The 72,089-nt window shown below is 39.6% G+C and overlaps 2 protein-coding genes across 46 annotated transcripts; one reads left to right on the forward strand and one right to left on the reverse strand.

The window, feature by feature from the left end:
- Positions 1-2,630: 2,630 nt before the first annotated feature.
- On the reverse strand, positions 2,631-35,557 carry LOC114264187 (L-ascorbate peroxidase 1, cytosolic-like). 45 transcript variants are annotated; one of them, XM_082900302.1, is made up of 13 exons: positions 35,194-35,557; positions 33,981-34,045; positions 31,466-33,877; positions 31,190-31,379; positions 29,615-29,728; positions 28,668-28,741; positions 28,420-28,530; positions 27,788-27,862; positions 15,376-15,424; positions 14,985-15,064; positions 14,557-14,661; positions 14,381-14,439; positions 14,038-14,283 (listed from the first exon to the last, which is right to left on the reverse strand). In XM_082900302.1, the coding sequence occupies exons 7-12, from the start codon at positions 28,491-28,493 to the stop codon at positions 14,397-14,399; spliced, it is 426 nt and encodes a 141-aa protein (XP_082756428.1). In that variant the 5' UTR covers positions 28,494-28,530; positions 28,668-28,741; positions 29,615-29,728; positions 31,190-31,379; positions 31,466-33,877; positions 33,981-34,045; positions 35,194-35,557; the 3' UTR covers positions 14,038-14,283; positions 14,381-14,396. The 45 variants fall into 45 exon arrangements, 21 of the variants coding, with proteins under 21 accessions (XP_082756428.1, XP_082756431.1, XP_082756440.1 ...); XM_082900305.1 differs by lacking the exon at positions 31,190-31,379; XR_014347846.1 differs by lacking the exons at positions 31,190-31,379; positions 31,466-33,877; positions 33,981-34,045; positions 35,194-35,557 and adding exons at positions 15,196-15,280; positions 28,219-28,308 and having other exon boundaries at positions 27,788-27,859; positions 28,628-28,741; positions 29,615-31,142.
- Positions 24,436-26,245, forward strand: LOC145805213 (uncharacterized). The gene has a single exon (XM_082900284.1). The coding sequence runs from the start codon at positions 24,666-24,668 to the stop codon at positions 25,401-25,403; it is 738 nt and encodes a 245-aa protein (XP_082756410.1). The 5' UTR covers positions 24,436-24,665; the 3' UTR covers positions 25,404-26,245.
- Positions 35,558-72,089: the final 36,532 nt, after the last annotated feature.

The raw sequence follows: 72,089 nt of genomic DNA on the forward strand, positions 1-72,089 counted from the left end.
TAGGGCTTTAATCTGGACAAGTGAGTTGAATCTAATTACTTTTAAAGATATCGGAAACCTAATAAAGGAAAAAGAAATTGCCAACAATGTAAGTGTTTCATCAAATTTCTCTGCAATGTTCCATCAACCTTTATAAACCAATGTTACAATTATAAATGATATTTTTCAGGTCATTGATAGTTATGGAGAGATATTATTCGCTAACCAAAAGAGAAAAAGGACAATAACCAACTTCATTTTTTTTCACATGCATCAACTTGGTATGTTACTTCTCTTTTATTTGATTTTCTCTGAAATTTACTTACTACTTTCTCTTGTTAAGATACTTCTTGAAGCTAGTTGTGTCAGCAGTCTAATTTCCTCTGGCTAGTTATGTGCATTTAAAATTTCTCTGTGTACATTTTTGAAATTCCTGTCATTTCAACTTTCTTATAACAATTTTTGATTTTCTCTGACCACAGAACTTCATCAAGATGATGGAAAATTAAACTTTTTGAGTCTTATTATTTGACAAGTATCTTGAAACCGCATTAAGGAACTACAGGTTCCTTTCATTTCCCAATAAATACTGGGGGCAATGAGAAGTAAATAGATGGAAATCACTGGACCTTGCTTGTCTTGGAAAAATAAGACAATTTATGGAGGTACTACAACTCACTAAGGCCAAGAAGGGATGATGCACAAGACAAATATCTCAAAGATGCAAAACAATTGGTAATGAGTGCAAATTTCTCTGATCCATGATAACGTTTATATGATGATAATTTTTATAGAATCCCATTAATTTGTGTGTAAATTTCTCTATTAGTTAAAAAAAAATTTGCAACAAGATTATGTGAAGAATTTTTTGAAAGCTTGTCTTGAAAGAGATGCACAATCACAACCCTCTTTCAAATTGATAGACTCACAAAACACAAATTATGACTTTCAATATGTCAACAATACTCCACAACAAGACAGTGATTCGTAAGTTTCATACAACATCTATAAATAAGATAATCTAATTTGAATGTTTCTTAACACTAACAATACCTATAATTTGTATGCAGTATGGATTGTGGCCTCTTTGTATGCTATATAATGAGACAATATATCAATCATGAACCTATCAACTCGATCGACATTATTGACATAAGGCGTAAGGTTGATGAAGGCAAAAATCATAGAGAGATTTGGGACCAAAGTTGGCCGGTCATGGACATAATCAATTCAAATACCACCAGAAAAAGAACCAAAAGTATAACAGTGAAAGCATACTAGTAAAAGGAAGACAATGCATACAATGTAATTAGAAATAACTCTTCAAAAAAAAAAAAAAATTCATACATTGAATGAATGATGATGTTTGACATATATGTATATATCTTTTTTTTGGCTAATGCAAATTTCATAGCTATTAATGGTTAAATATATATTTTTGTATAATGTATGCTAAGTAGTGATTGTCAACACAATCCACATAGAGAAAATCGTCTTAAGAAATTTCTTTGGTATAAAGTTAATAGAATTTCACAGAGAAATTTAACTCGTATCGTGCCAAAAGAGTGCCTATATGATCATGTAATTTGTAATGCACTGTGTTGGTAAAAAAAAATCATTAAATTCAAAAAACACAATGCACACAGTAATTTTCTCTGCTATTGGCAAATTTCTCTAGATGAATTTGACCTCACTAAACACAATGCACAGAGTAATTTTCTCTGCTATTAGTAAATTTCTCTGGATGAATTTGACTGGGGTATTATAAACACACTGTCTATAATATGTTTCAACAAACACAATGTACATAATAATTTCTCTGCTATTGGTAAATTTCTCTTGATGAATTTGACTAGTATTATAAAGACACTTCTAAAGTATGTTTCTAAAAACACAATACAAAAAGTAATTTTCTTTGCTATAGAAAAATTTCTCTAGATGAATTTGATTAGTATTATATACATACTATCCAAAAAGTACATTTCAAAAAACAAAATACACAGTAATTTTTGTAATAAGATCCTCTAACATCCTCAAATATATTATTCAATTAATAAAATGTATTATCCTCAATTATTTAACAAAGGTTCCTTGCATGTCCTCTTATTATGGCAACCAATACTCTCACATCGACTACACTTCATTACCCTTTTAAACTCTCTAATAGAAGCAATTATGTTTTTTTTTGCCTCCCAGCTGGTCTCTTACCCAATGGAATTAAAAGCATAGCATCATCAATGCTACACACAGGTTTTTCAACAGTTGGAACTGGACCCATCGAAAACGAGTATTCAACAAATGAATTCAAATTTTTTCCACTCCTAAAAATTACAGCAATAGTATGTTGACATGGATACCCATTTGTTTTCCATTTTCGACATGAACAAATTATCAACCTAAGATTAACCATAACCGAAGGAAAACATTACACTTCAAACACATTATCAGATGATAAACTCACATTCCATGTCCTCTTACCCATGAAAGCCTTCTCCAACACACTACCCATATGAAGACATAGAACTTTATTCTATTTATTAGAAAATAGCCTCCTATCAAACCTCTTATTCATGATTTGCAACCGTATCATGTCCACCAAATTTGTTATTGGCAAGCGCCGAGCTTCTTGTATCCATGAATTGAATGACTTAGCAACATTTGAATACATTTCACCATAACATTTCTCCTCAAAATATGCATCACTCTAATTTTCATATGGTAAACTTCTCAAGAAAACACTCACAATGTCTCCTCTCACACTTTTTAATTCATTTAACTTGAAATGAAATGATGTCCTTTGTTGGCGAATATGCACATTCTGAAACCTTGGACATAATTGTCTCCTTAAACAAATTTGTGTTTCCACATGATAACATATCCTTCAAATTTCTCTTTAAATGTTCAAGACAAAATCCATGATATCAATTAGAGAAAAACCTGACAATTCCTTCCACAATACCACAATGTCAATCTGATATGAAACTTATCACCCTCTCTGATCCCAATACTTCACATAAATGTTCAAGGAACCAACACCAATTGTCTTTATTCCCAGCATCAACAACAGCAAAAGCTATAGGAAAAAAACCTACAAAACAAATAGGAACAAGCATATTAGATATACACATACAGAGAAAATTAGAACAATAAACAACCAAAGAAATTTGACATTGCCAACATCCAAAGAAACTTCACACAGTGGCCAAATCCAGCGAAAATTCACACAGTGGCAACATCCAGAGAAAATTCACTAAAAATTCACACAATGGCAACATCCAAAGAAAATTCAATTAGTGACCAACTACAGAAAAAATTCACAAGTGGCCACCTCCAGAGAAAATTCAAAATGGCAGAGAAAAATCACAAAACATAACCACAAAAATAGAAAATTCACTCAATTCCTACATGTATAGAACATTCACATGCTTAGAGAAAATTAGATATATTTATACTTACCTTCGTTCCCATCTTTCCTCGTCGCAGCAAGCATAACTCCTTTGTATCGTCCTTTCAAAAATGTTACATCAAGAAACAATAATGACCGACAATATGTGAAACCAGCAATGCATGCATGAAAAGCCACAAAAACTCTTTTGAAACACTTGTTATCTTCAAAATCTAACTCAAAACGACTACCTGGATTGTTCTTCAATGCCTCATCAAAACACCACTATAATTGATCAAATGACAAATAAGAATCCCCATATGTACTACATTTGACTTTTTCAACCCCCAACTAACCACAGTTATAACTTATTGAGACCTCATACTTGTCTTTTATTTCTTTGACAACATCCACTGAATGAGTTAAAGGTTTTGCATTTACCTCTTCAAGTATCAGCCTAGAAACTAAGCTGGAAGTCATCCTAGCATGTTTACTAGTACGAACAACCACACCACACGTATGTTCATTGTTCAAAGTTCTTATGTAAAAGAACCCATTTGTTTTTTCAACTGAAGCATGTACACGCCACATATATCCCATTGATTCCTTATATGCAAATATATGCACATTCTGCCGTAATCCTCAGCTTGTCATTTTTAACATACATAAATTGAAAACCAACCTCAATAGCATACTTGCACAAAACAGTACGGAACTCAACCATACCACCCTCAAACTTTTGTCCAACACTCGTAATATTATTTCGCCAACCAGCTGACAATAACACATTTTCTTGGTGAGAATAAAACTTAGAGAGTGAATTCCTTTTAATATCCATGAACCTATCACATTCACCATGCACAACATCTAGACCCCACTTCATCTTCTTGATCAGAAGTACTACACCTAATAACTGAAACATTAACTATATTAGCACCACGTGCACAAACAACCCTCAACATATTCAGAAAATCAATATTATTTCAAACCATACAATTCGGATGGCCCACAATAGAATATGAAATAAATATCGTCTCAGGTTTCAAATTCTCCTATGATTTACACAAAATGCCAACAAATTCCTCAAAATTCAATTTGCATGAAACATTAATGACAATAGTATCATTCCCATATTTACACAGCAACAACACTGTACTGTCCATCTAAACTGAAAGAAAAAATACGAAAAATAACTTGGTCAATATAAAAACACTTCACAAGAACAACATACAAGTCTAGAGAAATTTGTGTTTTCTATAATTTTCTCCGGATTATAATAAGAAGTTTATAATTTTCTCTAGACTCAAATAGAAGTCCAGTGAAATTTACAAACTTATAATTCAACTTCAAGATAATAAAAACAAAATCACAGAGAAAATTAATGAGTCCAGAGAAAATCACAGAGAGAACTAATGTTAACTATTAAATACAATCATAGACAAAAATCACACAGAAGATCTATTATGAAATTATAATCTTCTCTATGTGATTGTACAGTATGGGACTCGAATCAAAATCCAGAGAAATTTACAAACTCATATTCACCTTCAATATAACAAAAACAAAATCACAAAGAAAATTAATGAGTTCATAGAACATCACAGAGAAAATTAATGCTAACTATTAAACACAATCACTCGCAAAAATCACAGAGAAAATCTGTTATAAAACTATAATTTTCTCTGTAATTTTCACTGGACTACAAGCTTTCAATTTTCTTTGAACTACAAGCCTACAATTTTCTCTGTGATTTCTGTTAGATTATAATAACAAATATACAATTTTCTTTAGAATACAAAGAAAAGTGTAGAAAAATCAAAAGTGCAGAATAAATGAAAAGTGCAAAAAAAACAAAGCACAAAACTTAGTAAAGTGTAGAAAACTCCATCATCAATAACAAAGAATGAAAAATCAACTTCAAAAACAACTACATTGAGCTGACTTTTCTCTCACATTGATCAAAACTGAAAACACAAACCTCATTCAAATTACAATAGAAAAACTTCTCTGAAATCGGAGTCCTTACATACAAATCAAATGAAAAATTGAAAAAACGTATCTTATTCAACTCCACTGAAAATCAACCTCTATGCGATCAACTTCTACAGGATCAACGAAAATCAACTTCTACACGACTACAAAACCAACTTCTACGCGATCAACGAAAATCAACTTCTATATGATCAACGAAAATCAACTTCTATACAACTACAAAATCAACTTCTACACGACTAGAAAATCCCGACAAAATCTCCACAAAAATCTACATCATCAAAATCTCCATCGTCAAGTTCATCCCAACGTAATCTCCTACAAAAATAGCAATGTAATCTTCAGTTTCCAAAATTGAAAACCGTATATTATAAAGAAGGGTAAAATAAGTATTTTATAAACTAAAATAACATTGAGGGATTTTAGGCATCAAAAAATATTATTATGGATCTCTCTTCATACTAAAAGTTAGGTAGGGATCTTAGACCAATTTTCCCTCTATGTAAGGTGCATTTAAAAAAGTAAAAAAATTATTTAAAATTTAAAAAATATTTACTAAAAAAGAAAAAAACACGAAAAACAAAATACTCAATTTCCAAAAAATAGAATTTAGAAAATTGAAAACAAACATACTAATTTTTTTTTTTCATAAAGTTTGTCTCCAGAATTTACTTAAATTTTTAATTTTTAATGTATATTTAAATTGAAAAATCAAATTACATGGTGAGTTAAATCCTGTGTATACACACTAGCAAAGACTACAATGTGTGTTGTTTGTGAGGTTGCCGCGACTCCATGTGTCATTCAAAGGAACAAGGGAAGGTGATAGTCGGCAACCTCTTGCTTTCCTGAACGTTGGGGAAATTTAGTCATGTAATGAAGCCCACAACTTTCATGCCTTGCTAGGGCACTACTAACCACAAGCTTTGCACAACAAAACAGATTCCTCATTTCACAAGCCTCAATATAGTTGGGGTTCCTAAACTCGCTGAAACAAGTACGCCTCCCAACTTAACTCCAACTCCCCAATCCTCTACTCTGCAGTTTTTAGCCTCATTGTTGACCGAACAATGCCAATGTATTGCCACATAATTGGTTGCAATTCCTTCCTCACCTACCTCGTTCTCCTCACAATTCTATACAATACATCTCTTCCAAGCAACATGGGCACAACTGGTCGATCCCACCAATCTAAAGCACTGTGGTCAATTTTAGAGCTCTTCATGTGATCTATGGAAGGCTGCATAGATCTTCAAGCAAAAACTAGTGCCTCGAGCAATGAGTTGCTAGCAAGTTGGTTAGCTCCATGCAAACCTGTGCAAACAACCTCACCAGCCACGTATAAACCATGCACCTTTGTCTCACCTTGTACTCCTGCACGAACTCCTCCACACATGTATGTTGAATTCACCCCATGTGAAGGAGGTGATGCTCTTCTATGGGAACACACCTTGGTCAACAATGGAAGGCAACCAACCAAGTCAAGCTTGATGGCCACCAACCATGTCAAGGGTCAAGAATGGAGGCTACCCAAAGGCACTCCCACCTACTCCAATGTGTATAAAGGGAGGGTGAGAGGAGAGGCCAAAGGGTGAGTAAGTAAGTGAGGAAGAAAACCGTGAACCAAAGAGTGCGAGAGATGTGAGGCGGAGAGACCGTCTCCCTCGGTGTGAGCGAGGGAGACGGGTGAGTGGCTGAGTGAGGAGAGTGTGAGCTCCTCCTCTATTGTAATCTTTCTGTAATCTCCTCATTGGTATAGTGATAACCGGTTACTCTCCCGTGGATGTAGGCATTGGGCCGAACCACGTAAAATATTGTGTCTCCTTGTGTGTGGGTGTGTTTTTTCTGCATGGAATAATTTCTATAAGGTCTTGGGCGGGATCCCCGATCCCAACAAGTGGTATCAGAGCCTCGTCGGTGGCGTTTCGGAACAAAAATAGCGCGTTGTCCGAAACTGCCCAGAAATCAAGTTGCTCGAAATCAGGTTTTGAGCATACTAGGAGCAAGGGCTCGAGAAGAGGAGTCCAACCATATAAAGCAGACACCCAGAGGAGTTGGAACGCGCCCCTACGCGCCTCCTGAAGAAGGCGCGTGAGGCCCAGTCTCGGCACGCGCCCCCACGCGCCGTGAAGGCAGACGGCGCGTCGTCCTAGTCGCATGCACGCGCCCCACGCGTGGATGAAGGAAGAAGACGAGTGGGAGAGGCGCGTGTATGGCACGCGCGTGCCACGTCATCTGCCACGTCATCCGCAGGAGGAAGAATCCTGTGTTTCGCGGCGAAGGTACAGCCGCAGATCTGAGGTGTACAAAATGTTTTGGCTAGATCGAAGCCATTTGGAGTCCGTTTTTGGTGATCCAATAGTGGTTTCCGACTATTTGGAGTATTCCGGACACATCCGTACGGTCAGATTTTGGAGATGGAGTTTCTGTAAAAAGAAGGCAGATTAAAGTGGCAGACGGCGTCAGGGGCAGTGGACGGAATATTCTGTTGGTACACGGAATATTCCCTGAACTTCTGAAAATTGCAATTTGGCCCAACATTTTCAGAAAATTGTGGTGTGGCCCAGCTTTCGGGGATAGTTTTTCAGTGAGGTCCCTGGAAATGCAGCGAAGGTTGGTTCTAGCTAAACGGACCGCTCCGGACGCAACCGCGAGGACAGAATAGTGAAATTCTGAACGGTTTGGAAAGATTGGCAAAACATGGGTGTTTGTCATCTTCAATACTCGAAGGAAGGTTGCCGGATATTGTGGAACGCTGCGGATTCACTGACGAGGTTAGAATGGGCAGATTCTGACCAGATTGGACAACCAGATACAGATTGAGATAGATCATTGAAGACCAGAGGAGATCAGGCTTGATCAAATGGCAGATCGAGGGAGATCAGGATTGGTCAGGGGCGATCAGAGGATTGCAGACATGATTATCTCAAGATCAAAGGTCTAGGAAAGTTCTGTCAAAAAGACACTGTCTAAGGAGACTGGTTCTTAAGTGGGACCGGTTGTGACCCCACCAGTCTTTCCTGGGAACTTTCCTGGTTGTTGAGGTGATCGGAGGATCTGGTTCAATCAAAAGAGAAGACCATTCATCGACGGATAGATGATTTGGCAACCAGTACAGGCTCAGGGAAATACTGTGGCTGTTGGAGCTACTGTATACGAGAAGGTACTAATGGTATGTGGACATGTAGAACAATAGTTGCAGAGGAGCATACTAAGCGCAGAAGTACAATTGCAGACGTGCAACAGTGCAAGGGTACGCTAGAGTGTCGTACAGAGGCGCGAAAAGAGTGTGCAGCAGCGGGTTGTTGACAGTTCACAGGAACTTCCAGACAGAGAAATTGAGACAGGTAAAACGCAAGAGTGCGTGCCAAGGAGTGGCAAGTCTTATTTCTCTATGGTGGTTTCTTTAGTTCCATGGCAGCAGATGATAGAGTTGATGCAGATCTCTCAAGCAAGCTTGACGCAGGGAGACCAGAAGCCATGGGTGCGAGCACTATGCACGGAGTTGCATAGTGGTAACCTGTACAGACCGGTGGAAGTTGTCTTGACAGAAGGGCTAACTGTCAAACATCAGTACGGACAAGTGAGACAGAACCGAACATCAGGGATTGCAGCACAGACAACAAGCGTATGTGAAAACGCCAGGAGGTTGTTCAGAAGTGCAGAAGGGCAAAGGCTGGTTGTTCAGAAATAAGCTCCGAGCAAGGAAACTTGAGGATGTTGATGTGTCAAACTCTGAAGTTTTCTAGTTGCTCCAGTGTTCATCATGCAAGGAGTTGCATGATAGTCAAGGGCATCCAAGCAGGGGGTGCAGGACATCCAATCAGGGGGTGTCGGATATCTTGGTTGCGCAAGTTCAAGCATAGCAGGTATAGACATCCGAGACAGGAAGCATGGAAGAGATCTGTGGGAGATAGGAGCAGTGGCTCTCTCCAAATCAGAGAGTGGTGTGAGTTGAGTTGAGGATGTCGGATTCCCTCCTCCTCTTGTATCTCTGGTGTTTTATCTCTAGCTTCAGGGGATGCAGCGTCTCAGTGAGGAGATGCAAACTATGTTGAATTTGGGCGTGACAAGATTAGCAGCAGTATGTGCAGTGGATCACCTCACATGGGTTGAGGGGGTGATTTGTTGAATTCACCCCATGTGAAGGAGGTGATGCTCTTCTATGGGAACACACCTTGGTCAACAATGGAAGGCAACCAACCAAGTCAAGCTTGATGGCCACCAACCATGTCAAGGGTCAAGAATGGAGGCTACCCAAAGGCACTCCCACCTACTCCAATGTGTATAAAGGGAGGGTGAGAGGAGAGGCCAAAGGGTGAGTAAGTAAGTGAGGAAGAAAACCGTGAACCAAAGAGTGCGAGAGATGTGAGGCGGAGAGACCGTCTCCCTCGGTGTGAGCGAGGGAGACGGGTGAGTGGCTGAGTGAGGAGAGTGTGAGCTCCTCCTCTATTGTAATCTTTTTGTAATCTCCTCATTGGTATAGTGATAACCGGTTACTCTCCCGTGGATGTAGGAATTGGGCCGAACCACGTAAAATATTGTGTCTCCTTGTGTGTGGGTGTGTTTTTTCTGCATGGAATAATTTCTATAAGGTCTTGGGCGGGATCCCCGATCCCAACAATGTAATGAGTAGCGAGAACCACTGGAATTGGTTGACGGGTTATATCTAGGCCATATTTTAGGCACTCAGAAGCTATGTTGGGGAAGAGCGAGAGAATTTTTTCTCTGGGATTGTGGCTTATATCAAGTAGCACATATTTCTCATTGCATTTCTTGAGTTGATCATCAATACTTCTAGCTACCACATCCCTAGGAGCAAGCTCTACCCTCTCATCGTAGAGGGGCATGAATCTTTCCATGCCTAGATTGTAGAGTAATCCTCTATCATCTCTGACACCTTCAGTGATCAAAAAAGCATTTTATCGAGTCTTGGTTGGTGTGATGGGAAGGCCTTCATCGGCCAAGGCAATTGGTTGGAACTGAACAAATTTGGCAACAAAATAATGCAACAGACCTCAGTTACTAATCTAATGGTTTGCCTGAAATTAATCCATGTATCATACAAAATGAGATGAAGTCTATATCCAGGTTACTAGATGATAATAAGATAAAATTGAAAATATTATAGAATATATGTTTTCACCCACTTCATGATAATAAAAAATAAAATTTTGAAGAAACGACTTGATCACTGTTCTTGACCAAGTCATTACAATTACACCATGCAGATAAACAGGACAGTCAGGTTTCATTTCATGGCATCTTTGCACTTTGAACCCTTGCACATAATATTAAGACAGTAATCCATTTGGTAAAACATAATTGTCCTTTTTAAAAAAATATAAAAATAAAGTTTGACACAACAATCATAAGGAATTAATTCATTTTTGCATGTATCAATGATCACGTACTCCATGTTGGAAATCACAGCTTGGGCTCTATGGGCCATTACCATTCCATCACCAGTGGCTACCTATACGAATCACTACTAAAAGCCAGAGTTTTTGCGATGGTATTAAACGTCGCAAAAGATTTACATATCGTTGCAAAAGACATTTTACAATGGAGTAGCAACAGGAAATGGGGAGTTACAAGAGGGGGGCATGGCAAAAAGTATTTGCAACAGGTTACAAACCGTCACTTTCTTATAACGACAGTTAATGATTTTTACGACGATTTAACCTGACACAAAAAAAGAGAAAAAAATTCACTTTTAGTGACGATGTTGATTGTCGTCGCAAAACTTTTTTTTAGCAACGAAAAATATTATTAGCGACGAACTAAAACATCACCAAAAACATAAAATTAAATTAATACCATGTGTGACAGTTTAACCGTTGCAAAAGAATTAAGCTAACATTAATATGCGACAAGTTAATCGGTCACTAATAAAATGTAAGAAATTTATGATTACATTAGCGACAGTTTATTACTGTCGCAATAAAATTATTTTCATAAAATCAATATATATTTTATTAATTCATTCTCTTGTACAAATTATAAATATTTTCTAAATAAAATACATCCGCATCCGCATCAACATCCTCATCCGCAAAATCATATACCAAGAATAATATGTATGTACCCTCTAACAATTGTCAACCCAATATTATTTACAAAAATATATAAAACATCCTCCAACAATACTAATAAATTTTGATATTCAAGAACTCAAATTTTTGTATCTAAAACAAAACAAAAGTATCAAACAATACAAATAAAAAAAACACATATACTATAGCTTGTTTTGATATCAATAGTAAGCTCCAATATCGACATACAAAGATATCATAACGTACTCAAAAAGGTTCCATTTGCAAAAAAATAAATAAATAAACCATCATTTACATCATAATTAATTTCAAGCTTAAAACGTTTGACATTTATTTCCAAAAAAAAAAAAAAAGATTGTAAGCTCCAATATCGATATGCGAAGATATATCATCACGTACTCAAAAGGGTTGTATCTAAAACAAGTTTTCATAAACGAAAATTAGCCTCTATATTCAAAATTGAGAATTGGTTTCAAATCTAGTTTTTTCCTGCAAGTCATTTGTGCCTAGTTAGTTGTGTGTGTCAAGTTTCATTGACATGTGAAGCTGTTTGACCATTTTAGTGTCTCAACTGGTTCTAAAAAGAGTTTGTAAAGGACAAGTTTTCACAAACAAAAATTTGGCTACAGATTCAAAATCAGGAATCGATTTTGAGTACCGACTTTTCCTACAAGTCATTTGTGCCTAATACATCGTGTGTCAAGTTTCGTTGACATCTGAAGTCGTATTAGCATTTTAGTGAGTCAACCGGTTCGGAAAAAGAGTTTCTAAAAAACAACTTTTCATAAACGAAATATATTCAACACCGGGAATTGGTTTAGAGTCCCGTCTTCTCCTACAAGTAATTTGTGCCTAGTATGTTGTGTGTCAAGTTTTGTTGACATCCGAAGTTGTTTGACCATTTTAGTGACTCAATCAGTTCGAAAAAAGAGTTTTTAAAGAACAAGTTTTCATCAACGGGAATTAGGCTCTAGATTCAAAACTGAAAATTGGTTTCGAGTCCCGTCTTCTCCTACAAGTCATTGGTGCCTAGTACGTCATGTGTGTCAAGTTTCGTTGACATTCGAAAACGTTTGACCATTTTAGTGAGTCAACCGGTTCCGGAAAAAAGTTACAAAAGAACAAGTTTTCATAAACGGAAATTGGGCTCTAGATTCAAAATCGGGAATCGGTTTCGAGTCTCGTTTTTTCCTACAAGTCATTTGTGCCTAGTTAGTCATGTCAAATTTCGTTGACATTCGATATCGTTTGACCATTTTAGTGAGTCAACCGGTTCGGAAAAAGAGTTACTAAAGAATAAGTTTTCATAAACGGAAATTAGGCCCTATATTTAAAATTGGGAATTAATTTCGAGTTTCGTTTTCTCCTACAAATCATTTGTGCCTAGTATGTCGTGTGTCAAGTTTCGTTGACATCCGAAGCCATTCGACCATTTTAGTGACTCAATCGGTTCGGAAAAAGAGTTACTAAAGAACAAATTTTCATAAACAGAAATTAGACTCTATATTCACAGCCGGGAATTGGTTTCGAGTCCCGTCTTGTCCTACGAGTCATTTATGCCTAGTATGTCGTGTGCAACAAGTTTTGTTGACATCAGAAACCGTTTGACCACTTCAGTGAGTCAACCGGTTCGGAAAAAGAGTTATTACAGAACAAGTTTTCATAAACGGAAATTAGGCTCTATATTCAAAACAAGGAATTGGTTTCGAGTCTCGTCTTCTCCTAAAAGTCATTTGTGCCTAGTATGTCGTGTGTGTCAAGTTTCATTGACATCCGAAACTGTTTGAGCATTTGAGTGAGTCAACCGGTTCGGAAAAAGAGTTACTAAAGAACAAGTTTTCATAAATGGAAATTAGGCTCTATATTCAAAACCGAGAATTGGTTTCGAGTCTCATCTTCTCCTACAAGTCATGTTTGTGCAGTATGTCCTGTGTGTCAAGTTTCGTTGACATCCGAAGTCGTTTGACCATTTTAGTGACTCAATCGGTTCGGAAAAAGAATTACTAAAGAAAAAAATTTCATAAATGGAAATTAGGCTCCAAATTCAAAATCAAGAATCGGTTTCGAGTCCTGTCTTTTCCTACAAGTGGTTTGAGCCTAGTTAGTCGTGTGTCTCAAATTTCGTTGACATCTAAAGCCGTTTAAGCATTTTAGTGAGTCAACCAGTTGGATAAAAAGTTTGTAAATGACAAGTTTTCACAAACGAAAATTAGGCTTCAGATTCAAAACTGAGAATCGGTTTCAAGTCCCGTCTTTTCGTACAAGTCATTTGTGCCTAGTTAGTAGTGTCTCTCAAGTTTCGTTGATATCCAACGCCGTTTGACCATTTTAGTGAGTGAACTATTTTAGTGTCAACCGGTTAGAAAAAAGAGTTTATAAAAGACAAGTTTTCACAAACGGAAATTGGGAATATGAAAGTCATCAATCTCGAGCATAAGAAATGTTAACAAAACTACAAAAGAAACTTGATAAACCTAAAGCAGAGAAGAGGCCCAAATTTTATTTTATTTGATAGCATATAATTTGCAGAATGGAGATAAACCATGCTGCTTCCATCTACTACTCAAAAACATAATTAAACAGACTTTCAAGGTACATGGAAAGATATGAATAAAGTAAAGCTCAGCGACTAATATATGTAAACCTATTTATTAAGATAAAAATGATGCTAATCTTGGTAAGCAACAAAGAACATACACATCACATATTGTTACAGATATATTTCACACAAACAAGGACAAAGACAGCCTGAACTCACAATTACTGACTTTCAAGCAAGTTTACGTGTAGAAGGAATAAAACGGACTCCAGAAACCAGACAGCACACAACAGCCAGCCTTTTTCCATCCCCGTCACTTATCATCCGTGAATCTAAATCAAGTGCAGACAAAGTGAAGTCAGAATGATTTACTAAATGCATGGAATAATACAAAAGGGGCATAGCAGAAAATGACCCTTTTTCACTCACCCAAGCTCGGAGAGCTTTAAATGAGCTTCAGCATAATCTGCAAAAAAAACATTCTCGTCCTAAAGCAATATTTCAAGCACCAGGTTAGATATTTCTCAACCAAATTATATCAAGAGAGTCCATTTCAAATTAAACTAAATGAACCTCTAAATTAAAAATGCAGAACATATACATACTGCGGCATATTTTTCAACCAGAGGACAGAATATTGGATCCTCCAGAAGGGCTTTGTCTGATGGCAACTGGATAAGACCTTCCTTCTCTCCATTAAGGAGTTCCCGCTTTAAAAGTTTTTAAAAACACAAACAAACAAACAAAACAAAATCAGAATACAATTTAAACACATTAAAAGAAATAGGATGCTAGAATCAAGATCACCTAGTCCCTTCTCCGTCCCCTTATATTTTATTGGTTCATGGGATTGTCTTTATAAGCAGAAGTGATCCTATTGGTTCATGGGATTATCTTTATCAGCAAAAGTGATCCTATGAACCAATCAGATTCAAAGGGGCAGAGAAGGGTGCATGGAAGGGAATAGGCGATCTGGATTCCAAGATGGAATCTCCTAGCAGTAAGATATCCATAGGGATGAGTAACAACGTACTCGAAGTAAGAATTGTCAAAGATGAGAGAATTAGTGGCCCATGGTCCCTCAAATCCTGAGCGCTCCTTATGACACGTTCCCTGTTATATTTTAACCATCAAACTGAGAACAATGTTCATAGGGACAAAAACTTATGAAAATACTCAGGTTCAATACACCCAAAACAAGCAACATTTATAGAATAGGAAAAGGAGGAAACTTTAGTCTAAACCTAACAGAGTGTGGCCACCACATAGCACGACAATATCTTTATCACTAAGACCCATGTGGCCAAATATCTCTCAAATGGTCCACACCTGGTTAAGAGATATCAGAATTCAGAAACATCAATTACTGCTCCATCAATCTGGCATGCTTAGAATATTGTAAACATCGCAAAAAATTTACTCACCTTTTTTGGCATCAGGCAGGCAGCCTTCTGGAGGTGGTTCAGGTTTGTCCTGCGAACAATGGATTCCTTTAGTATGCACTGTTTTATTAATGTAAAAACTAAAAAATACAGAGACAGAATAAGAAACCTCAGTGGATAAAACATTAATAACATCCACAGAACACACATGATGGTTCTTGTAGTCATTACAGTCATCAGCTTCACATTGTCTACAACTAGTTACATGTGTTGGAAATGGTTATAAAATTCTGGATAAAACCAGAATTTTTTCCTAAGTTCGGTCTATTTTTTAAGTGGGCCCCGAGTGTCGATTTACTCGGGTCAAAGTGGTAACGCGTTCTATGCCGCATTGTGATTCACGTGGTATATTTGGTTGATCAAAACCATTACCGAGTGAATGAGAAATTGAAGCCAAAGTGTGCTCCATGGAAATGGAGTTTTGGTGGAAATTCCTTAAGGTTGTAAATTGGCTTGTCCCACATTGATTTGGTGGGAAGTTTTGAAAGGGTTTATAAGGCTTAGGGTGAGATACTTGGGGTGTGCCCCAAGGGGTACCCAAGTGTTTTAGAGGGAGAGGTTATGGGCAAAATGGGCTAGACCCAAAAATCACCACACGCGCCGCCGTCCGATCGGGCGGGCTGGGCTTGGGCACTGGTGTGTGGTTGGGCTTCTAATCTTTTTGGGCCAAAAACATTTGAATTTAATTTTATTTTTTATTAAAATAAAATCCAAAATTCAAATTAAATTGGTTTGGATTTTTTGTTCATCCAAACAGGGCCCTTCCCGTTTTCAAACAGAAATAAACTGTTTTGGAATTAGTGCACACCCAAACAGGGCCCTTCCCGTAATTGCTATCTGTTTTGAATTGTTGAATCTGTTTGAATTCAAAACCCAACAGGTATCATACCTGTTCAATTCAAAACCAAGAGCCACATACCTGTTCAATTCAAATCCAAGAGCCACCTTCACATCTATAAATAGGACCACCCTCATTTGATGTTTTCCATTCAGAAATTTCGTATTTCACTTTTGCTATTTATATTCTTCATCTTGCTGCATTTTATTTCCGAAAGAAAGAGTGTAAACACTTAGTGTGTTCGTAAGGCAAACAATTAGTAGTGCTGCTATTGTTTGTGGTAGATCATTTCATCCTGGGAGATAGACGTCCGAATTCTGAAAGCACCGTGGAGAGGACGAATCTGTCTTAAGGACACAGTGTTAAACACTGGACTTGATCAGAAAATAACTCGAAGAAATTAAATCAAGTAAGTTATTTAATTTATTTTCAGTGTTGTTTTTATTTATTTAAATCAGATTTTAATTTTGTTTTTGTAACAAAATAAAATCTGTTTTTATTTATTTATTTTTATTTCGAGTTTGATTTTTGTAATCAAACAAATTCTCTCATTTTCTTTATTTCTTTAAATTCTATTTGTTGTTGTGTACACAATAGAATTAAATCTTTTAAATACAGTGAAGATTGTCCAACAATCTTAAGACAGATCCTTTTTGGGTATCTTCATTGTATTTAATTTTCTGTGCTTTCAAATTAATATTCTGGTTGGAAAAACAAATAGTGATTTATGCTATTTGACAGATAGTAGTAATATACTGTCTCTTTTCTTTGACAACATCTAGTAGTACGATACTGGTGTCATTAACAATTCAGAATATTATTTGGTATTACAGAAAATTTTTGTTATATATTTTATTTTTCTTGTTTTAGTAACAAGGAAAATAAAATTATTTTGTTATTACAATTATTTTCTGGTTTTAGTAACTAGGAAATTAATTTGTGTTTTAATTTTTTCTGATTTTTGTAATCAGAGATTATGGCTACTACAACTGAAACTGCATCTGGCAGTGGTACTCCTATTGTTACACCTACATCGGTCCCTATCCAGAACCATGTTCATGTACCAATCAATCATGGAGAAAAACCGGAAAAATTTAACGGTACCGAGTTTAAGAGATGACAGCAGAAGATGCTGTTCTATCTTACAACTCTTAATTTGGCCTGGTTTCTCCATGAAGAGGCTCCAGCACTTAAAGAGGGTGAAAGTAATCGGCAAGTTGTTGCCGCTGTAGATGCTTGGAAACATTCAGATTTCCTGTGCAGAAACTATATCCTAAATGGCCTTGACAATATGCTGTATAATGTATACAGTCCTCTGAAAACAGCAAAAGAATTGTGGGATTCTTTGGAGAAGAAATACAAGACAGAAGATGCCGGCACGAAGAAATTTGTCGTCGGTAAATTTCTGGACTTTGTTATGGTAGACTCCCAAACGGTAATATCTCAAGTTCAAAGTTTTCAAATAATTTTGCATGATATTCATTCAGAAGGTATGTCTCTTAGCGAGTCATTCCAAGTCGCTGCTTTAGTGGAAAAGTTACCACCGGCGATAGTAGCAAGAAGTTCAAAGGAAAATGCTATAACTGTGGCAAAACTGGACATCGAGCTTCTGACTGCCGCCGCCCTAAGAAGAATCATGGAAGTACAAGTAAGAAGACCACCAATCAGGCCAATGTAACAGAATTGGATTACATCTCTGATGGAGTGAATGACATCAACCTCTCTGCTGTGGTGTCTGAGGCTAACTTGGTTGGAAATCCCAAAGAGTGGTGGGTTGACACTGGAGCAACTCGTCACATATGTGCGGACAAGAAGATGTTCACTACCTACAATGAGGCTGCAAATGGTGAACAACTTTTCATGGGAAATTCTTCTACTTCTACTGTGGCTGGACAAGGGAAAGTAATCTTGAAGATGACATCAGGGAAAGAACTGACCCTCAACAACGTACTGCATGTACCTGACATCCGGAAGAATTTAGTTTCTGGGTCTTTGTTAAGTAAAAATGGTTTTAGGCTTGTATTTGAGTCTGATAAATTTGTATTAACAAAGAGTGGTATGTATGTTGGTAAGGGATACATGAGTGATGGTCTCTTTAAGTTGAATGTAATGACAGTTGTACCGAAAGTTGCTATGAATAAGAATAACACATCTTTTGTTTATATTCTTGAGTCAAATTTATGGCATGGTAGATTAGGACATGTGAATTTTGATGCTTTGCGTAGATTAATTGGTTTAGATTATATACCAAAGTTTGAAATTAATCCTAATCATAAATGTGAAATTTGTGTAGAAGCGAAACTAACTAAGGCTCCATTTAAATCGGTTGAAAGAAAAACCGAACCTCTAGAATTAATTCATACTGATGTATGTGATTTAAAATTTATTCAAACTAGAGGTGGCAAAAAGTATTTCATAACATTTATCGATGATTGCACAAGATATTGTTATGTTTATTTACTTAGAAGTAAAGATGAAGCCTTAGAAATGTTTAAACTCTACAAAACAGAAGTTGAAAATCAACTTGGTAAAACCATTAAAATGGTTAGAAGTGATAGAGGTGGTGAATATGATGCACCATTAAATGAATTTTGTGCACAACATGGCATTATTCACCAAACTACAGCCCCTTATTCTCCACAGCAAAATGGAATTGCTGAAAGGAAGAATAGAACCCTAAAAGAAATGATGAATGCCATGTTACTAAGTTCAGGCTTACCACAGAACTTGTGGGGGGAAGCAATATTGTCTGCTAATTATGTTCTTAATAGAATACCCCACAAGAAAACCAAAAGCATTCCTTATGAATTGTGGAAAGGTCGACCACCTTCCTACAAATACTTAAAAGTGTGGGGGGTGTTTGGCAAAAGTTGAAGTACCTGTTCCTAAAAAGACTAAGATTGGACCAAAAACAGTAGATTGTGTGTTTATTGGTTATGCTCAGAATAGTAGTGCATATCGGTTTCTGACTTATAAATCAGATATACCTGATATAAATGTGAACACTATTATAGAGTCAAGGAATGCTGTGTTTTTTGAACATGTCTTTCCTTACAAGAAAGGACAGGAATTAAGTTCACAGAAAAGAACTTATGATTGTACACAAAGTCAAAAGACTAATGACAATCAAACACAAGAGACTAGTAATAGTCTCGACCAACAGGATTTAACTAATGATGAACCAAGACGGAGTAAGAGAGCAAAAACATCAAAATCCTTTGGTCCAGATTTTCTGACATACTTGTTAGAAAATGAACCTCAAAGCTTTAAGGCAGCAATGACAGGTCCTGAAGCACCTTTGTGGAAAGAGGCTGTTAATAATGAAATTGAATCCATTATGCAAAATCATACTTGGGAATTGGTGGATCTTCCACCAGGTTCTAAACCTCTTGGATATAAATGGATATTCAAGAGAAAAATGAAAGCAGATGGTTCAATTGACAAGTATAAAGCAAGACTTGTTGTTAAAGGTTACAGACAAAAGGAAGGTCTGGACTATTTTAACACATATTCCCCTGTGACAAGAATAACATCCATTCGCATGCTTATTTCTATAGCAGCGTTGTTTAATTTAGAAATACATCAAATGAATGTTAAGACAGCTTTCTTAAACGGTGATCTAAATGAAGAGATCTATATGGAACAACCTGAAGGGTTTGTAGTATCAGGGCAAGAAAAGAAAGTTTGTCGACTTGTAAAATCCCTTTATGGATTAAAACAAGCACCTAAGCAATGGCATGAAAAATTTGATCATGCAATGCTTACTAATGGGTTTAAGATAAACGAATGTGACAAATGCGTCTATGTTAAAAACACTGACCAAGGATATGTCATAGTTTGTCTTTATGTGGATGACATGCTTATCATCGGAAGCAGTCAAAACATGATCAAATCAACTAAGCAGATGCTTAACAAAAGATTTGATATGAAAGATATGGGGGTCGCAGATGTTATCTTAGGAATGAAAATTACTAAAACATCTGACGGATATGCATTATCTCAATCTCATTATATTGAGAAAATTCTTGATAAATTTATCAAGGATGATTTGAATTTAGCTAGAACACCTGTAGACATCAATCTTTATTTATCAAAAAATAAAGGTGATGCAGTGTCTCAGTTAAAATACTCCCAAATCATTGGAAGCCTAATGTATCTAATGAATTGTACTCGTCCTGATATAGCTTATGCTATAAGTAAATTGAGTAGGTACACTAGTAACCCTGGAGAAGATCATTGGAAAGCGATCATTCGAGTTCTTAGATATCTAAGATTTACTCGTGATCATGGTTTGAACTTTACTCGATATCCAGCAGTACTCGAAGGTTATTGTGATGCCAATTGGATATCGGATACTAAAGATTCAAAATCCACTAGTGGATATGTCTTTACTCTAGGAGGCACTGCTGTTTCTTGGAAGTCCACGAAACAAACTTGCATCGCACGATCCATAATGGAATCCGAGTTCATTGCTTTAGACAAAGCAGGTGAAGAAGCAGAATGGCTTCATCACTTCTTAGAAGACATTCCAATGTGGCCAAAACCTGTGCCAGCTATTTGTATTCATTGTGATAGTCAATCTGCAATAGGCAGGGCACAGAATCACATGTATAACGGTAAGTCACGACATATACGTCGTCGACATAATACCGTAAGGCAATTGTTGTCAAATGGAATAATCTCAATAGATTATATAAAATCTAAAGAGAATATTGCGGATCCGTTAACAAAAGGTTTGACAAAAGAGCTAGTGTATAGTTCATCGAAGGGGATGGGATTAAAGCCTATTACATAAGAGTCGTCATAATGGTAACCCTACTTATATGACTGGAGATCCCAAGAACTAAGTTCAAAGGGATAACTAAGTTATGTATGGCTCGCCAGAAATCACCAAGGGATTAAAATTCCTACCCATTCCTATGGTGAGAGTGATATCTGCAACATATGTTGTCTGCAGGGGTATAAGGATAAGCTTTGCTTTTAATGATTACTTATATCTTGATTAAGACATAAAATCAAGATGAGTATAAAAAGATACTCACAATAAGAATCACCTATATAAGTGTTGAACTGGGGCCGGTTCTATGAGAATGAAGAGGCTAAATTCTCTAGAAACACTTATGAAAACCAGGTGCGTTCAAGGCCAAAATGAACACAACAGTGAGAACCACGATGTGTTAGAAGATATTTTGTGTGAAATCTATTGTCTTGGCTTACACAAACGGCTGAACAATTCAAGGCATCGCGTCCATTGGTTAGCTAGTAAGTCCGATAGGTTATCACTAGGGAAGGTTCAAAGCCGAAAACTACCTATCCTGATGCAAGATATTTTCGACTTATACTCTTTCGTTAAAGTCTGCATATTGTTGCATTTCCGTTGTCATCAAATTCCATTCATGTGGGGGATTGTTGGAAATGGTTATAAAATTCTGGATAAAACCATAATTTTTTCCTAAGTTCGGTCTATTTTTTAGGTGGGCCCCGAGTGTTGATTTACTCGGGTCAAAGTGGTAACGCGTTCTATGCCGCGTTGTGATTCACGTGGTATATTTGGTTGATCAAAACCATTACCGAGTGAATGGGAAATTGAAGCCAAAGTGTGCTCTATGGAAATGGAGTTTTGGTGGAAATTCCTTAAGGTTGTAAATTGGCTTGTCCCACATTGATTTGGTGGGAAGTTTTGAAAGGGTTTATAAGGCTTAGGGTGAGATACTTGGGGTGTGCCCCAAGGGGTACCCAAGTGTTTTAGAGGGAGAGGTTATGGGCAAAATGGGCTAGACCCATTGGACCCAAAAATCACCACACGCGCCGCCGCCGCCGTCCGTCCGGTCGGGCCGGCTGGGCTGGCCTGGGTGTGTGGTGTGTTGGGCTTCTAATCTTTTTGGGCCAAAAACATTTGAATTTAATTTTATTTTTTATTAAAATAAAATCCAAAATTCAAATTAAATTGATTTGGATTTTTTGTTCATCCAAACAGGGCCCTTCCCGTTTTCAAACAGAAATAAACTGTTTTGGAATTAGTGCACACCCAAACAGGGCCCTTCCCGTAATTGCTATCTGTTTGAATTGTTGAATCTGTTTGAATTCAAAACCCAACAGGTATCATACCTGTTCAATTCAAAACCAAGAGCCACATACCTGTTCAATTCAAATCCAAGAGCCACCTTCACATCTATAAATAGGACCACCCTCATTTGATGTTTTCCATTCAGAAATTTCGTATTTCACTTCAGCTATTTATATTCTTCATCTTGCTGCATTTTATTTCCGAAAGAAAGAGTGTAAACACTTAGTGTGTTCGTAAGGCAAACAATTAGTAGTGCTGCTATTGTTTGTGGTAGATCATTTCATCCTGGGAGATAGACGTCCGAATTCTGAAAGCACCGTGGAGAGGACGAATCTGTCTTAAAGACACAGTGTTAAACACTGGACTTGATCAGAAAATAACTCGAAGAAATTAAATCAAGTAAGTTATTTAATTTATTTTCAGTGTTGTTTTTATTTATTTAAATCAGATTTTAATTTTGTTTTTGTAACAAAATAAAATCTGTTTTTATTTATTTATTTTTATTTCGAGTTTGATTTTTGTAATCAAACAAATTCTCTCATTTTCTTTATTTCTTTAAATTCTATTTGTTGTTGTGTACACAATAGAATTAAATCTTTTAAATACAGTGAAGATTGTCCAACAACATGCCCATGATTTCCTTGGCAAGAATCTTGTGAGAATGTCAGACAAACACAATGTTGTCCCATGTTACTTGAGCACAACTTAACTATAAAGATGCTCTCATGTGCACACTGCATGCTCGCAAGTGCACATGTGCACACATACATACAGAGGAACCTCTATAAGGTTTTGATCTATTGTTTTTTCCATTGTTTATACAAGGAAATACATAACCAATAACTAAGCGAGTTCAGCAGAATTCAAAAGGCATAAAGTATAAATTATCTCTGCATTCATGGCCCAGCCAAAATTGAGTATGCTATATGCTTACAATGAAATTGTCAAAGCTGTACAATATGCTTAACCTAGAACAAGTTTAGACCTACAGAAGAGGCAAAGAACTACAGCACTAGAGCATAACATGTATGTCACATTTGATCACTAAATACTATACAGCTATTGACATCTCGAAATAATACAGAACCCTCAGTAACAAATGGAAACAAATGCTATTAGATCGCCAAAGCTCAAGTACAAATTATTTTATGGTTAAATTTTGGAGAAGATTTTCAACTAGATTCAGGATTATTTTGTATGTATCTTTATCTCAAGATCATCAAATCCCATGTCTCATTTGATTCAGGATTATTTTTCAAAAGAAACTCTACTATTTTTGGTAGTAAAAACAAGATTAATCATTACTATTGACTGAATATCATTGACATATTTAAAATTATAAAACTTGAATGTAGTTAAAATTTTCAAATTAATCATTAGTTTTGCATACTAGTAAAACAAAATTATGCCTAAAACTCAAATGCATATATAAGGCAACTAGTAATCTTATAACATTAACCATTTTTTTTTTTTTATAGATAACATTAATCATTAGTTTTGCTTTTTCGGGTCCCGAATGCCCTTTTCGACTAAGTTTATGCTTTTTCAACTCTAACTCACAAACGATCCTTGGCCCTACAATTACACCATGATTCGTATCTAACTATCCAGCCATTTTACAACCAAAAATAGCAAAGTTTTGAAAGTTTAGCCATCATAAACAATTAAAAATACAAGAACTTGATATTTATTTCCGAAGCTAAAGTTGAAGTCTAGAGCAAAAAACAAACAGATTGAATGGAAATAAACTTGCAAAAGAAATAACTCTAATTTTTCAGAAACACCAAAACAATAGAGCTATTTAATTAAACATGGCCTACACATGGTACACTGTAAACAGTACTGTTAAAATCCACCTACTCTCCACCTACTTCACCCACTTAAACCTACTCCACTAAACCTACCCACTACACCACTACCACCTCCACTTCACCTACTCCTTACCTACTACATAAACCTAACCCACTACACCACTACCACCTCACCTACTCCACTAAACCTAACCCACTACACCACTACCACCTCCACTTCACCTACTCTTTACCTACTACACACTCACCCTCTTCTATATATAGGAATCATGAATCATTGTAATATACACATCAAGAATATACATTAATCAATAACACATACAATTTATTCTCTCTCTATTTCTCTTTATACATTAAAATTTACATGGTATCAGAGCAAGGTTAACAACCTAGTCATTCTGCTTCACCGGCGGGCGGCAGTCTCGCCTTGGCCGCCCGCCGGACCTCAACACATACCTCCTCTCCTTTCACCTTGGTCTCACCTTTCCGATGCTCTAGTCTATACCATTGAGGTGCCAAAGGGCTATCTGGTGGAACCCTTGTAGGCACTTCATTCATGTCGAAAGTCACTTTCGCTATAATATCATCACCACCTTCATCGGCGTCATCCAAGTCGGCAACGGCAGCTTCGAAAGCATCCTCTTCACAATCATCCCTCTCTACTACCCTTTACTGGGTACACTCTGGGCACAGTACCATGCCTGACCGGTTCAGGCCCTTGACCAAGGAAGCCCCAAGCCCACTTGTTAGGTGGCCTTGGTTCATAGCTCTTGCTTTCCTTTTGTATGCCTGGAGAACAGTCTTGTGGGAGTTGTCCAACTGGAAAAAGGTTTTATCAAGTATTACCCAGTTCGTGGGATACCTCTTAAAACTTGCACTGGCCCTTATTTTCCATTTCATTGGTGATCCAGTAACTTCTCTGATCAGAGGAATAGAAACTACACTTTACACCATTCGAGCTTTCTACTCAGTAGTGATAGCATATACTCCTATTCCAGAGCTGACTCTGATCATCGTGCTGGTGTCTTCCGTAATTGCCATTGCTGAAGCTTCTGTTCCAGACTCTGTAGACAGCCAACCATACCTTCTTACAGTAGCTGGCTTAATCGGTTTTGCAGCCGTGAGAGACTTCATCTTCGAGCTGTCCTTCTGGACGCTCCTATTGGGATTGTTTGGTTTTGCTCGGTTTGTTAAGAAGAGGGATTATGTTTCTCCTGTGACAGCTACTCCGAATCCAGATGTTCTCATCTGTACACTGATGTTTTCCATCGCTGAAACACAGTTTGGGACGTAGATTTTGCTGTACCACTTGGCATATACCACTCCACTTCCTTTTCCTCTCATCTTCTCCGATGCTCAGATTCTCCAACCCATATTTTTTCTTTTTTCTTTTTTCTTTTTTCTTTCCACACACTCCTGTTCCCCACTCAACTTTCTTTTTCTTTTTTTTTTTTTATTATTTTACTCCATCTTTTGAAAAGAAAACGAAACACAAATTGATTCTTTTTCTTATATATATATATATTTCTTTTTCTTCTTTCCACCACCCAACTTTTCCTTGAACCTCAACTTTTTATCTTTTCTTTTAAAAAAATATATATATATATATATTCATTCCCTCTCATTTTTTTCTGCTGAGTCTTGTAGCTTCCAGCCATTCGGATTTGCACAATACACCCATATTTTATTCATCTCAGGGATCAACCCCGATCACAATTTTACACACAAAAAAAAAAAAAAAAAAAAAAAAAAAAAAACAAAACAAACAAACAAACAAACACCCACCCACAGTGGGATTTTTCTTCTCTACTCTGCCGCCGGTCTTTTCTTCTTGCCTCCGTCCTGGGCGGCCCTTGCCGGTGTTGCCTCCGTATTTCTCACTCCACTGGGCATGATCACTACTCCCTGCTCCTCCACTGCAGCATATGGCGGACCTCCAAAACGGAACATCACGGTGGCCTTCCGCTTCAGCTCCTTATTTTTCGCCTTTAGCACACTTATCTCTGCTCGCGCATCCTTATACATGCGTTGGAGCAGAGCCAGCTGGGAGTTTAACTGCTGCACCTCATTTGCCCTACTCTGCAGCCGGTTCGACAAGTTTGTAACTGCAGTCATGGTTTCCACACATGACTTCAATGTATACTGATTGGCTTCCACATCCGACTGCACTGCCATTCTTTGCTCCACCGACCGCATCGGAAAGTTCAACGGAGCAAACTCCGGGGCGCTTGGTTGAGGTTCCAGTGCCACCGCACCAGTTATCTCTCTTGTTGACTCGTTGAGGTCGGGAAAGAGGGTGAGCAGACCGCGGGAAGACGAAGCCATTTTCTGGGTTACAAAGTGTTCCAAAGTTTCTCTCTCCGAAGAGGCAGAGTTTTTCAGAGACGGGTTGGTTTCAGCGGTTTCAGACTGGTATGCACAGCCTCCGCCTCACCCTTGGTTTAAATAGCCAGGGCCGATCCGCGCATCGCGCGCCACTTGCCGACAGACAACAACACGGGCGCGCAAGCCAAGGCGCTCACGGGCCTCGCCAACATGTCCGGCACATCTTTTTATGACTTGGGCTCGCCTTTTGATGGCACGCCTTTTTATGGATTGGGCACGCCTTTTGATGGCACGCTTTTTGAAAAATTGGGCACACCTTTTGAGGGTGCGACTTTTTAAGGGTCCGACAAGACTCTGTAAACTGTCCCGACATTGATTCCGGTTAGCTCCTTCATGGGTCCGACAAGACTCTGTAAACTGTCCCGACATTGATTCCGGTTAGCTCCTTCATGGGTCCGACAAGACTCTGTAAACTGTCCCGACATTGATTCCGGTTAGCTCCTTTATGGGTCCGACAAGACTCTGTAAACTGTCCCGACATTGATTCCGGTTAGTTTCTACAAGGGTCCAGCAAGACTCTGTAAACTGTCACAACAACTGTCACAACATTGTCTGCTACAACGGTCCGACATGACCCCATAAACTGTCTTCTACATTGGTCTGACACAATCATCCAGTGTCTTCTACACCGTTATGACACCACCATACAGTGTCCTCTACATGGTTATGACACCCCCATACAGTGTCCTCTACAACGTTATGACACCACCATCCAGTGTCTTCACCAATGGTCTGACACGACCATACAGTGTCTCATATCCTCTTTTATTTTTATGTATTTTCTTGTTTTGTTACTCTCTCCAAACTCAAGTTGGTTAGTTCCTATCCCCCTTGAGTTTGCGGGGGGCTGTTAAAATCCACCTACTCTCCACCTACTTCACCCACTTAAACCTACTCCACTAAACCTACCCACTACACCACTACCACCTCCACTTCACCTACTCCTTACCTACTACATAAACCTAACCCACTACACCACTACCACCTCACCTACTCCACTAAACCTAACCCACTACACCACTACCACCTCCACTTCACCTACTCCTTACCTACTACACACTCACCCTCTTCTATATATAGGAATCATGAATCATTGTAATATACACATCAAGAATATACATTAATCAATAACACATACAATTTATTCTCTCTCTATTTCTCTTTATACATTAAAATTTACAAGTACAGACTACCCTAGTTGTATTTATTGGAAAAATGAAACATCTACTATCTATTTAATTTGAGAGGGATGGATAGAGAAAGAAAAGTTCCAGCAAAAGCGAAACATAATACCTGTCTGATAAATATGGATTTTCCACCCATGTTAGGCCCTGTGATATTCTGGAACCAACTTTTTCCCCTGACCTGTTGTGATGAAAATCAAAATAAGCAACCAATGAGAGCCATTTTATTTAAAAGACAAAGGGGGTGTTTGGGAAGTTAGTTTTTAGGGTTTTTTTTGTTTTTTTCCACTAAATGACAAATTGGTTACAAATCCAAACAAAATATCACATCAAACCCCATAATCATTTCACTTTTTCTCTCACAAACATCACATCCAACTACAAAAAAACCCAACTATCTTCCCAAAAAAAAAAAAAAAAAAAAAAAAAATTCTCCAATACTATCCTACAACTAAAAAAACCCACAAAATAACCCACTTCCCAAACAAACACAAAGTAGTAAGATAAAGTAACCATCCCTTAGATTGCATAAAAACTCACTAGTTTACAATTATTTGGAATAAAATTCACCCAATCCTGTGCCTCGATACAAGGATGTCTACTTCATTCTAATACAATATCTAACACATCCTGTTATGGCCACAATACAATTAATATCTAGCAAGTGCATCTTTCTAACAAAACAGAACATCAATATTGTTGGAAAAGACCAAAGGAAGCAAATAATTTATAAATCATTACTGAAGTGGTGATGTCTGGTTGTGTGTAGGGAGTGGGGCAACTAATAGCCAGATCAGCAAAACTAAGTAAGACATCCAATTCAGAAAGCAACACAGCTAATGACTCAAACACCTGCACAACCAAAACATCCATCAGTTTAAAACAATAGCAAGATAAAAGTAAAACTGTATTTTATTGTTCATGTTACAAAATTTTATGACGTTATTACAAAAAAGACATGTTATATGCATCTTGTAAGTGATACACACACTATCCTTCTTCCTTTTCTTATTAGGTGTCAAAATCCTGGGCAGTGAAGCAACACAACTAATGACTCAAACACCTGCACAACCAAAACATCCATCAATATAAAACAATAGCAAGATAAAAGTAAAAATGTATTTTATTGTTCATGTTACAAAATTTTATGACGTTATTACAAAAAGACATGTTATATGCATCTTGTAAGTGATACACACACTATCCTTCTCCCTTTTCTTATTAGGTGTCAAAATCCTGGGCAGTGAAAACTATGATAACTATTTTAAATAGAAGTTTACTATCTCTGTAATCTATTTTTTGTGTACTCAATACAAATCAATATTATAACGTTATTACAAAAAGACATGTTATATGCATCTTGTAAGTGATACACACACTATCCCTCTCCCTTTTCTTGTTAGGTGTCAAAAGTGAAAACTATGATAACTATTTTAAATAGAAGTTTACTATCTCTGTAATCTATTTTTTGTGTACTCAATACAAATCAATATTACAGTCCATAAATGATACATGATAGAGAGATGTGTCATCGAAAAGTAGTGTGCAAGACTATAGAAAGTCAACCTACCAGCTTGTTACTAATGAGAAACAACAGGAAACATAATCCAGATAATTCCAGTGTTATTCAGTCCAAATTGTATAGTTCTTAATTGGGTTAGTTTTTGTTATACATTTTCAAGGAGCAAAACAATCCAAAATCTAGCCTTTTATTTCCATATCGTTTCCCAGAAACCAAACAAATGCAAAGGGAACTATAATTCTTCTTTCAACACTAATAGGTTGTTTTTGAGCTTAAAAACTTAAGTTTTTGTGACAAAGATGAGACCAGGTTGAACCCAATAAACCATGAACCACATTTCCAAGAAAATAAGAGAAAGACAATTTGAAGAATGCCAAAAAATATGGAAGATTAGAAGAGAAGGGAGTAAATTACCTGCAGAACCAATTGAGGAGGGAATCCCACAACCCCATTTCAGAGAAAATGAGAATTTCAGATGAATCAAATCGAGTTATCAAGAAAACCCTTTCTGTTTTTGTTTTTTGAGTTCTGAGAAAGCAATAAAAGCAAAACAAAACAAAGCATCATGTTCAGTAAATTGAATTGACGCGAGAGAGAGAGAGAGAGAGAGAGAGAGAGAGAGAGAGAGAGAGAGAGAGAGAGAGAAGAGAAATAAAATTAGGGGTTCTGATTCCCCCACTATATTCCGCCCCTACTACACATCTCAATTGCCGCCTCTGTCGATTCCAGCCTCTAAATTTGGCCAGCAATCTCAACGTCAAATCCCTTTGTTTGCGTCTCCTCGATTTCAGAGAATGGCTGCTGGTTTGTGATGGTGATATCAATAGTGGTGGTGGTCGTGCGCTCTGGTATCGACAGCGATGGAGAGAGGGAGAGAGAGAGAGAGAGGGGGGGTGGGGAAGAGGAGGAGGAGGAGGAGGAGGAGGGCGTTACAGAGAGACAAAGGCGTGATAGAGAGAAAGAATAAGGAGCCTTTTTTTCTGGTCTATCAGCCACGACACAACAAAGGCCATGACAAAAAAAAATCTTTTTGTGACGGGAAGAATAAGCCATCTATAAAAAATAGGCCTTTCACGATGACTAATGGTTTGCCATTGCAAAAACCATCCAACATATTCTTCCTTTTTTTTGAGACACGAATTGCCGCCACAAAAAGTGACCATTGGCGATGGGGGGTATTAAACATCGCAAAAGGTTACTTTTTGCAACAGAAAATATGCCGTCGCAGAAGGCTCCGTGTCTTATACCCCTTTTTCTAGTAGTGATATTTCAAAAAAGAATCAAAATATGGTTCATTATGCAAAAGGAACAGGTTTAATTCTTCTAACTTTTTACACATACAAAATTATGTAGTAACAAGGCTAAAAATGCAACTTTTTCTTCAAGAACCAAATCAAAAAACAAATTTTTTGAAGTAGAGCTAGTTATAACTAATAACCAATTAAAAGCCTACAATAAAATGAAACATGGATGCAATACTTGTAAAAAAGAAGGGGATATAAGAATGAAAAAAGTGGGAAACATAACAGCCAGACCATCTCCATTTCCCAATCTGTAAAACTTCAAATTGATGATGTCATTAGAAAACAAGTTCAATTTGATAGTTAAGGAAATTTTTAAAGAAAGTACAATCACAAATGGTCAACCTCAATTGTCAAATATAGGACGGTTTCTAGACTTTAAATATATTGTGCCATGCACAATAAGGGTGCTTTCAAGCAACCCATGAGAGGGATATGTCATACTATAATTTTGCTTTTGAATCTACACCTAAATGCTGTTTTCTGTGGCAACCACAAGTTTTTGACCACAATGGATCAGTTTTTTATTAATAATGAGCAGTGGTCCAGCTTGAAAAGTAAATATTCCCCTCATACTATGGAAAACATATCAGATCGATTTTCATCCTTGGGCCTTCCAACAAGTTAGTAATCATAGTTATAAGTAATCATAGAGAAATCATGGACGAAATGGCGAGGTTATAATTACCTTCATTATATACAAATGTAAGAGGTAGTGGATGTTGTGAAAGGCTGGTTTGTGGGGATTTCAGAAGTGGAAGTGGTCGAATGATTGGGCCATTCATTATACACAAAAGTAGGAGGCAGTGGATGCTGTGGGCAGCGGGCTTGTGCTGGGATTTCAAAAGTGGAAGTGGTAGAAGGATTGGGCCCATCAACTACAGTAGAGAAAAGAATAGTACATAATAAAAATCAACTATTAGTATTCAATATACTTTTAAAAAAACACAAAGGGTGTATATACCTTGATAGTTGATTAGTAAAATGTGTCTTCTTTCCCACTCTTGATTTAACCGATGATAATCACCAAATTTTGACCAATCTCGATTGACCTTTGGCCCACCCCGAGTTATGATTTTTATTTCTACAAGAGGGTCCCTCAAAGTACACTCAAAATCCTCCTCCAAACCAAATTGCCGTGGGATTAAGTAAGGCCGATGATAGACAATCTTCTCAAAACAAATAAGAATTGTTCGGGATATGCCTAAGATAGCCGGTCCCCTCAAGGGAAATGGAAAAAAGTCCACAGGCAGCCTTTCATAAGGCTTCCATATTATCTATAATAAAATAAAAAGAATTAAACTAGTGAATTATAGAAAATAAAAAAAAATAAAAAAATAAAAAATAAAAACTACCAATTGATTAAATAATTTGCGTGAAAAATTTACTTCATCGCCTTGTAGGTTTTCAAAGAATTGAACAAAATTATTTATCTGATGGTGGTTCTAGTTGTCCCTTGTGATTAGATGAAAAATATTTAACCATTGCACAATCAAAAAGAACACTGTGATGGCATCCCTAATCTTAAGTATGCGAAATTGCTCAGCTAGAGTACGGATGCGCTCCAGAGCAAAAATCTTCGCAAAAAATAAAAAATAAAAATACATATCAGCCAAATATCAAAAATCCAAAAAAAACAAACAAATTAAAATATGAAATTATTGCTTAGCATTAATGTATAAAAACAGTTAGAAATCTCCTTTCTAGGATGGACATTATTCTTCAGCTTTGCCATTGAACAGTGTAGGTGTGATAACAGCACAACCCCCACACATAACTTCTTATTTCATTGATGTTTTCCAACAGAGGAACAAACAATATTGAAACATGAGCTCCAGATGGATCTGGAGCTCTAACACACCCAATGACATACAGTACATATGCCTAAACATACCGGTCATATAGTACATATGTCTAAACATACCGGTCAAACTCCAGACTATTCTCCTCGACATGATGTGGGACAGTCATAAAAATTTCCTTTAGCCATATTTGGTTCGGGCCAAAATCATCTCGTCCAATGACTGGCTTACCATCTACAGGAAACCCCGTTATATATAATATATCTTCTAATCCAAAAACAAGGATACAAGGATCAGCAACTCCAAACTTAAAGCATCCTTCAGTTACATCATATTTACTAATCATCGTAGAAATCAAAATCATATTTACTAATCATCGTAGAAATAAAGAATACATATTAGTAAATATGATGATTAATAAATATAATGTAAATGAAGGATGCTTTAAGTTTGGGATTGTTGATCCTCATACCCTTGTTTTTGGGTTAGAGGATATATTATATATACTGGGATTTCCTGTAAATGGTAAGCCAATTACTGGACGGGATGATTCTGACCCAGCCCAAATATGTCAGACATATTTGGGATTCAATAACGTGTTAAGAGTAATGAAGAAGAGGAAAGAAGTAACTACCTCGAATGTCACTTTAAGATGGCTCAGGAAAGTTTTTATGACTGTCCCACATCATGTCGAGGAGAACAGTCCGGAATTTGACCGATATGTTCGGACATATGTGCTATGTCATTGGGTGTGTTATAGCTCCAGATCCATCCAGAGCTCATGTTTCAGTATTGTTTCTTCCTCAAACATCAACGAAATAAAAAGTTATGCGTACGGGGTGCGTTGTTATCACACCTGCACTGTTCAATGCCAAAGTTGAAGAATAATGTCCATCCTAGAAAGGAGATTTATGGCTGTTTTTATGCATTAATGGTGAGCAACCATTTCATATTTTAATTTGTTTGTTTCTTTTTTAGTTTTATATATTTGGCTAATATGTATTTTTTTTTTTTTTTGGCGAAGATTTTTGCTCTTGAGCACATCCATGCTCTAGCTAAGCAATTCCACATCCCTAAGATTAGGGATGCCATCAGAGTTCCCTTTGATAGTGCAATGGTCAAATATTTTTCATTCAATCACAAGGACAAATAGAACCACCATCAGATAAATAATTTTGTTAAATTCTTTGAAAACCTGCAAGGCGATTAAGTAAGTTTTTCACACAAGTTATTTAATCAATTGGTAATATATTTTTTTTCCCCCTATAATTTACTAGTTTGATTCCTTTTATTAAATTATAGATAATATGGAAGCCTTATAAAAGGCTGCCTGTGTACTTTCTTCCATTGCCCTTGAGGGACAGGCCATCTTAGGCATGTCCCAAACAATTCTTATTTGTTTTGAGAAGACTGTCTATCATCGGCCTGACTTAAGTCCATGTCAGTTTGGTTTAGAGGAGGATTTTGAGTGTACTTCGAGGACCCTCTTGTGGAACTAAAAACCATAACTCGGGGTGGGCCAAAGATCTATTTAAATTGGTCAAAATTCAGTGAGAATAAAGAAATGAAGTTTCCTGGAAAAAAAGAACGAAAAAAGAAGGCACACACACTTATAGTCATGCATTTTAAGAGTTACTAAGGAAAAGAAACTATGAGATCAAGAATCACAATTCTCACCTCCTGTGTTTCAGAATTCAAAGTGTCAACACCATGATAAAATGTGTCAGAACCATCCTGCAAGCCTAGTAATGCGTAATCAAGTTAGTCAAAACCTGTGGAGTATTTCAGTCCTTGAGAGTCCTCTTAACACCATCAAATAAACACTAATCAGCATGTTTAGTTCTAGTTTTCAAAAAATTGTAATTTTTTATTTTTCGTATTTTAATATTTTCCATGAATTTTTTCAATATTTTAAGCAATTTTTTTAATTTTTAGACACCTAACATAAATACACATAAAAGGATAAATTTTGTGATTTTTTTTTTAAAAATACACTAAATATCAAAAAATACAAAAAAAAAAAAAAAAAAACGAAAATTCAATATATTTTTTCGTATTTTTGTGCATTTATTAATTTTTAAAACTATTTTTCTACAAATATTTTACTATTTAAATACATCTAAACAAGGTGCATCTAAAAACATAAAAAAAATTACTTAAAATTTAAAAATTATTCACTAAAAACAAAAAAAAACACAAAAAACAAAAACTCTACTTTCAAAAAACTAAAACCAAACATACTGAATAAAACTTTCACAAATCACACTTGTCCTGGCATGGTGATTCTGCAGCTTAAATCAACACATGATATGTACATTTACTCACGCTAAGTTGCCAACAAAAAAGTGTGACCAGTTACAGTTTAGGGTAAAATAAATATTTGAGCAAACGAGAGGAAGCACATTACAAAGCAAACCTAAGAAGTCAGCAAATGCAGTGCAAAATGGTGTTGAAACAAAAAAATATATTAGGATCATTGACAACTGCTTCCAAAAGTGCCCTCTCAATTTCCCTCCCTGTCATATCAGCAGCATGAACTATTCTGTAATGTGAGTGACCCCCTTCCCTTGCAAGATGCAAGTTTCCATCCTCCCCATGATCAAATGATGCACCCATAGCAATCAATTCTCGAATTCTATCAGGTCCTTCAGTACACACGACCAGGATAACGTAACTAAATCAAATAAAGCTTAACAGTAAGCAAGGGAGGCCTCAATAATCTATTTAGACTAGCATATATGTTTCATTAACATATTTTCAGATTCAATAGAACTGAAAGTGATTCAAGAACAAATTGGCTTTAGAGCCTTCAAAATATATAAAGATTGCATCCAAGAGATAAGAGGCACTAATCTGTAATTCAGCGGGAAAATATTAGTTTCAAACTTACCCTAATAGTCTCCTCATCGCATAGATGAGCCCCAGCTACAATTTTATCCTTCTCCACTGACGGGCACAACACAGCACTTTCACCACCCTGAGCATAGCTTGTGTTGCTTTCATGAGGCTCAGCCTTGGTAATCACCGCAACAGTTCCATGTTTTGCAACTTCAAGAGCACAGTGAAGGCCAGCAACTCCACTACCGATCACAGCAAAATCAAAATACTTAGTGGAACCATCTGTCTGGTAAGGTGCAGTGACTGTTCTAGGGGGCTTTGAATTCGCATTAATTGGAGAAGAGGATGGATTACATCTCCGGACTTGCAAGAGCTTGGACAACCCACTTGACCTAAATGTACAAAACACCAAGCTTTGTTTGGCTTGGTTTGGGAAAAAGATTTTGGAGAAAATTTCTGAAAATTTTTTGTTTGTAATTTTTTTCAAAAATATTCCAAAATCACTTTCTTTCTCCCACCAAGGATCCTCTGGAGTTTTTTTTTCCTAAAGTTTCCTAAAGTGGTGTGTTGTATGGGTGAGATTTAATGCTAAAAAATTGATGTGACTTGTCATTAAATCTCAACCATACAACACACCACTCTGGGAAACTTTAGGGAAAAAAAAACTCTAGAGGATCCTTGCTCTCTTTCTCCTACACATCAATCAATCACTTTTTCTCTCTCCTCTCATTTTCAATCATTTTTTCTCTTACATACATCTACTCAATCACAACAAAATATCAAATCATCCTAAACTCCTAAACTCTAAAATTATTTTCAAAATATATAACCAAACAAATTACAAAAAATTTCTAAACTCTCTTTCCAAAATATTTTTTAAAAACTTATCTTCCACAGTCAAACCAAACAAGGCCCATACCTCTGCACTCAGAAGTACATATATGATGAAAATTTGATTCTCTGCTTTTGTGATAAAAAATTTAATCTAGGAAAAGGACTCCAAATGTTTCCATGAGGTGGGTATGCTACAAAGTCTACTTCACATAAGCTGTAGTATCTGTAAAGGATTTTTCACAATTAATTGCCACTCTTCAGCTGTTCTAAGATTGTACAAAATTCTTAACAGCAAACCTTTATCTATAATTCTTACTAAAAAAACTTATTCATACGCAGAAAAAAAAAAACATTTTTATCTGCAGTAATCTTTGTATGCCAACACATCCGAAATTGAAAGCAAGAAGCATTTCATAAACTGTAGGATTTGCCAAAGCATCATTCCTATCTTGTGCACAAACAAAATTTAAATTAATTTGGCATTGATATAAGCTGGTGGAGCATCAAATCAATAATGGTTTCAGATAAAATTAATTAAAACTCAAGAAAAAGCACATTCTGGGCAAGAAGGACATATGCTATCTCAGAATTGAAATTGGGAGACATAACTGCAGTACACACAATCAAAGCAAATTCTAGATCATAAGACAAGGAAAATGCTATAACCATGTTCTGTATGACTTACCATGAAAGCTCCTTCAGTTCAAATCTCTGAAAGGCCACACCAGAGACCCAAGAAGTTTGTCTGCAACCATGTCCCCAGCAGACCCTCTCTTTAAAATTCAGTTTGCCACTTCCAGCAGCTATACTAGTAGCCATTGGAATTCTACTGCAAGATGATAACAATTAATATGCAAATACTAGAAAGAAGTTTCCTCGTTTAAGCTGTGACTAAGGAAAAAGTGTCATTCTTAGTTCATGTTAAGTGACTGTAACTATACACACATCGAAAGCTTCCTTATTGAAATTTTCCATTTTACACCTGGCTGCTGAGAAAAGTCAAGAAAAAAAGAAAAAGAAAATTGTGTTATGAATCTTTCATTTTACAGCATTCTATGGAACCAAGTCATAGAGTGGAATTAAGCTCTTATTAGTGGATTTTTTCTGAGAGAATATAGAAAATAACAAATTTTATCAGTTTAACTATCTTTCTTACCTTTTTCCAGCAAACAAAAATTAAAGCCAAAACAAATATTAAAAAAAGACCCAAACAGCTCTGATCAAAATAAGGCATAAAAACAAAGAAAAATAAATCAGAAAAAATAAAATCTCCATCGCGATCGAATCAAAAAATAATAAAAAATAAAAAAAAATCATTGCAAAAGCACCAAACAATTACCTACACACAATCAAAACAGAAAATTTTCAATGAATGAACCTCGAGAGTTTAACACATTCAGAAAATTTGGGCAAGGCATTAAATCAAACAGCAATTGTGTATATCAAATCTTACACTTTAATCTTTTTCCGGTTAAAATCCTGTTGGGTTCGTAGCGATTTGTCGTAGCAAAAATGTCAAGTTTGCGAACCGAACTCTTGTTGTTCGTTAGAAGATCTGAAGCATGAATCTGAGAAAGAGCATATACAGATGGAGATGAATCAATACGTATGTATGTATGTATACTGTACGGGAAAGAAATAAACCTTCTCATATAATCCTGTTGATCAAGTTCGCGTTCCTCCAAACGTCGTCGCTTTACTCCCTGAAAACACAAACGTGAGCTAGCCGGCGGGTGTGTGCCGAAAACCCCTCCGATGCCTAAGTCAGCAAAATAGACAAGTAGACAAAAGTTCTGCGTATTCAGGAATCAAAGTTGTGTTACCTCTTCATAGGTGATGTTATGAGCTTTTATAGGTTCCGTGTGGCACAATCCAAGTAAGACTCTTACTCCTCCATGTAGAGTCCTCCTAGGATTCACACTCCTGAAAGATAATGCTTATCCTTCAACACCCCCCTCACTGCTTAAACCAAGTGAGATGGTTTTACCATGGCCGGACTACCATACAACCGAAATAACATTGCCATGCTAGACTAACTGGAGTGACCGATCTAACTGTTAGTTTGGCTCTTCCTTGCTTTTCTCCTACCTCGGCTTCACATGCCAAGGCCGAGCTATCCATAGAAGAGTTTAAGCCGAACTAACCCAAAACCAAGTCCTGAAGAGGGCTCAGTATACTTCGGTTCCCTATGCCATGACCGAACTAACTGTAGTGACCGAACTAACCATACTGCGACAACCGGTACAAGTTTTAGTACGGTGACCAAGCTAACCTCTTTTGGACCGGAGTAACTTTATGGCATTTTTACTCAACCCTTCGCACTGAGGCCCACAACGGCCCAACTCGGCCCAATTTACATATAAATTCCCCTCTCAAATGACCCTTAATTCCATCTGCATAGCACGATAGAGATTACCTATCTATAAACCGAGCTAAAGTTTTAACCTTTCCAGCCGAGCTAAAAAACCCTTTAGCCTTTCTAGCCGAGCTAAAAAACTCTCAAGCCTTTTTAGTCGAGCTACATTTTAGCCGAGCTTATCCTTATCCGGCCAAAACGTCTCTTCAGTCACAGAAACTGAATCGCTTCCCATTCTAGTGACACATGTCAGGCTCTGATTGGCCCTTTGCAGCTGTCACACCGCCCTCGTATTTTGCAAAATTTGAATAGTTCCCGCCATTAACCACAAAAACAAATTTTTTCGTTTTTCCTTTCAAATCATTACATCTTCCTATTCACCTCTTCTCTCTCTCTTTCTCGCATTCCTTCTTGTAACTAAGGAGCTCGTGTTCTTCACTGCCATTGCTTCATTTTCAGTGCTTCTGCCCCTTCATCTGGTAAGTCACTCAAATCCATCTTTCTTGCTTTTGTTGTTTTCGTATTTGCTTTATACGATTCACAGCAATCTGTTCATGTGTTTTTATAAAACACTGTTTTTGCTTTTTCTGCCTTACGTTTTCTGGGAAAAAACTTCATGAGAACCCCATAAACTTTATGAAGCAATCCGTAGAACACTCTGTTTGATCCATAAACACGTCTCAACCGAACTAGGATACTATTTATACTATGTGTAAGTCTAGCCAGACCATTCGACCGAACCAACACTTGTACCAGTAGTTTTAACAAGTCAAAAAACTATCTTTTTGATTTATCTTAGCCAAGATAACAAACCGAACTAGGTCTGCACTTAGTGTGTTTGAAGGCCTCAATTCCGACCGAACTATCTTGGGGCTAAACCAGCACTCTTAGTTCAGACCGAACTAAGAAAGCTGCCTTAGAATTTCAACCGGTCTAACAAATCACTTGCCCCAACCGAGCTACCAAGTACCTTGCTGAAACCGAGATAGGACCTGTAACATTTCACAAAGCCGAAGTAGGACTTAACTTATTTTTACTTTGTAGCACGGTCTAAAGATCTGTGCTTAACACTTCTGTTTTTCACTTTGCAGACTTAGGTTGCCCAGGCACTCCTTTTGATCGCTCAACCGAGATACACAGCAACATTTTTCGACCGAGCTAGCACCAAGCATAATTTATACATAACTTAGGAATAAATGGGTAAATATAGGTTTTTAGTAGAAACACCAGGTGGCTTGGCTGAATTCCGAAGGGATTATAACATCCCTGACAATGTCCACCTAACCTTGGCCAAAAAAGATGTTATACCTTGGGAAAACCAGGGCTTTGTACCCTTTACCCTTTTATCAATAATAGAAACCGGACTAAGATTTCCAGTCCAACCCTTAATTTGTGAATTCCTTAGGCAAACGAGAATATGCCCAACCCAGCTTTCCACCAACTCATACCGCATAATAATGGGCATAGCCGAGCTAAACCGTCGAGCTGGCATTAACCTCAGCTTAGCCGAACTGTTCCATCAATACTCCATAGGGTCAAAAGAAGACAGCTGGGTTTACTATCTTAGAATACGCCGCCGCCGAGAAAAAATAATAAAAGACACACCGGACAAAGACTTGAATGATGATGACTTTTTCTGGGTGTCTGGCAATTTTGAAGACCAGCAAGCCCAGATCCCTGGCCGAAGTATAAACTGGAATAAAGGAGAACCTGGTATAATTACTTCGGTTTGTTGGCATGCTTTGTTTTATTTCGGTTACCCGTTCCTGATCCAAACTAACAGTTTGTCTTCTTTATGCAGATTTAGCCCATCTTCAATCCTTGTACAGTTACCCCAACCTGAACACTATCCGTGCCGCACTACGTTTTCCAGAAAGAAGTTGGACCAAACTTCTAAATTTCGAACCGACATACAGATACAGCGGCCGCCGAAAAGCCAGAGTAACTGACTTTTTGTTGGAGGATGCCCCCGAACCGGACCCAACCTTGCCACAAATTAAACTAATCCCACTGACTGCTGAAGAAGAAATGGCCAAGAGAAACAGAGTCAAGGCCCTCTTGACCGAGACAAACAGGGCCGAGGTACCATCACCAAACCAAACACAAGAAACCGTGGTGGCCCTACCATCACAACAACCCTCCTCATCACGCCGAACTAAGCGCGCCCGTACTACCCAGACCGAACAACGCTTAGTTAATGAAGACGAAACCACTCTGCCACCAAGCCCTCCACCGAGCTCGCAACCGAAGCACGCCAACCAAGCCAGCTCTTCCAAATGGGCACCCAAACTGACTTTCCAGAACCGTGATATTCAGGACACTGATTCAGTTGTCCCTGAAAAAGACCATCTGATGGCTTTCAACCTTGCCAAGAGTGTGTGCCTCCCAGCTGACATGGAGCACCACAAGAACTTGACCGAGCTAAAGGTCATCCGCTCGGCCACGAAATCAATGATCCTGGTAAGTTGTTCTTCTTGTCTCTCTAAATATCACCAACTTTTTGTTCGGTTTTGTCATTAGTTTCTTTTTCAGGCCGTGCAAAAGGGTCAAATTGCACATAAAAAGGTGTTGGAGCTCAGGAACACAACAAGGCAAGCCATGGCAGAGGTTGAAGCAAAAACAACCGAACTGAAGGAGTCCTACCAAAAAACAGCCGAGCTAGAGGCCGAGGTAGCTCGTCTGACCGGACTAGTTACCTCGGCCAATGCAGACAAACAGAAGGCCCTAACTGTGATGAAGGATAAGTACCTTCGTGAGCTAGTCAAGCTCGAAGGTAAGAAGGACGCCGAGATAACAGAGCTAAAGAAGAAGGCAGAAGACACCGAGCTCCGGGGTTTCAAGGAGGGCGAAGCCCTTTATGTCAAACAATGTGAAGCAGCAAAGGATTTATTCTTCAAGTGCGGTTGGAGAGGTGCTGTGGAGCAGCTCAGTTGTTTGCCTGAAACCGAGGTCTACAATGCTCCTCAGTATTTCATTCCGGCCTCACTGGCGGAGTATGCTGCCGACCTTCAGAAGCAATTTCTTGAAGAAGGTGGAGATGAAGGCTCTTCTTCTGAAGACGACTCCCAGCCCGGTCGCCAGCCTACTCCTCCAATTCCAGTGATCTCCAATCCCCCAGCACCTGATGCTATAGTCGTGTCTCCAGCTGAGCCGAACCCAGAGGAGCTTGTTTCAACCGAGCCCAACCGAGTTCTGGCTACGATCGAACTTCCTGCTGAGACCGGACTCAGAGTTGAGCTGGATGCTGATCTAGACGATCTCTTTAACTGATTTTGTATCTTCTTCTTTTTTCTTTTTGCTCTTGTAACCGGGCTGTGGCCCCTCCTTTGTACTTGTTTTGAATTTGATCAATGAAAATCATCTTTTCTGCTCAACACTTATTCCGGTTTGATCTGTATTCTTGTACCTGTAATGACTTTTTAATGACTTCTATTGCTTCAACTGTTATCTTGGTTTACTTTCCAATTTGAGCATGCTTTCTAACTGCAATTCGAAACATACTATTTTTCGGCCGAGATACTTTATTTCGGTTTTAGCTGTGCCATCTGACTGACCTTACTAGCCAACCACTCTTTTGCCGATATACTTACTTCGGCTGAAGAGTACCAAGAGTGGTTTAATTCAGTCAATTACTCTTCAGCCTAAACCCTTACTTCGGCTGAAGAGTAATAAGACTTTAATTCGGCCATCCTCTAAGTTGGTTTTGTCCAGCCAACCACTCTTTAGCCTATGTCCTTTCTTCGACCAAAGAGTACTAAGAGTTGGTTTAATCCAGCCAACCACTCTTTAGCCGATGTCCTTACTTCGACTAAAGAGTACTAAGAGTTGGTTTAATCCACCCAACCTCTCTTTAGCCGATGTCCCTACTTTGGCTAAAGAGTACTAGGAGTTGGTTTAATTCAGCTAACCTCTAAATTGGTTATTCCTGCCACGTTAGAATAAAAATGTTTGGTTATTTCGACCAAACGTCCTGCAGCCTGGATCCTTATCATGGGCTTAGGAGGGGTGTTGGTTTTTCCAGCCAACCTTTAGATTGGTTTTTCCAGCCAACCTAAAGTAAAGTGTTTGGTTATTCCGACCAAACGTCCTGCAGCCTGGATCCTTATCTTGGGCTTAGGAGGGGTGTTGGTTTTTCCAGCCAACCTATAGATTGGTTTTTCTAGCCAACCTAAAGTAAAGTGTTTGGTTATTCCGACCAAACGTCCTGCAGCCTGGATCCTTATCCTGGGCTTAGGAGGGGTGTTGGTTTTTCCAGCCAACCTAAAGTAAAGTGTTTGGTTATTCTGACCAAACGTCCTATAGCCTGTATCCTTATCCTGGGCTTAGGAGGGGTGTTGGTTTTTCCAGCCAACCTTGCTTTTGATGTCCTTAACTTCTTAATACAAAAAAAATAACTATGCTGAAAAGAATCGACTTTGTTTTATTGAGAAAAAGGAAAATTACACATACTTTTTAAAAAAAAGCTAAAAATAAAATAGTTTGAGATTGGCAGTATTCCATGGCCTAGGAATGGCTTTGTCGTCCTCATCTTCCAGGTGGTATGCCCCTTTGCCAGCTAATCCGACCACTTTGTAAGGTCCTTCCCAATTAGGCCCTAACTTGCCATCCCCTGGTACCAAGGTGTTTCCCATCACTTTGCGCAGCACCCAATCTCCGATCTTGAATTGCCTTGGATGCACTGTTTTGTTATATTTCCTGGATAACTCTTGTTGGTATGAGGCAATGTGAACCAGTGCTCTTTCTCTTCTTTCTTTGGCGAGGTCGAGTTCCAATGCTATGGCTTCTCCATTCAAGTCTGGATCAAAATTTTTGCTTCGAATTGTGGGGAGACCAACTTCCAGTGGGATCACTACTTCCATGCCATAAGCTAAGGAGAATGGTGTTTCTCTAGTTGATCGTCGTAGTGTGGTACGGTAAGCCCATAAAACATGAAGGAGTTCTTCTGCCCACTTGCCTTTTGCCTTCTCTAACCGTTTCTTCAGTCCATCCAAGACAACCTTGTTTGATGCTTCTGCTTGGCCATTTTCTTGAGGATATGCTGGTGTGGAATTGTAGAACTCTATCTTGTATTCTTCACAAAAGCCTCTGAAGATTATGCCATCGAACTGAGTATCGTTGTCTGATATTAAGGCTTTTGGTATACCGAATCGAGTGATGATGTTCTGCCAAACAAACTTCTTTACATCCTTCTCCTTGATTGATGCTAGTGCCTCTGCTTCCACCCACTTTGTGAAGTAGTCTGTTACTGCGAGAAAGAACTTCCTGTTTCCGGGCGCTGTTGGAAGTGGTCCTACTATGTCTAAGCCCCACATTGCAAAGGGTCATGGGCTGGACATGGTAGGAGTTCTTTGGCCGGCTGATGTATTTGATGTGCGAACTTCTGACATTTCTCGCACTTCTTCACATACTTCTCTGAGTCCGCTTGCATGTATGGCCACCAGTATCCTTGCGAAATGGCTCTGTAAGCTAACGATCTTCCTCCTTAGTGGCTTCCGCACACCCCTTCATGTATTTCGAACAAGAATGTTTCTACTTTACTGGGGTGGACACACTTTAGATAAGGTCCTGAGAATGACTTTTTGTATAATGCCATAGATGGGGAGAGCCAAAATCGCTGTGACTTTGCTCTAATTTTGTTGGCTTCTTTCTTGTCCTCCGGTAAGATGCTATCTTTTAAGAAAAATATGATGGGATCCATCCATGAGGGGCCTAATTCGGCGCAACATACCTCTTGTACTTCGGGGTCCTCAATGCTTGGTCTTGGTAGGTAGTCAATTAGTAGTGGGTGAGGGATGGATGTATCTGCCATTGACGCAAAGCCTGCTAATTCGTCTGCTCTACTGTTTTCCTCCCTGCCAATCTGTTCTATCCTTACTACTTCAAATTTCTTGATCTCTGTTCTGACCAATTCTTGGTACTTGGCCATCCTGTCATCCTTTGCTTCATAGTCGTCAGAAATTTGGTTTACTACCAGCTGTGAGTCGCTGTAGACCATTAATTCGGTGGCCTTCATGTAGAATGCTGATTTGAGTCCTACAAGAAGTGCTTCATACTCCGCTTCGTTGTTTGATGTTGGGAAGCCCAGGTTGATTACTTGCTCCACAACCAGGCCGTCTGGTGAGATGAGGACTATGCCAAGTCCTACACCATGCCGGTTGGATGTTCCATCCACAAAGAGTTTCCACATCTCACCAACGAACAACTTCCAGCAAGTGGAGGGGTCAGATGATGTCGTGGAGTCAAGAATGTACCTGGTGTTTGCTTTAAGGTTCATGCTTGCTGTCTGCCCCTCGCTATCTGATTGTACCAAGCCTTTATTTGTTAGTGAGTCTTGGCTCGGTGTAGCTTGGTTCGCTTCTTCCTTGCTTTCTTTATTTTGGTCTGCCTTGGGGTCTGACTGAATATCCTGCACCAGGGGTTGCACTATTCTGGCGTCAACTTCTATCCCTGGTTTGGTTGTATCAGTCAGGTCGACTGGGCAGATATAATGGCTTCCTGGGGTGAATTCTGCGACAAAGTCTGCCAAAGCTTGGGCCTTTATCGCGGTTCTGGATTGGAACTTGATGTCAAATTGTTCCAACTCTACTGCCCACTTCAAGATTCACCCAGAAAAGTTTGCCCTCTCAAACAAAGCTTTTAATGGGAAAACTGTGAGGACGACTATGGTGTGGGCGTGAAAGTAGTGCGATAACTTTCTTGAGGCCATCATCAAGGCCAATGGCAGTTTTTCCAGTGGCAAATACCTTGTTTCGGCACCCAGCAATGTCTTGCTGACATAATAGATGGGCAGATGTTGGATTCCTTCTGCGTGAACCAGCACTGCGCAAATTGCGTGTTGAGAGACTGCCAGGTACAGGAAGAGTTCTTCTCCAAGTATTGGGGCTACTAGTAGTGGTGGAGAAGACATGTATTCTTTCAAGCTTTCCAGAGCTTGGTCGCATTCTTCGTCCCACTCGAACTTGGCTTTCAATGCTTGAAAAAATGGTCGTAGTCTATCTGACGACCGGCTAATGAATCAGTTGAGTGCAGCAGCCATGCCGGTGAGATGCTGTACTTCTTTTACTGAGTTAGGCCTCTTCAGATCCTGAATAGCTTTGATCTGGGAGGGGTCTGTTTCTATACCTCGGTTAGTCACCAGGAAGCCCAGGAATTTGCTAGATCCTAGACCGAACGCGCACTTAGATGCATTAAGGCGCAACTTATGTTTCTTCAGAATCTGGAACATCTCACCTAGGTCCCTTAGATGGTCGTTCTCGTCCTTGCTTTTGACCACCATGTCATCGATGTAAGCCTCCATTGTTCTGCCTAACAACGGCTCAAACATCTTGGTGACCATTCTCTGGAATGTTGCCCCTGCATTCTTTAGGCCAAAGGGCATGACCTTATAGCAATACAGTCCTCTTGGAGTGGTAAAGGACGCGACCTCCTGGTCTGGTTCGTACATGGCAATCTGATGGTAGCCTCTGTATGCATCCAGAAAGCTAAGCCGGTTGTGCCCCGTTGTTAGGTCTACCAATTGATCTATCTGTGGTAGGGAGAAGCTGTCTTTTGTGCATGCTTTGCTGACTGTCTTATAGTCGACGCAGACACGCCATTTGCCATTCTTCTTTGGTACCATGACTGTGTTGGAAATCCATCTAGGGTAGTGCATCTCTCTAATAGCTCCTGCCTCTAGCAGATTTTCCACCTCTTCCGCCACTATCTCGGCGTGGTAGAGTGCCGATCTGCGAGTGCGCTGAATGATTGGTCTGGCAGATGGGTGGACATTGAGTTGGTGACAGATGAAGTTTGAATCAATGCCTGGCATGTCGTAGGGTGTCCAGGCGAACACTTCGATGTTAGAGGTCAAGAATTCCAAGACCTCTAATCTCTCAGTGCTGGACAACGACGAACCGAGCAAAAAGAACTTATCCGGGTTCTTTTCATCTATTCTTACCTCTACCAAATCTTCCACCGCTTTTTGATCAGCTGCTCTGCCGACATCTGCGAACAGTTCATTACTCTCAGGTTCTTCCACCGAATGAACATATCCCTTGGCAGCATGGCTGCCATTAGCCGTGACAAAGCATTGCTTAGACATAAATTGGTCTCAAAAGACCTCTTCAATTATACTGACTTCGTTGGGGAAGCGCATTACTTGATGGTAGGATGATGCCACAGATCGCATGGCATGCAGCCGCTTTCTTCCCAAGATTATGTTGTAAGTGGAAGGGACTTTTAACACCCAAAACTCCACTTGTTTACTCACGCTTCCTGCCCTGACTGGAAGAATGATTTTGCCGACTGGCCATTCTGGCATTGAGTTGAATCCAATCAGGGGGGATACAGCCGGTGCCAGGTCTTTGTCCTCAAATTTCAGTTGTTTGAAGGTGTCGTAGTACATTATCTCACACGAGCTGCCTTGGTCTATCAGAATTCGTTTGACGTCATAATCCTTGATGCGGAGGGTGACGACCAGTGAATCGTTGTGAGGGCAATATATTCTTTCCAAGTCTTTGTCTGAAAAAAACATGACGTTCGTGGCCTCCGTTCTCCCCTTTTTGATGGTAGGTTGGGCACTTAGTACCTCCCTTAGGTGCTCAGCCTTCTTGATTGAACCTCTGAGCTCGCATACACGCTCAGGTTCGAATACTCCATGTATCACATTGATCACACCTTGAAGTGGGGCATCAATTGGCATTCCATTGGGGTTATTGTGGTCCTAGGGGGCTGGTTGCATCCCTCCTTCAATGTATTTATCCAGGTGACCAGCTGCCACCAACTCCTCCAGATGCTGTCTCAATGGCATGCAATTTTCAGTGCGGTGCCCCTTTTCTTTGTGAAAGGTGCATCGCGATCTTTCGTCATAGTCTTTCTGTGCTTCCCCTAGCTTAGCTGGCCATCTGACGAAAGGCTCATCGCGTTTTTCACTCAGAATCTGATAGATCGGTTTCTTGAATACCGTGGTTATGGCAGTACGGATTCTCAACTATCTTTTGTCCTGGTCCTCTCCGTTGTCTCGCCTACCTCATCCGTTTTTGTTTGGACGTTCTACCGCGTTGATCTTTGCTGTGGTCTTTTTATCTGGTACTGCGGTAGTGCCAGATTTTGTTTTGGCACAAGCGCCATCCTCTTCCACCCTGATGTGCTGATGCACTCTTTCAATCAAGGCCTCCATGGTGAGAGGCAGTGTTATGGTGATTGAGTCCCTTAGTCTGTTTCCGACTGGAAGGCCTCTTTTGTACTGTGTAATGGCGAGATTGGTGGGGCAGTCCCTAATCTGGTTGAATGTCTCCCAGTAGCAACTATTGTAGGATCTTAGTGTCTCCTTTTCACCCATGTCGATGGAGAGTAACTGGTCAATCTCTACTGGGGTTTTGGTGTTCGTTCTGAACCTCGTGACGAACGCCTCTACTAATTGTGCCCAAGAGGCTATGCTGCCTTCTGGAAGTTTTTCGAACCAAGTTAAGCCTAGGTCACCAAGGCTTGATGGGAAGAGGATGCACATCAAAGCCTCGTTTCGCCGATATACCGCCATAACCTGGCGGAAGTGGCTTAAGTGCATGTTGGGGTCTGTCTTCCCCTCGTACGTGGTGAATTTGGGTTGAAGGAAACCTGAAAGAAGGGGCGCGTTTTCAATCGCCGGAACGAACGACAAGGTCTACAGCCTTGCTAATGCTTTGTCCGTTGGTTCGTAGGCAGGGCGTGGCAACGGCATTCTGACCTCGACACTTCCATGCATTCGAGGAGCCAACCACTGAAGGGTAGATACCCTGAAAGGGTTGCGTGCCCTAATATCCTCCTTCCTTTGTGCCTTTTCTTCTAGCATGTTCCGCAAATCGGACGATCTTGGCAACTCCGTCTGCCTGGATGATGTCTGGTGCGAGCGTGAGGGTCGATAGGTACTTCCCTCAGTGTAAGACCTCAATGATCTCATTCTCTCAGACCTGGAGTAACGAGTTCTGGAGGTTCTGGATTGAGTATCGCCTGTCCTGAGGCTTCTACTCTCTGCTTGTGATGGTGTGGAATGCCTTCCACGGTCTTCTGAACGGCGAGGAGGCATCTTGCTTTTGCGCCTCTCTCCTATCGCCACTCCTTTTCCCTTTATATGGCGTTTCATGGCCTCCATGTCCGCCGCCATCTTCCTTATTAATTCATCTTTCTCCTTCACGCGGTCCTCCAGAACTTCAGGATCAATCCTCCGCCTTTGTCTGTCAGGACTTCGTGAACGAGAGTGACGGGGGCTGTTAGTCCGTCTCCTCCCCCTTGTATCCCTCCTGGGATTTTGTCTCTGTGGCTCTAAGTCCGCCATGGAAGGGATAGATGGTAGGCCTTCGCATCTTGCACCCCTCTCTAATGTTTGTCCGTCGATGGCGGACTGCGGCAAATCTTCGTTGTGCGCCATTGCTTCTAAAGAGGAAAAGCTTGATCAAGAGGTTTTGTTCTTGTTTGAATTCCCACAGACGGCGCCAATTGTATGGGAAAGAAATAAACCTTCTCGTATAAACCTGTTGATCAAGTCCGCGTTCCTCCAAACGTCGTCGCTTTACTTCCTGAAAACACAAACGTGAGTTAGCCGGCGGGTGTGTGCCGAAAACCCCTCCGATGCCTAAGTCAGCAAAATAGACAAGTAGACAAAAGCTCTGCATATTCAGGAATCAAAGTTGTGTTACCTCTTCATAGGTGATGTTATGAGCTTTTATAGGTTCCGTATGGCACAATCCAAGTAAGACTCTTACTCCTCCATGTAGAGTCCTCCTAGGATTTACACTCCTGAAAGATGATGCTTATCCTTCAACACCCCCCTCACTGCTTAAACCAAGTAAAATGGTTTTACCATGGCCAGACTACCATACAACCGAAATAACATTGCCATGCTAAACTAACTGGAGTGACCGATCTAACTGTTAGTTCGGTTTTTCCTTGCTTTTCTCCTACCTCGGCTTCACATGCCAAGGCCTAGCTATCCATAGAAGAGTTTAAGCCGAACTAACCCAAAACCAAGTCCTGAAGAGGGCTTAGTATACTTCGGTTCCCTATGCCATGACCGAACTAACTGTAGCGACCGAACTAACCATACTGTGACAACCGGTACAAGTTTTAGTACGGTGACCAAGCTAACCTCTTTGGGACCGGAGTAACTTTATGGCATTTTTACTCAACCCTTCGCACTGAGGCCCACAACGGCCCAACTCGGCCCAATTTATATATAAATTCCCCTCTCATATGGCTATGGCTATAGCTATGGCTATGGCATGGACAATCCAAGAAACAGCCATGAGAGAGAGAACTGAAATTTGGTTTTTTTTTATTTTTTTATTTTTAAGGTGATCTGAGCCATATATTTTGAGTGAGGTGACGTGGCCCAATCTGGACCGTCACCCTGCGGAAAGGCTGGAGAGACCTGGCTGGAGAGGATCTGGACTCAGATTGAAGAGGCCAAAGGGTTTGGGGGGAGAGAGAGAGAGTCGAAATGCATGAGAGAGAGATGACCACTGTAATGGAAGAGAGAATGATATTTATAATGAGAGTGAGAGAAATGGAAAATAGAGATGTACCCTTCAATGACGAGAGAGCACAGGTTGTTTGTAATGATTTAATTAAGTGTATTTTTTTAATTTTTATAAAATATAGATTGAATTTGAAGTGATTTGACAGAAAAATAATATGATTTAAATAAGATAATATAATTTAAATAGGATAATAATTTTTTAACTTTTTGATTAGGCCAAACTTAACCTAAATGAAATGAAATCAAGAACGGAGAGAGAAATCAATGCATTAATAGAAGAAATACATATAAAGATTTTTTTTTTTTTTGAAAAAATGAGAGAGATTAGATGAAACGGTGGAGAGCTGGTCAGTATTTTTGTGGAAAGATGAGTCAGAGATAATAAACGCTTCGAGGAGATAAGCCATCAATGTTGACAAAGAGAGCATGTCAGCTTAATTCATATATATTAGGAAAAGGGGTTACTGTTGTGCTCAAAGCACAACAGGGATTATATTGTTTTCATTTGAGGTGTATTATGATCTTATTTTTATTATTTAAACTGTTAATTTTGTAAGGTTTGTTGAGTATTTCATGCTTACCAAAAATCATCTTAATCGGATATCAACAACTATATGATCGATAACCAAAAAAATAAATAATAAGTTTTTCTTTTAAGAAATAGCATAAACAATATGCAATTCGATTATATAGTTATTGATATCCGATTAATATAATTTATGGTAGGCATGAAGTACTCAACAAACCCTATAATATGAACGGCTTAGATCATAAAAATAAGATCATAATACACCTTAACCAGAGGCACCACAATCACTGTTGTGCTTTGAGCACAACAGGACCCCTGTTCCTATATATTACAAAGAAGGGCAGCAGTTTCAATGAGAAAGAGAGAAGAACCGTCAGAAATTGGTAAAGGGTTGGTTTGGAAAGTGAGTTGATTTTTTGATTTTTTTTGGTTATTTTAGTTTGGGTTAAAAAATTTGGTTTGGGAAGAATTTTTTGACTTTTTTAGTTTTTTTTGTAAGAGATGAGAGGGTAATTTATACCTAAATGGGTCGAGCTGGGTAAATGGGCTGTTCTTTAGACCACAGTAAGAAAGGCTGGATGAAAGAGGGCTTGTTGATTAGCTTGGTCCTAGTAAGCCTTATTGATTATCCCGGTCCGAAAGAATCTTGAAGTTAGTCCGGTCTAAGAGAAGCTTTGAATATAGCTCGGTTGTCGTACTCAAAGTTAGCCCGGTCATGGCTTATCATGGTTATCTCGGCCAGAGCCTTGCTGTTTGTTAGCTCGGTCTGATCATACCATGGTTAGTATTGGGAGAAACCGGGATAAGAGCAATGAATGGAAGAGCCGAACTAAAGTTATCTCGGTCATATTGGAGTCCGACCATGGTAAAACCATCTCACTTGGTTTAAGCAGTGAAGAGGGTGTTGAAGGATAAGCATTATCTTTCAGGAGTATGACTCCTAGGAGAACTCTACATGGAGGAGTAAGAGTCCTACTAGGATTATGCCACGTGGAACCTATAAAAGCTCACAACATCACCTATGGAGAGGTAACATAACTTTGATTCCCTAACACACAGAGCTTTTTGTCTATTTGTCTATTTTGCTGACTTAGGCATCGGAGAGGTATCCGGCACACTCCCGTCGGCTAGCTCACGTTTGTATTTTCAAGGGATAAAGCAACGTCGTACGGAGGAATGCAGACTTGATTAACAGGATTATACGATAAGGTTTATTTCTTTCCCGTACAATTGGCGCCGTCTGTGGGAATTGCAGACTAGAACAAGACCTCTTGATCAAGCTTTTTCTCTTTAAAAGCAATGGCGCACAACGAAGATTTTCCGCAGTCTGCCATCGACGGACAAACACCAGAGGGGGTGTAAGGCGCGAAGGCCTACCTTCTATCCCTCCCATGGCGGACTTGGAGCCACAACGACAAAATCCCAGGAGGGATGCAAGAGGGAGGAGGCGGACTAACAGCCCCCGTCACTCTCATTCACAAAGTCCTGACAGACAAAGGCGAAGGATTGATCCTCAAGTTTTGGAGGACCGTGTAAAGGAGCAGGACGAATTAATACGACGGATGGCAGCGGACATGGAGATTATGAAACGCCAGATGAAGGGAAAAGGAGTGGCGATAGGATAGGGGCACAAAAACAAGACGCCCCCTCGCCGCTCAGAAGACCGTGGAAGGCATTCCACACCATCACAAGCAGAGAGTAAAAGCCTCAGAACAGGCGATACTCAGTCCAGAACCTCCAGAACTCGTTACTCCAGGTCTGAGAGAACGAGATCATTGAGGTCTTACACTGAAGGAAGTACCTATCGACCCTCGCACTCACACCAAACATCATCTAAGCAGACAGAGTTGCCCAGATCATCCGATTTGCGGATCATGCTGGAAGAAAAGGCACGATGGAAGGAGGATACTAGGGCGCGCAACCCTCACAAGGTATCTGCCCTTCAGCGGTTGGCCCCTCGGACGCATGGAAGCGTCGAAGTCGGAATGCCGTTACCACACCCTGCCTACGAACCAACGGACAAAGCGTTAGCAAGGCTGCAGACCTCGCCGTTCGTTCCGGCAATTGAAAACGCACCCCTTCCTTCAAGTTTCCTTCAACCCAAATTCACCATGTACGAGGGGAAGACGGACCCCTACATATACCTAAGCCATTTTCGCCAGGTTATGGCGGTATATCGGCGAAACGAGGCTTTGATGTGCATCCTCTTCCCATCAAGCCTTGGTGACCTAGGCTTGACTTGGTTCGAAAAACTTCCAAAAGGCAGCATAGCCTCCTGGGCATAATTAGCGGAGGCGTTCGTCACGAGGTTCAGAACGAACACCAAAACCCCGGTGGAGATTGACCGGTTACTCTCCATCGACATGGGCGAAAAGAAGACACTAAGATCCTACAATAGTCGCTACTGGGAGACATTCAACCACATTGGGGACTGCCCCACCAATCTCGCCATTGTACAGTACAGAAGAGGCCTTTCAGTCGGAAACAGACTAAGGGACTCAATCACCATGACACCGCCCCTCACCATGGAGGCCTTGATGGAAAGAGTGCATCAGCACATCAGGGTGGAAGAGGATGGCGCCCGTGCCAAAATAAAATCTGGCACGACCGCAATACCAGATAAAAAGACCACAGCAAAGATCAACGCGGTAGAACGTCCGAACAAAAACGAACGAGGCAGGCGAGATAACGGAGAGGACCAGGATAAAAGAAGGTTGAGAGTCCGCACTGCCATAACCACGGTATTCAAGAAACCTATCTACCGGATTCTGAGCGAAATACGCGATGAACCTTTCGTCAGATAGCTAGCTAAGCTTGGAGAAGCACAGAAAGACTACGATGAAAGATCGCGATACACCTTCCACAAAGAAAAGGGGCACCGCACTGAAAATTGCATGCCATTGAGACAGCATCTAGAGGAGTTGGTGGCTGCCGGTCACCTGGACAAATACATTGAAGGAGGGACGCAACCAGCCCCCCAGGACCACAATAACCCCAATGGAATGCCAATTGACGCCCCACCTTAAGGTGTGATCAATGTGATACATGGAGTATTCGAACCTGAGCGTGTATGCGAGCTCAGAGGATCGATCAAGAAGGCTGAGCACTTAAGAGAAGTACTAAGCGCTCAACCTACCATCAAAAAGGGGAGAACAGACCCTACGAACGTCATGTCATTTTCAGACAAGGACTTGGAAAGAATATATTGCCCTCACAACGATGCACTGGTCGTCACCCTCCGCGTCAAGGATTACGACGTCAAGCGAATTTTGATAGACCAAGGTAGCTCGTGCGAGATAATATACTACGACACCTTCAAACAACTGAAATTGGAGGACAAAGACCTAGCACCAGCTGTATCCCCCCTGATCGGATTTAACTCAATGCCAGAATGGCCAGTCGGCAAAATTATCCTGCCAGTCAGGGCAGGAAGCGTGACAAAACAAGTGGAATTTTGGGTGTTGAAGGTCCCTTCCACTTACAACATAATATTGGGAAGAACATGGCTCCATGCCATGAAATCAGTAGCGTCATCCTATCATCAAGTAATGCGGTTCCCCAACGGAGCCGAAGTAATTGAAGAGGTCTTTGGAGACCAGATTATGTCCAAGTAATGCTTTGTCACGGTTAATGGCAGCCGGGCTGCCAAGGGATATGTTTATTCGGTGAAAGAACCTGAGAGTAATGAACTATTCGCAGATGTCGGCAAAGCAGCTGACCAAAAAGCGGTGGAAGACTTGGTAAAGGTAGGAATAGATGATAAGAATTCGGATAAGTTCTTTTTGCTCGGTTCGTCGTTGTCCAGCACTGAGAGATTAGAGGTCTTGAAATTCTTAACCTCTAACATCGAAGTGTTCGCCTGGACACCCTACGACATGCCAGGCATTGATCCAAACTTCATCTTTCACCAACTCAATGTCCACCTATCTGCCAGACGAATCATTCAGCGCACTCGCAGATCGGCACTCCACCACGCCGAAATAGTGGCGGAAGAAGTGGGAAATTTGCTAGAAGCATGAGCTATCAGAGAAGTGCACTACCCCAGATAGATTTCCAACACAGTCGTGGTACCAAAGAAGAATGGCAAATGGTGTGTCTGCATCGACTATAAGACAGTCAACAAAGCATGCCCAAAGGACAGCTTCCCCCTACCACGGATAGATCAACTGGTAGACCTAACGGCGGGACACAACCGACTTAGCTTTCTTGATGCGTACAGAGGCTACCATCAGATCGCCATGCACGAACCAGACCAAGAGATCACATCCTTCACAACTCCAAGAGGACTCTATTGCTATAAGGTCATGCCCTTTGGCCTAAAAAACGCAGGGGCAACATTCCAGAGAATGGTCACCAAGATGTTTGAGCCGTTGTTAGGCAGAACAATGGAAGCTTACATCGATGATATGGTGGTCAAAAGCAAGGATAAAAATGACCATCTAAGGGACCTAGGTGAGATGTTCCTGATTCTGAAGAGGCACAAGTTGCGCCTTAATGCATCTAAGTGTGCGTTCGGTGTAGGATCTGGCAAATTTCTGGGCTTTCTGGTGACCAACCGGGGTATAGAAGCAGACCCCCCCCCAGATCAAAGCTATTCAGGACCTGGAGAGACCTAACTCAGTAAAAGAAATACAGCATCTCACCGACATGGCAGCTGCACTCAAACGATTCATTAGCCGGTCGTCAGACAGACTACGACCATTTTTTCAAGCGTTAAAAGCCAAGTTCGAGTGGGACGAAGAATGCGACCGCACTCTGGAAAGCTTGAAAGAATACATGTCTTCTCCACCACTGCTAGTCACCCCAATACCTGGAGAAGAACTCTTCATGTACCTGGCAGTCTCTCAGCACGCAATTAGCGCAGTGTTGGTCCATGCGGAAGGAATCCAACATCTGCCCATCTATTGTGTCAGCAAGACATTGCTGGGTGCCGAAACAAGGTATTTGCCGCTAGAAAAGCTAGCCTTAGCCTTAATGATGGCATCAAGGAAGTTGTCGCACTACTTTCACGCCCACACCATAGTTGTCCTCACAGCTTTCCCATTAAAAGCTCTGTTTGAAAGGGCAAACTTTTCTGGGAGAATCTTGAAGTGGGCAGTAGAGTTGGGACAATTCGACATCAAGTTCCAACCCAAAACCGTGATAAAGGCCCAAGCTTTGGTTGACTTTGTCTCAGAATTCACCCCCAGGAAGTCATCATATTTGCCCAGTCGACCTGACTGATACAACCAAACCAGGGATAGAAATTGACGCCGAAATAGCGCAACCCCTGGTGCAGAATATTCAGTCAGACCCCAAGGCAGAAGCGAACCATGCTATACCAAGCCGAGGCTCACTAACAAATAAAGACTTGGTACAATCAGATAGCGAGGGGCAGACAGCAAGCACAGACCTTGAAGAAAACACCAGCAACATTCTTGACCCTACAACATCATCTGACCCCTCCACTTGCTGGAAGTTGTTCGTTGGAGAGATGTGGAAGCTCTTTGTGGATGGAGCATCCAACCGGCATGGTGCAGGACTTGGCATAGTCCCCATTTCACCAGATGGCCTGGTTGTGGAGCAAGCAATCAACCTAGGCATCCCAGCATCAAACAACGAAGCGGAGTATGAAGCGCTTCTTACAGGACTCAAATCAGCATTCTACATGAAGACCACCGAATTAATGGTCTACAGCAACTCACAGCTGGTGGTAAACCAAATTTTCTGGGGACTATGAAGCAAAGGATGACAGGATGGCCAAGTACCAAGAATTGGTCAGAACAGAGATCAAGAAATTTAAAGTAGTAAGGATAGAACAGATTGGTAGGGAGGAAAACAGCAGAGCAGATGAACTAGCAGGCTTTGCGTCAATGGCAGATACATCCATCCCTTATCCACTACTAATTGACTACCTACCAAGACTAAGCATTGAGAACCCCGAAGTAGAAGAGGTGTGTTGCGCCGAATTAGGCCCCTCATGGATGGATCCCATCATACTGTTCTTAAAAGACGGCGTCTTACCAGAAGCCAAGAAAGAAGCCAACAAAATTCGAGCAAAGTCGCAGCGATTTTGGCTTTCCCCATCTATGGCATTGTACAAAAAGTCATTCTCAGGACCTTATCTAAAGTGTGTCCACCCCAGCAAAGTAAAAGCATTCTTGTTCGAAATACACGAAGGGGTGTGCGGAAGCCACCAAGGAAGAAGATCGTTAGCTTACAGAGCCATTTCACAAGGATACTGGTGGCCATACATGCAGGCAGACTCGGAGAAGTATGTGAAGAAGTGCGAGAAATGTCAGAAGTTCGCACACCAAATACATCAGCCGGCCAGAGAACTCCTACCATTATCCAGCCCATGGCCCTTTGCAATGTGGGGCTTGGACATAGTAGGACCACTTCCAACAGCACCCGGAAACAGGAAGTTCTTTCTCGCAGCAACAAACTACTTCACAAAGTGGGTGGAAGCAGAAGCATTGGCATAAATCAAGGAAAAATATGTGAAAAAGTTCGTCTGGCAGAATATCATTACTCGATTCGACATACCTAAAGCCTTAATATCAGACAACGGCACCCAGTTTGATGGCAGAATCTTTAGAGGCTTTTGTGAAGAATACAAAATAGAGTTCTATAATTCTACACCGGCATATCCCCAAGCCAACGGCCAGGCAGAAGCATCAAATAAGGTCATCTTGGATGGACTGAAGAAAAGGTTAGAAAGAGCAAAAGGCAAATGGGCTGACGAGCTTCCTTATGTTTTATGGGCCTATCGCACCACACCTCGGCGACCAACAGGAGAAACACCATTCTCCTTAGCCTATGGCATGGAAGCAGTAATCTCGCTGGAAGTTGGCCTCCCCACAATTAGAAGCGAAAATTTTGATCCAGACTTGAATGGAGAAGCCATAGCATTGGAGCTCGACCTTGTAGAGGAAAGAAGAGACAGAGCACTGGTTCACATTGCCTCATACCGACAAGAGTTATCCAGGAAATACAACAAAACAGTGCATCCAAGGCAATTCAAGATCGGAGATTGGGTGCTGCGCAAAGTAATAGGAAACACCTTGGTCCCAGGAGCTGGCAAATTAGGGCCTAATTGGGAAGGACCCTACAAAGTGGTCGGATTAGCTGACAAAGGGGCATACCACTTAGAAGATGAGGACGACAAAGCAATTCCCAGGCCATGGAACACTGCCAATCTCAAACTATTTTATTTTTAGCTTTTCTTCAAAATACTTGTAATTTTTCTTTTCTCCAATAAAACAAGTAGTTTTTTTAGCATAAGTGTTTTATTCTGTAAAAATTATTTTAGTAAATTAGAGGCATTGAAAACATGGTTGGCTGAAAAAACCAACACCCTTCCTAAGCCCAAGATAAGGATCTAGGCTGCAGGACGTTTGGTCGGAATACCCAAACACTATACTTTAGGTTGGCCGGAAAAACCAATCTAAAGGTCGGCTGAAAAAACCAACACCCTTCCTAAGCCCAAGATAAGGATTCAGGCTGCAGGACGTTTGGTCAAAATAACAAACACTTTACTTTAGGTTGGCTGGGTTAAACCAACACTTGATACTCTTTAGCCGAAGTAAGGATATCGGCTAAAGAGTGGTTGGCTGGACTAAACCAACTCTTGTACTTTTAAGCCGGCGTAAGGACATCGGCTAAAGAGTGGTTGGCTGGATTAAACCAACTCTTAGTACTCTTTAGCCGAAGTAAGGACATCGGCTAAAGAGTGGTTGGCTGGATTAAACCAACACTTAGTACTCCTTAGCCGAAGTAAGGATATCGACTAAAGAATGGTTGGCTGGACAAAACCAACTCTTGGTACTCTTTAGCCGATGTAAGGATATCGGCTAAAGAGTGGTTGGCTGGACAAAACCAACTCTTGGCACTCTTCAGCCGAAGTAAGGACATCGGCTATAGAGTGGTTGGTTGGATTAAACCAACTCTTCGTACTTTTCAGCCAAAGTTAGGATATCGGCTAAAACGTGGTTGGCTGGATTAAACCAACTCTTAGTACTCTTCAGCCGATGGAAGGATTTCGGCTAAAGAGTGGTTGGCAGGTATACCCAGTTAGTTTGCAAAGTTAAGACCGGGATAAATAATCTCGGCCAAAAAATGGTCTACTTCATTCAAATTGCAGTAAGAAAGCAAGTACAAGCAGGGCAATAAACCGAAAATACAGTTGGAACAAAAGAAGATTTTCATTGGCAAGTTCAAAGCGAATACAAAGGAGGGGCCCCAGCCCGGTTACAATTTGTGTCCAACAAAGAAAAGAAAATACAGAAATCAAGCAAGAAGAAAGAAGAAGGCAAAGTCAGGCAAACAGATCATTAAGATCCGCATCAAGTTCAACTCGCAGCCCGGATTCAGTTGGAAGCTCGGTTTCGGTCGGGAGTATGGTCTCGGTTAGAAGCACGGTTTCAGTTGGTAGTTCGATAGTCAGATCTTCCACCATTGGCTCCGACCGAGCCGACTGACAGGCGGGATCATTGACAACCTGGGGTATCATTGGGCACAGTTTCTTCTTCATCTGAATCTTCAAGAAACTGTTGCTGAGTGGTAGCAGCATACTCCGCCAGTGAGCTCGGTATAAAGTATTGAGGAGGATTGAAGACCTCGGTCTCAGGCCTATGACCGAGCTGCACCACAGCACCCCTCCACCCGCATTTAAAGAACAGATCCTTTGCAGCTTCACACTGCTTAATGTATAGGGCTTCACCCTCTTTAAAGCCCCGGTCATCTGCAGCCTCCAACTTCTTCTCAAGTTCCGTTATTTCGGCTTTCTTTTTTCCTTCGAGCTTGGCCAGCTCACGAAGGTATTTGTCTTTCATCAGTGTCAGGGACCTTTGTTTATCAGCATTAGCCGAGGTAACTAGTCCGGTCAGACGGGTGACCTCGGCCTCTAGCTCGGCGGTCTTTTGTTGAGATGCTTCTAGCTCGGCCGTTTTGGCTTCAGCTTTTGCCATGGCTTCCCTTGCTATTTTCCTAAGTTCTAACACTCGCTTGTGAGTGATATGATTTTTCTGTATGGCCTGCAAAAGGATGGTAAGACACTTTTTCAGTATAACCGAGCTGTTAGATTGGACAAATTCGTTTAGAAAAAATAAAGGGGCAACTCACCAGCACCATGGATTTTGTAGACGAGCGAAGGGCTGTAGACACCCCATTTTTGACCGACCTTGAGACTCAGACGTCACCAGTTGAGCGCTTGGTGATGTTGCATAATGTGCTCGTTCAGAAGTTTCAGAGTTGCGGCCGTGAGCCCTGCCTCCGGACTTCCGAACCCTCTTCTGTGCCTTGTCTCGGTTTGCGAACCAGACTCGGTTTTCTCTGTTTCTTTTCCTGAGGGGAGGGAGAGGTCCAGTAGACCATCTCTCAGTGGCCGTGGGCTGCATTTTGTGGCCGTAGGCCATTTTGCCCATTTCGGAGTCCGGTTTCCGATTTTTCGGGACCGTTGGTCGTGTGCCTCGGTTCGGGACCGCCTAACCACCTCCGTTTGTTCTAATTTTTGGCATACTCCTTATTTGCTCCCTTTTGAGGGACATTGGGGTCTGAGAAACCCACTTCGTGGCCGAATGCCACTTTCGGTGCTTGGCAGCCCATTTTCGGGACCCCGAACTGCGTGTTTTGGTCCCCGAGCATTCGTTTTGCAACGATTTTCGTTCATTTTTGGCAGGTACCTCTATTTTATCACTAGGAAGGTCATTGAAGGGTGGGAGGCCAGAAATTGTCGCAACAACCAGTTATGCATCCTCCGACGCCCTCCGGCGCCCGTTTTTCACACTTCCGGGTTAATGTTGAACACCTTGGACCCTTTTTCTCGAACTTTGAACCACATATTTGTGATGTACACACATGAGAGGACCCTAAAATTTCATGGCCGGCCATTAATTCAACTTGACCCTTTTGACCCCCTCCTTCCGGGCTAATGTTGAACCCCTTGGACCCTTTTTCTTGAACTTTGAACCACATATTTGTGATGTACACACATGAGAGGACCCTAAAAGTTCATGGCCGGCCAGTAATTCCACCTGACCCTTTTGAACCCCTCTTTTCCGAGCTAATGTTGAACCCCTTGGACCCACTTTCTTGGATTTTGAACCACAGGGTTGTGTTGTACACACATAGGAGGACCCTACCAGTTGGTGGCCGGCCAGAAAATCTGATTGACCTTTTTGACCCCTAGCCGGCCGGCTAGGGGGTGTGGCCGGCCGGCCACCTGCAACAAAAGTACCAGGCCGGCCGTATTCCTTGCACTGTGCACTTTACAGCTGTGGTGCTTTATCCCCCAGAAAAGATCTTTATCCGGGGGATATTTCTTGGGGGAAAGTTACTCTCCTTTTCCCCCACCTTTACACCCCCTTTTTGGCCTATATAGCAAGCAAGATATATCCTTTGTTGGGGTTAAAAAACTTCACCTTCAAGCCTCCATACACAACTCCATCTCCATACCTCTCATTTCTTTAAAAATCTCTAAGTCCCTAAGCTCCATTCCTTCTACACCACCAAGCTCTACCATCATCACCTCATTTCCAGAAACAAGGAAGGTTTCTCAAAGGCAAAAGAAGCTGCAAATTGGTCCAAGAAGCAACAAAAGTCTTAGTCTTCAAGGGTGAGTAACATTTCTTCACTTTGACCCTTTTTCTTGATCCATTGGTTAGCCTTTTATGCTTTTTGTTTCAAGCTGGCCCTCTTTTGAGCTCATCTTCACTTTTCATTAAGGGCTCAACCCTGTTTGAGCCCTCCATGACACACTTGCTTCATTGATCCTCTTATATGTCATAATTTTGCATGCTATTTTTGGCCCATGAGCAATCTGTTTTTGAGCATGTTGTAAACTGATATTAGGCTTATTTTGAGCCCCTCTTCAACATTGAAGAAGGGCTCAACACCATTTGGGACTTCCATGTTGTACTTACCTTTATACTCCTCTTTTATTCCCCATTCTTGCATGCAATGGCAGCCTACCATGCTTTTGTTTTTGGCCATTTTACAGTTCTGAAAAAGTTCTTATTTTGGTCCATTCTTCATGTTTCATTTAGGTCCTTTCATGGTTTGGGACCTCCATATGCCACTTCATGTTATATCTCTCTTTTATTCCCCATTCTTGCATGTTTAGTTAGCCTATCATGCTTTTGTTTTTGGCCATTTTACAGTTCTGGAAATAGTTCTATTTTGGCCCATTCTACATGTTTTATTAAGGGTCTTCGGCTGTTTGGTGATTATTTTGTATACTTCATGTTATAGCACCTTTTGAGCTTCAATCTTGTGCTCATTTTTTAGCATGTGTGTATATTGATTCGAAGCTTGCCATATACTGTAAATATTCATATTTTTGGTCCCTCTTCAGTGTTGTAGAAGGGAATTTTTCAGTTTGGATTTTGCTTATATCACTTGCTTCATTACCCCTCTTTTGGCCCCTATTCTTGCATGCCATTTTTGCCACACCTATGCTTGCTGTTTGGCCATGTTTATAACTGTGAAAGTGCCTTTTTTGGGACTGTCTAGCTTCTGTCTTTGCATTGCATGTCCATATTGTGCATGTTTGGCATAGCTATAGGCCATTTTGGGTGCCTAAATTCGCATTTCGGGACAATTCCATGCATTTGGTGTCATTTCGCCTCATTTTGGGACTGTTTTCCCCCATATCTTAGTGCTGAAATTCTATTAGAATGATTGCTATTCATTTCATGTCATTACATCACATTCTATCATTGCCTCGGTTTGCGTGCCCGTGTGCACGCATTTCGAGGCACTCCATTTTTTTTATCCGTCGGCATCCTATGTGAGTGTGGCTGAGGCTCACTCATGTTGGTATAAGCCCATATCACATTTTCATGTCATTCGAATTGTATATGTCAATGCCTCGGTTTGCGTGCCCGTGTGCACGCATTTCGAGGCACTTCATTTTTATCCGTCGGCATCCTATGTGAGTGTGGCTGAGGCTCACTCATGTTGGTATAAGCCCATATCACATTTTCATGTCATTCGCATTGTATATGCCAATGCCTCGGTTTGCGTGCCCGTGTGCACGCATTTCGAGACACTTCATTTTTATCCGACGGCATCCTATGTGAGTGTGGCTGAGGCTCACTCATGTTGGTATAAGCCCATATCACATTTTCATGTCATTCGAATTGTATATGTCAATGCCTCGATTTGCGTGCCCGTGAGCACGCATTTCGAGGCACTTCATTTTTATCCGTCGGCATCCTATGTGAGTGTGGCTGAGGCTCACTCATGTTGGTATAAGCCCATATCACATTTTCATGTCATTCGCATTGTGTATGCCATTGCCTCGGTTTGCGTGCCCGTGTGCACGCATTTCGAGGCACCTCATTTTTATAGCATAGTGCATACTAGGTTGTATCTTAGATTGCATTCTGTCATTTTCTCAGTTTGCGTGTCCGTGTGCACGCACTTCGAGGCATCTCATTTTCATAGCATTGTGCATACTAGGTTGTATCTTAGATCACATTCTGTCATTTTCTCGATTTGCGTGCCCGTGTGCACGCGTTTCGAGGCATTTCATTTCCATAGCATTGTATATGTTAGGATTGTATCTTAGTTGCATTTCATGCATATCATGCATATTGCGTATTGTCCGGAATAAGAGTTAGCCCGGGCACGGGAAACAAGGTACATTTCGTACTCCGAGTGACGGAATGTGTCTCAATTCCCCAGTCACCGACACTCCGGATTATCCATGATGGAGTTAGGTTTTAGCTGTAGTTTCATGTGCATTCATCCTATATTGAGTTGTGCATTTCGACTCCTCGGCCATCATGCCTCGGTATGCGTGATTGGTGGCACGAGGATCGAGACATGCATACATTTGTGAAAATACATTGCTATGCCCCTTTCCTGCTCTCTGTTGCAGCAAAATCAGGAATCAGCAACTTTTCGGGACTTTGCACGCTTTTCAAGAATAACAGGTGTAAACAGAGGCTAATTGGGGCATTCCGGTGGATTTCCGCGCAAGACAACCCGGACATGCATCATCCATCAGAAGCAAGGCAGTCCCTGGCTTGCATGCCAGTTTTATTTATTTTCTTAGTTAATTTGTTAATTAATTAGGATTTTGTAATATTTTGGACTGTAATATTCTTTTATTCGGGACTGTATATTTATTCGGACCCTCTGCGCGAGGGCACAACTGTAATAAGTGTGCGTGAGTGTGATGTATGTCTTCCAACCCCACGTCTTTCTCCCTTTTATTTATCCGCTTATGATGGTTAGATTAGGGCATATTTAAATTAGCATACAGTATGACAGCATGTTTGCATTCATTCATCTGTATTGCATGCACCGGGCTCGGCGCATCATACTAACTGCATTGTACTTTCAATTTCAAAGTTGAATACATGATAGTTGTAACATTTCATATGCCATCTTAGAATAGCCGAGCCTGCTATAATTGCATTTTGCATGTGTTGCATTAGGCATTTCTGTATAGTTAGGATCATGCATGATTTCTAATGAATTCCTATTTTGGCTTGGAGTACTCAGTAAGCTTTATGCTTTAGCATCCTTGCATGCGTGTGAGTGACTGCCATGAATAGCATGCTTACCATGAGGCTATGTGCTTATCTGATATAACTGCCTGAATGCTTGTGGGTGAAGGTTGGGTTACTTAAATTGGAATAAATCATCAAATGTTTTAAAGCCTACTTGCGGGTAGCAAACCATTTTCAAAAACAAACATGAAATGTTTCGTTCCAATTCAGGCGACCCGGTCTATATTTGTATGTTGTGCGCATCACATAGTAACCTAGGCTAATAAACCGGAATAAGAACTCACAATGTTTTCAAAAATTGATATCATGGTTAGTAGAGGCCGGTCTATGACCGGGCGAGCGGGGGTGCTCACGAAATGACCTTCCCCAATCGTACCCAAGTTCCCGAGCCGAGGCAACTTTGGTGATGACAGACACGTGGCCTTTTGGCACCGAGTCAGGGTTTCCTAAATTTCCCAAAATAAAATATTTAGGTGGCGACTCTGTATCTGGCAAAGCAGTCCATGTTCGGCACTTCTTTCAAAAATCAGTTTTCTCAAAACGATTTGCCGGATTTGGACTCTTTGGTTCAGACTTAGAACCGTGACTAACGAAAGTCGAGTCCGAGCTGTAGCGAGGTCCCCCGCGGGCTTGTTACAAGGGCCTTCAGCTCGGTCAGGTGGTTGTGGTGCCTCATGTCGGCTGGAAGACAAACACCTTTAGCCAAGTTGAAGGACATCAGGTGGTCTTTTTCTGCGACCACTTAGTCCGAATCTGTGATAGCACGGTTCTGAAAGGTGATTTTTGGAGCCCACTTAGAGGGGGTAGCTCGGTCAAAGCGCTTCGGTTGTGGGCTCGGTGGAGGGCTTGGCAGAGTGGTTTGAGGAACCACGGTTTCATCCTCATCAACAAGGCATTGCTCGGTTTGGGTAGTCCTGGCACGCTTCTTCAGACGAGATGATGAAGGTTGTTGAGAAGGCAGAGCTACTACGATTTCTTGAGTTTGACCAGCTGGCGGTACCTCGGTCGGATTTTTTTCAGTCAGAAGGGCTCGCACGGCTCTCTTCTTGGCCATCTCTTGCTCAGCAATTAAAAGGATTAATCTGATTTGGGGCAAGGTTGGGTCCGGTTCAGGCGAAGCCTCCAACATGAAATCAGTTACCTTGGTCTTTCGCTTGCCACTATATCGATAGGTCGGCTGGAAATTCAATAGCTCGGTCCAACTTCGGTTTGGATATCGAAGTGCGGCATGAAGTGTAGCTAGGTTGGGGTAGTTGTACTGTGACTTGAGGAAGTTCGAGTCTGCATGAAAAGAAGACAATTGTTAGTCCGGTTCAAATATTGAAAACCAGAGTAAAGAAAGGCATACAATGGAGCCGAGATAAACCTACCGACTACCCCCTTGTTCCAGTTTATTCTGTCACCAGGGATCTGGGATTGTTGGTCCTCAAAATTCCCAGATACCCAGAAGAAATCATCGTCGTTCACATCTTTGTCCGGAGTATCTTTTATTATCTTTTCACGCCGGCGTCTTATTCTTAAATAATAGACCCATCCATCTTCGGCAGATCCTATAGAATATTGATGGAAGAGTTCTGCTAGCCCGAGGTTAAGACCAGCCCTGTCGTTTAGCGCGGCAATGCCATTTATTATACGGTAAGAATTAGTGGAAAGTTGGGTAGGGCAGAGTTTGGTTTGCCTAAGGAATTAACAAAGAAGGGGTTGTACGGGGAAACGAAGACCACACTCTACGATTGAAATAACATTAAAAGGGACAAAGCCTTGCTTTCCCTAAGGGATGGTGTCTAGCTCGGCCAGTGAAAGGTGGACATCATCTGGGATTTGGTAGACCTTGCGAAATTCAACCATTGCGCCAGGAGAGTCAACTAAAAACCTATACTTTCCCATTTGTGGTTTGTTAAGGATAAATTATATGTGGGTGTTAGCTTGGTGGAAAAATGATTCTGAGTAGCTCGGTTGAGCGCTCAAGGGAATGTCTAGGTAACCTAAGTCTGCAAGGTAAAAAACAAGGGTGTTACGCACAGATCGTGGAACCGTGCTAAAAAGAAATAACGGCAAGATAAATAAAGTCCTAGCTCGGCTATGCGAAATGCTTCATGTCTTAGCTCGATTTGAGCAAGGGGTCTGTTAGCTCGGTTTTAGCAAGGGATTTGTTAGTCCGGGTGAGCATCTAGGGGCAGCATACTTAGTTTGGTCTGAAATAAGAAGGCTGGTTTAGCCCCAAGTTGTAGCTCGGTCGCGGTTGAGACTAACAGACGCACTATTACGCAGACTTAGTGCGGATTGCTAGCTCGGCTGAGTTAAAACAAGAGGTGGTTTAACATGTTAAAACTAATGGCATAACGTGAAGTGTTAGTTCGGTTGAATGGTCTGCCTAGAATGACATCAACTACAAACGACTTTTTAGTTCGGTTATACTATGATTTTGGATCAAAATCAGTGTTTTTCAGTTTATTCGTGACATGCCAGAGGTTTTATTACACGAAAGAAAAGTATGTGTTTTAAAAAACACACAAAAACATGTATTGAAAAATCAAATACGAAAAACAACGAAAACAAAATAGATTTGAGTAGCTTACCAGGTCAAGAGGAGGAAACTGAAGATGGAAGCAACAACAGTGAAGAACGTGAGCTCAGCGAGCTCAGGGGTTGAAGAAGTAGAGGCACAGAGAGAGAGAGTGGAGGAGATGAATAGTGTAGTGGTAGATTCAAAATGAAAAGTTTGTTTTGTGTAGAAGGAAGGACAAAAAGGACGGGACTGTTCAAATTTCGCGAGATACGAAGACGGTGTGACAGCTGCCTTCAGCCAATGAGAGCATGCCACGTGTCATTGGAATAAGAAACGATTCAGCCTCTGTGATTGAAGAGACGTTTTGACCAGATAGGTACAGCCCGGAGTAAATTTAGCTCGGTTAGAAAGGCTTAAGAATTTAGCTCGGCTAGAAAGGCTAAAGCGTTTTTTAAGCTTGGCTAGAAAGGCTAAAAGAGTTTAGCCCGATCGTAAGGATAAAGTTTTTAGCTCAGCTGGTAACAGGTAATCCTTATCATGCTGCGCAGATGGAATTAAGAGGCAATTGAGAGGGTAATTTATACCTAAATGGGCCGAGCTGGGTAAATGGGCCATTCTTTGGACCATAGCAAGAAAGGCATGATGAAAGAGGGCTTGTTGATTAGCTCGGTCCTAGTGAGCCTTATTGATTATCTCGATCCGAAAGAATCTTGAAGTTAGTCCGGTCTAAGAGAAGCTTTGCATATAGCTCGGTTGCCGTACTCAAAGTTAGCCCGGTCATGGCTTATCATGGTTATCTCGGCCACAGCCTTGCTGTTTGTTAGCTCGGTCTGATCACACCATGGTTAGTACTGGGAGAAACCGGGATAAGAGCAATGAGTGGAAGCGCCGTACTAAAGTTAGCTCGATCTAGTCTGCAGCTTAGCATAGCCATGCTTACCTCGGTCATATTGGAGCCTGACCATGGTAAAACCATCTTACTTGGTTTAAGCAGCGAGGAGGGTGTTGAAGGATAAACATTATCTTTCAGGAGTATGACTCCTAGGAGGACTCTACATGGAGGAGTAAGAGTCCTACTAGGATTATGCCACGCGGAACCTATAAAAGTTCACAACATCACCTATGGAGAGGTAACACAACTTTGATTCCCTAACACACAAAACTTTTTGTCTATTTGTCTATTTTGCTGACTTAGGCATCAGAGAGATATCCGGCACACACCCGCCGGCTAGCTCACATTTGTATTTTCAGGGGATAAAGCAACGTCGTACGGAGGAACGCAGACTTGATCAACAGGATTATACGAGAAGGTTTATTTCTTTCCCGTACAAGAGAAAAGTGTAATGATTATGTATTGGATATGATATTTTGTTTGTTGTGACTAAAATAGCTTATTTTGTCTTTTGTGGCTATTTTAGCCACAAACCATCTTGCCAAACGGACCCAAAGATCCTTAACTTACATATAAAATATAGTGGTGTATTGAGAAGTTGAGTAAAAAATTAATTTTTAAAATTTTTTTAGTCTATTTTATCTTTTATGGATAAAAAATGTAAGAGGTGATATGATTCGAAATTGATAAAAAGCTAAAAGTTAGGCTTTCCAAAAGACCCCATAATTGAATTGCATCAATAACAATACAATAGATGGAAAAACTAAGGTAGCGTTTGGTAGAGTTTTGTAAATGTGATTTGAGAGTATGAGTTGTATTTTGAGTTTGTGTGTTGTGAAATTATAATTTGAGTGTAGAAAATTTGTTTGGTAAAGAGTTTTGAAAATAGTTTTGAAAAGAGTTTTGGTTTGAGTGGGGAATTGTTGATGTGACATTTGAAATTTGATACAAAAATTTACAACTCATACAACTCAAAATTATTTTAAAGTACATAAAAAATTTTAAAAAGTACATAAAAAATTTTAAAAATTTCAGAAAAATATTTTTTTCGATTATATATCAATTGCAAAAAAAAAAAAAAAAACACTATTCCGGTCAAGCGGTCGAACGACCGGTCGGACGTCCCCTTTTGAAAAAAAAATTGAAACACGCGCTCGGTTTTGACAGAACAGACAGAGCGTTCTGCAGAGCTGTGGAAAATTAATTCCACAGCTCTATCCAAACACCATACTCAAACTACCACGTTGAATCACATTTTAAAATCACAACCAAACACAGCCTAATACTCCCTTCATTCCAAAATAATAGTCTTTTTTTCGAGAATTTAACTTTTTTTGATAGTACAATTATTGTACTTTAAAAAAAGTTGATTTTTCAAAATTATTCTCTGATAGTATATTTTTTTGGAAAATATTAATGTTATAATTGTACTTTTTATATTGTTTATAAATTTAAAAGAATGGTAAAATATGAAATTTATATTATTTTTGTACTTGATTTTTAAAAAAGGATTAATATTTTGAGATAATAAAAAATAAAATAAGTGATTAATATTTTAGAAGGAAAGGAGTATACATGTCGGCCGGATCAGGTTGTACGAATTTGTTTATATGGAACCGCTATTCAACTAAAAATTCACAAAAAAGTTGTTCAGTTTTACCCATAGTCAACCGAATCGCTTTTCGAAATCACTCATTTATGGTCAAGCTGGATGAGACCGGTCGGATTCATCAATTTGATCGGATCTTTTCACAGCTCTTTGGGGGTGTTTGGTGGAGCTTTTTTAAGCCAACTTATGACTTCTGGCTTATAAAAAGTTATTTTGGACTGTTTGGTTAAACTTATTTCAAATAGCTTCTGATTCTAACAATTTATTTTAAGTCAAAAAAACTGATTTTGAGAAGCTGCTCACCCTTTGCTTCTGATTATCAGCTTCTGCTGTGTACATGTTAATTCACGGTTATACTCTTTAATTTTTTTGTTTTTTATTTTTTTAAAAATAGAAAAAGACACAAATGGACTATAAAATATTATTATTATTTTTTATGAGAAATGTAGATAAATAATGAATAACAAAAAATAAAAGTTAATTGAAAAAGTTACTTCACAACTTATTTAACAAATACTACTCAGCAACTTAAATCTATAATCCAACAACTATACCAAACATATTAACAGCTTCTGATTAAAGTCATAATCTATAATCTGTTAATCTATAATCTATAATCTGTTTTAACAGCTACACCAAACAGGACCTTTATAATCCTTATTGGCGCCGTACGTTTTTATATTATCGTATTTTCGTTTTTTGGGTTTTTTGTTTTATAAAGAAATCAATAAATGTGAAGAAAAATTAGTCAGTTTGTTTAGTTTAATTTTTTAGAATTCATTTTTCAAAAATTTAAATTTTTTTTATTTTTCATATTTTTTTATTTTTATTAATTTTTAAAAAAATTTTAAGTAATTTTTTAATTTTTAAATACACTTAAAAAGTATAATATTTATAAAAAAAATTAAAAATTTACTAAATACCAAAAATACAAACAAAAATATGAAAATTTAGGGGTTGTTCGGAATGATCTAAATAAGTATACTTTTTGACTCTTTATGAAATATGAGCTGGGTATGCATTGGGTTTGAAGTGATATAATAGAAAGGTGATGTGACTTAAATAAGATAATGTAACTTAGACCATCTCCAACGCTGCACCAAACCTTGCATCAGATTTGAAATTTAGCGAAAAAGTCACTTTTTGCAGCTCCAATGGTTTCATCAAATTAGTATGAAAACGAGAATTCACCAAATTTTTCAGCAAAGTGAGAACATGAGAAAGATTTCACCAATTTACTGTGCATGACCGTTGGGGGAGACCAACCGGTCGGCCGGTTCCCTTGCAAATAGGTTGGTTCAAACAGGTCAAAAGGTTCAAAGAGGTAAAAAAAAAAAATACACTAACCGGTCGACCGGCCAGTCGACCCCTGTTTTGATGACAATCATTGGAGCAGTCTGTATTAGATTGAGAAAATAATCTTTTTTTTACTCAGATTTGGTGAAAATTTTGGTGAACCGTTGGAGATACTCTTAAATAGAATAATAATTTTTTGACTTTTTTAGGTTAGTACATTTTCATATTATAGTATATTTATTAATTTTTTAAAATATTTTACTTTTTAATACACTTAAGTAAGGTACATCAAAAAAAAAATTAAAAAAATACTTAAAATTTTAAAAAAATTCACTACAAACAAAAAAAAAAACACGAAAAATAAAAATAAAAATAAAAATTATAAAATTAAATTTAAAAAATAAAAACCAAACACATTGAATTAAATTATTTGTCTAGTACCAAAAAAAAAAGTATTTTCGCATCAAAAATTTTTTAATTTGTACTTTCATTTCAAAATTTTTAATTTGATTTTTCACAAATTGAAAGTACTTAAAGAGATCATTAGTAAATAAATAAATAAAATTTTCAATACGCAAATACATTAATTTTAACTTATCATTTTATGTGATTTATGACTGAAATTATTCTATAAACTTGGATCATGATCTAGTAGTGCCACATAGCCTTTGTAATTAGTAGAGGAGATGTGGCTCACGATTTTGACTTGGCGATAGAGGTCTCTTTTGGTAATGCAAAAAAAATCAATTTATTAGTTTATTTAGGTCATATCCTTTCTGTTTTTTATTTTTTATTTTTGCACATTTTTTTATAATAAGCTAATAAATCAAAAAAAATCCAAAAATAGGCCCAGATCTAACAGGGATACAATAATTTATGATTGGTATGTCACGTGCCACATGATGCCCATTCATGAATATCATATAATTTTCCATCTAGTGACATAATTCTTACTTAGAGCTCATTTGGAACGTGGGTTAGTTTTTTTGGCTATTTTCATGGAGCTAAGAAAACTTCGTTTAGGATAGGTTTTTTTTTGTTTTTTTGACTTTTGTGAGAGAAATAATGAAATGAATATAGATTGAATGTGACATTTTGTCATATTTGACTAAAATAACATATTTTGTCTTATATGGTTATTTTAGCCCCAATAGCGCATCCCAAACGAGCACTTATATTGAGATAAAAATAATAAATAAATAAAAAACTATACATTTAACAATGTCTAAAAAGTTTTTAGAAATTAAACTTGATTTCAAATTAAAATGAAGTTGTGTTATCTTTTGATAAAAAGAAGTGTTGTTATGATAGTTTATTTAAAATTAAAAAGCAAAAGCGACAGCAGTCAAATTATTGCCAAGTTTATGACAACTAGAAATTTGGTTTTAGAAGAAAAAAAAAAAAAAAAAAAAAAAAAAAAAAAAAAAAAAAAAAACCATAACTACCCAAAAATAAATAAATAAATAAAGATAAAAAGAAGTTGAAAACAAAAAGGACAAATATTTCAATTAAGAGGCGTTGTAGATAATTGGAGCCTGATGTCACGACCTTGGTTATTTTCAAGCTATTCGTGCGGCACTTAGGCAATCACAAGTATTGCTTGGTGATGATAAATCAGCATAAACCACAAACTTAGAAGAAAAACGAAAATCAGCATAACCCGCAAACTTAGAAGTAAAACGAGTAAGAATATAAAGAAAGTTTGAGAGCATGTCTTTGTATTCACTTTGAGAAAACTTGAATTGATCGGAGCAAATGAGCTCCTCTCTTATTTATAGGCTCCTTAGGAGCACTCTAAAACACACAAGAAAGTGTCGTGTAGAACTTTCCCATGGAAGCCTTCTTTACAAGTCACAAGATCATTCTAGAATGTCTTCTAGAAATATCTATACAACTATCTACAAGTCCAGATATATGTACAAATATGTATATA

This window comes from Camellia sinensis, chromosome 1 (genome assembly GCF_055761805.1).
Source record: "Camellia sinensis isolate YWXY chromosome 1, ASM5576180v1, whole genome shotgun sequence".
NCBI lineage: Eukaryota > Viridiplantae > Streptophyta > Magnoliopsida > Ericales > Theaceae > Camellia > Camellia sinensis.

Coding starts and splice junctions, on each gene's coding strand:
- LOC145805213 (XM_082900284.1), top strand. CDS start 24,666: ATGTCGAAAGTCACTTTCGCTATAATATCATCACCACCTTCATCGGCG.
- LOC114264187 (XM_082900305.1), bottom strand. CDS start 28,493: ATGTCTTACTTAGTTTTGCTGATCTGGCTATTAGTTGCCCCACTCCCT. Junction 15,425..27,787: donor AATCCATATTTATCAGACAG/GTATTATGTTTC, acceptor CATTGTTCGCAG/GACAAACCTGAACCACCTCC. Junction 14,440..14,556: donor TGGTTGAAAAATATGCCGCA/GTATGTATATGT, acceptor ATATTGCTTTAG/GACGAGAATGTTTTTTTTGC.